The following is a 67,244-nucleotide window of genomic DNA, read 5'->3' on the forward strand; positions in this document are numbered from 1 at the left end:
GAGGATCCACACTGGAGAGAAGCCACATGTATGTGATAAATGTGGGAAGAGTTTCACAGATCAGTGCAGTAAACAGTTTTCTTGTGCTTTTCCACTTCTACGCTTCTTCTTCTCTTGAGATGCTTTGGTTCTTTTAAGTCAGCAAAGAAAAACATCTGTGTCATTTTGTTTTACTTGTACTTATTTATTTATTGTATTTGCTTCATGATTGATTTAACTAATGATTCATTTTATTAACAACTCATTGTTTTTGTCCATTTTTATTTTACGCTCATTCTGTTCATATCAGGTATAATTTTAGTTCTGAAAGCCATGTTGCCTATGGACCTTTTACACATTTCCTGATTTCTCAGCAGCGAAGTTGTCATAATTGGGTAAACTTATATGATAGTGAATGGGAGACTACCACAAATTTTAATTTTTTGCATTCCTATTTGCTCAAATAGTAAAAAAAAACAAACACTGAGGGAGTGGATGTCGATCTACCATGGCCTTCATAATAAAATCAGTTATATTATCTGTTGTGTGATTATTAATCAAGTTATTAATCAGTAATTCACCTCATAGAGTGTAGTTGATTGAATAAAGTTATCACAGTTTCACATAGTAGTAAACAAAAAAGAAATGTATGTATACTGCTGTTGGAATGTGTCTGTGTCCTTCTGATGTGAAGAAACGGGCCTCTCCATATGTGAACTTTAGCTCTCTCCTCTCTGGTTCAGTAGGTCACTGAATGCCTAGGCCATAGAGGTCACTGGGGCCTCTTGCCTACGTGACCAACGTGTACCCCAAACATTTAGGTGGTTTTACATGTCTGTATGTAAAAGAATATGCTGAATATGGTCAGAATCTTCTTCCTCTTTCTCTCTCAAGGAAGAGACTCCCTAACTGTGTGTAGCTGATAGTAATAACGTAGCTACTTGACCTTGACAGAGATCAGTGTTGCTCTGTGTATGTGTGTTGTTATCTGTTTGTGCAGGACCAGTTGCTACCAGTCTTCAGGGAGATTCACAAACGGCACCCATGAGTAAAAACCATATGTATATCTTCCGTCACCCTGGTGTCCAGGTGGCAGATATACATCTTGGGAGAATAACGTTGCATGTGACCTCTAATCACTTGTCATCTAAATAAACTATGGAGATATGCTTTATTTTATTTATATAGAGTTTACTTGTTTTTCTGTAAACTGACCAATCAGAATCCGTTTCACCTAATTACTGACTTATGTTAGAGTATAATTATTGGTGTTTCTGACATGTATGCAGAGAGGCCTACAAACTCCTCGCAAGTATTGAAGCTGACTTCTGCTGATGAAACTGCAAACTATTTTCTTCAGTAAATTTAACTTCAGTTGATTGCATCTCTGACTCAACACATCTGGTCCTTTGTTAATTGTAAATTCCTCTACACCACGATAGTGTTTTCACAACTTTCAGAAAGAGAGAGAGAGAGAGACTAATAACAGGAATCAAAAGAGAGAACAATGTCGAATTTAACGTCCCATAGATGCTGTATTACAAACACCCTCATGAAACTATAAAAAAAACTTTGGAGCATTTACAGTGCTGACGACAATTGAAACGTGGCTTCACAGTCTTGTGAAAAGGGTCCGTTATGTTTGCTTCTGTGGCTTTCCATGTATATATATTTCAAAGAGTTTTTTATAGTCAGTTTGATGTTTCATTTGCACCATGAGGCTTCATGAAGAACAATTACTATGAACTAGCAGAAAGAGAGCATAAGGAATAAACATAAGCGGCGCATGATCCACAATTTTTGTGTGACAATCCCTTCCAAAAATAACCCATGGTTTTATTATAGTAAAAGTGTAGGAACCATGGTTAATTTTTGGAAGGGATGTTGATATTTTTAAATAGTTGTTTTGTCATTGTAAACAGTAATTCGACCGTTGGCGGCCAATGACGTCACCGCTCGCGCCTTTCCAGTGTTGCCAATCTCGCAGAATTGAGCTACTTTAACACTGTTGCCGCGGGTGGTTTTTTGTGTCCACGGGTTGAAGCGACCCCAATTACATGATATTTAGCCCCTGAAATGCAAATTTTACCAGGGGAACCCCACCAAAAAACATGTAGTTTACCCCCCGGAACGACATTTTTTATCAGGGGACCCCCCCTCGTAATGCGATTGGGCTACTTTTGGGCTAGTTTTGAGTAGCAATTGGGCGGGTTTTGTTATGAAAACCTGGCAACCCTGCACCTTTCCTTCTTTCTTACCTTGATTGACAGCTCTCATTACAGGAAGCACGGAGTCAAAGTATCTGACGGAGTTCAGTCATTCAGTTAACACTGCACAGTTATGGAAGCAGATTAGTCTCAAATATAATTCATGCAAAACACACAGTGGACGGAATGGCGGCAACACCTACTTAAAAAAACGTAGGCTTTATCGTTCGCAAATATATACATCGATGGTAATTGATTCAACTATGATCTGTGCAGCATTTTATACTTGCAGAGACATTTTATGTATATTAGAAAACTCATTCTAATTCATTCCCACTCTTCTTCGGTGGTAACTTAACCCAACTCCGTGCTTCCTGTAATGCAAGGATGTCCCTGTGTGAAAGTGACCAATCATAAGAGGGTCAGTGCCCTCCTTGGTTTCCGCCCCCAAATTGTCAAAAGTCATGTAGACTCGAGGGAGCAGAAATCAGTTGCGCGAGCAGGATTCCACTGTACAAGCAGAGTTAACCTATGAGAGTATGCCAGGCGCTCACTCGCAGCTACATGTACACCTCTAGGTTGTTGAATTTTGTGCGCGAGTACTTTTATCATGCCATTTTTGCGCGTGTGAAATAACATAATGTGCTCGTGAGCATGTCTTACACGCTCATAACTTTTGACTAAAAAATAACGCCATAGGATTCTACGAACCAGTCTGTGTTTTTGCATCGTGGAAATGATAGGGCCATATGTCTCAGAATAGTCAGTGCAATTTGGGAAAGAAATCAATTGAATCTGTATGTGGATGTGTGTAAATATTCAGATGCAATCTCCTTTGTAATCATTAACATTTTCATAAGTAACTGTAATTTAATTACACATTTTTTCTAGGTAACTGTTACTGATTACAGTTACATTTATTTTGTAATTAAATTATGTAACACCGTTACATGTAACTAGTTGTTCCCCAAAACTGTTAACTAACAAACTACTAACGAGCAAATTAACTAAAGAGCTAAACCAAATAGGGACAAAATCATATAAGGAAAAACAGGAACAGTCAAACGTAACAGAAAAATACGATACTAAAGTTCATAATCCTAACAGCAGGCAGCAGGACTGAATGCAATTGCTAAATGAGTTTAATGTGGGTGTATTGTAAGCAAAGTAATCATTAAATGTGTAATCATTCTGAGAAAAAAAACAAAAAAAAAAACAAAGAACCAGCCATTTATATTAATGTGATTCAGAAATGAAGGCCATAATACTAACAACACAACTGTTTAAAAGATTTTTTTTTTAGGACATTAATATGTTTATTCACCAAGTATGCTTTAGACTGATCAAAAGTGATAGTAAAGAAATTTATAATATGCAAAATATTTATGAAATGTTAAGCCTTTTTTTTCACTTTTTTTTTTTAAATGTTGTATTCATCAATGAATCTTGAAAAAACTGTATCAGTCTTTACACAAAAATATTAGGACAGTATGAAAGAGAGAGAGAGAGAGAGAGAGAGAGAGAGACGGCAAGATAAAATACCCTAAGTCAGTTCCTTCTTTTGTGATTATTCTGTTTAGGCAGTGTGATTACAACATAGTTTAAATTTTCAACAACTAATGCAGAGCTTCAGAACCTATATCAGTTCTGCATACTGGTAATCAGACATATAAACATAAAAAAAAAAGTTAAAAAAAAAGGACAGAAGCATACTGAACTTCATTATGCTCTTATTATGTCAATAAGAGCTTTTCAAGAATAGTACATTTAAAAAAAGTATAAATGACAAATATAACAATACAATGGCTCTTTTCTCATATTTATGAGAGCATGTGCAGCAGAACTGTCTTCTTCATCAATGAACCCTGAGAATTGCTGTTCAAACAGTCTTTAGGAAGTGAGAAAAAGGGAGAAAGGTATGAGGGAGAATGTGAGAGAGAGTGAAAATAAGAGGAGGTTGGGAACACTCCCGAAGTTGGAGTTGGATGTTTGAACGAATTCAACAAATCCAGGTGGGTTACTGCCTGTGTAAAGCTTGATCCAGTCCTGATACTGAGAGACTCTGGAGTACACACCAGGATATTTGGGGTCAGCACATCCTTCACCAAAACTCACAACGCCAGACTGAATCCACAGGGAGCCTTTCTTGCTGACCATTGGACCTCCAGAGTCTCCCTGTATTGACAAACATTCAGCATTTATATATATTGACAGTATACAGTGAACAACTGTTATAGATATAAGTATGAAATAGTATAGTTCAGTGTTAAAAGTATGCCAGCCGTGTGTCCACCAAAGTATTTATTTTCCTGAGGCCAGCGTACCTTTTTCAATTGTTTGCAGTGGGAGCGCTGAGCAATTTTCTCTTGTTACAGAGAGTTGAAATACGTTCAGTTTTGGGTAAAACCAAGTGTGTGACACGCATCCTAAAAATTAAGCTAAAATGTTTTGATCATATTCCCCTGGTTGCTGGCTGCAGTAAAGATCCCTATCCACTCCATGTACAGGTGCATCTCATTAAATTAGAATGTCGTGGAAAAGTTCATTTCAGTAATTCAACTCAAATTGTGAAACTCGTGTATTAAATAAATTCAGTGCACACAAACTGAAGTAGTTTAGGTCTTTGGTTCTTTTAATTGTGATGATTTTGGCTCACATTTAATAAAAACCCATCAATTCACTATCTCAACAAATTAGAATAATTCATGAGACCAATTTTAGAAAAAAAAAAAACAAAAAAAAACATTTTTCGTGAACTGTTGGCCTTCTGGAAAGTATGTTAATTTACTGTACATGTACTCAATACTTGGTAGGGGCTCCTTTTGCTTTAATTACTGACTCAATCTGGCGTGGCATGGAGGTGATCAGTTTGTGGCACTGCTGAGGTGGTATGGAAGCCCAGGTTTCTTTGACAGTGGCCTTCAGCTCATCTGCATTTTTTGGTCTCTTGTTTCTCATTTTCCTCTTGACAATACTCCATAGATTTCTCTGGGGTTCAGGTCTGGTGAGTTTGCTGGCCAGTCAAGCACACCAACACCAGGGTCATTTAACCAACTTTTGGTGCTTTTGGCAGTGTGGGCAGCCAAATCCTGCTGGAAAATGAAATCAGCTTCTTCAAAAAGCTGGTCAGCTGAAGGAAGCATGAAGTGCTCCAAAATTTCTTGGTAAAAGGGTGCAGTGACTTTGGTTTTCAAAAAACACAATGGACCAACACCAGCAGATGATGTTGCAACCCAAATCATCACAGACTGTGGAAACTTAACACTGGACTTCAAGCAATTTGGGCTATGAGCTTCTCCACCCTTCCTCCAGACTCTAGGACCTTGGTTTCCAAATGAAATACAAAACTTGCTCTCATCTGAAAAGAGGACTTTGGACCACTGGGCAACAGTCCAGTTCTTCTTCTTCTTAGCCCAGGTAAGACGCCTCTGATGTTGTCTGTGGTTCAGCAAATTCCTCGACACGTCTGTGTGTGGTGGCTCTTGATGCCTTGACCCCAGCCTCAGTGCATTCCTTGTGAAGTTCACTCAAATTCTTGAATTGATTTTACTAGACAGGTACTCTCGGTTGGTTCTGCATCTTTTTCTGCAACACTTTTTCCTTCCACTCAACCTTCTGTTAACATGCTTGGATACAGCACTCTGTGAACAACCAGCTTCGTTGGCAATGAATGTTTGTGTCTTACCCTCCTTGTGAAGGGTGTCAATGATTGTCTTCTGGACAACTGTCAGATCAGCAGTCTTCCCCATGACTGTGTAGCCTACTGAACCAAACTGAGAGACCATTTTGAAGGCTCAGGAAACCTTTGCAGGTGTTTTGAGTTGATTAGCTGATTGGCATGTCACCATATTCTAATTTGTTGAGATAGTGATTTGGTGGGTTTTTGTTAAATGTGAGCCAGAATCATTACAATAAAAAGAACCAAAGACTTAAACTTCTTCAGTCTGTGTACATTGAATTTATTTAATACACGGGTTTCACAATTTGAGTTGAATTACTGAAATAAATGAACTTTTTCCACAACATTTTAATTTATTAAGATGCACCTGTAAATTAATGTAAAGTGAGAAAAAAAATCAATCAAATTACACTTCAAAAAAAATTTTCTTCCCAAAAAATGTTCTGTCATTTTAGGTAGTTCCTATATCATGCTGATGTATGTGTAAGTGTTCATTTTTCTATTAAGTTTGCTTGTAGTTTTTTATTTGATGCTATAATAAAGGGGTGTGGTGTCATAATTGTGTGCTTTTGATTTGGTCTGAGGGAGTTTAGGGCGGGACTTAGATACCGCGGCTCCTCCTCGGGATCACTACTGCACAGACTTGGGCTTCAAATGATGTCATCAGCACAAGATGACAGTGGCCATTTCTGGAACTGCACATTCTAGAGTGGCCTTTTATTGTGGCCAGCCTAAGGCACACCTGTGCAATAATCATGCTGTCTAATCAGCATCTTGATATGCCACACCTGTGAGGTGGATGGATTATCTCGGCAAAGGAGAAGTGCTCACTAACACAGATTTAGACAGATTTGTGAACAATATTTGAGAGAAATAGGCCTTTTGTGTACATAGAGTACATAAGTCTTAGATCTTTGAGTTCAGCTCATGAAATATGGGGGCAAAACAAAGGTGTAGCATTTATAATTTTGTTCAGTGTATAAATAAAATATTGTATCAATGCATTCTATGGCCCCTTTATTGTGACCTCTCCTTATTTACTAGCTGCTTTCGGGGTCCTTAATGTTAATCTAAAAAAATTCAAAGAGAGAAAATCACTCGCTGCTCTTTACTGAATTACTTTGTAGTTTTAAAAAGAATTAATCTATATTTAATTTATACAGTGAAGACTATGAGATGACATTTTACATTTGATTATTCTGTTTCTGTACACTCTAAAAAAAGGTTTTTTTTTTTTTTTTTTTTTTTAAACCCAACTTTGTGTCACATATGGACTAACCCAACTAATGAGTTACATTTTTTAATAAAAATTTTTACCGACAAGTTGGGTTAGTCCATATCTGTCCCACAGTTGGGTTGAAACACCACAGCATTTTTTAGAGTATACCTAGACATCTACAACCATTGCTAAATTTATATCTTTGTTCTATTTATTTATTTGTGCTATTTACACAATTTCAAACGAGGCCCACAGGTACAACCTGCACCGGGGCCCTGCAAACCCCAGCTATGGCCCTGATATAAACACACATACAGACTGTACATACATATATAATCTGCCAGTTGTTTCAGAGATGTTGAAGGAGGTAATCAACTTATCACACTTCTCTCCAAAAATTCCCCACAGTAGTACAATTTTATATATATATACACTGTGCTAGTTTTTTATTAGGTTTTGAATTAGGTAGTCAGTTTTTTGTGAAAACATGAGGGTAGGGTAAATTCTGGGTTTTTATTTAGGTTTCCTTAGGAGGATATCTGTGTGTGCAGATGACTATTTCACTTTGCTGCAGGTGTCCTGTGTTGTTTGGACACACTTTCATTTTTTTTGCTTTACAACTTTTTTTTGATTCTGATTTCTTGTTTTGCTTTGTGTTCATTTTCGGTTTTTGAATTAATTTGTTTTTGGTTTCTGAAATCTTACCCACATGTGTTCAAATGGGTTTTCCCTCCTGATGATTTCACCCCTTCTCTTGGTTCGTCTGAACAAGGACAAGTCACTCATCTTACACGCTGTGGTACTTGGATACGTAAATGGAGCTGCTGCAAAAAACCATGTTTTACTTGAACTGCAGCACTGATATACTGTAAACTGCTTGAAAAGGTGTCTTCCAGAAAATCACTGGGAATATCAATCGCGAAGGCCCCACAAGCTTTGTTTTTTCACCTGTACTCCACCTCCACCTTCACAAATGACTGGAGCTTTAACCCCAATGATAATGGGTGTTCAGCGATAACAGCATTTAGCCGTTATCTGCAGCGCTGTGTTCTTTTCTCCGCCTCAATGAGATGTAACACTGCAAGCCGTCATGGAGATTGTGTATCTTTAGCTCGACATTTTGCTCGTTCAGTTGCCTAAATTATGTGTTTACATTTCATCTCCTTTATCATGAAACCCATTAGCTCCGATCACGGAGTCCTCCATCCACCGGTTGTTGACGTCTGTAAATGCCGCACTGAAAGACGCCGCTATAGTTCCTACTGCTGTGTGAATGCAACCAGAAAAATGGCCCTGGTGGAAAATTAGTTCTCCAGGAACAACTACCATGGTGGATAGTTCCTAGAACTGAGTTTCTAGATCTATGCGGTGTGAAAGCCCCTATGTACAGCCAGCCAATGTGTATTCTGGGCAAAATGTATTTATTTATATATTTATTTATTTTTTGTACACTTGACTTGGACAGCGAGCTGAAATCTTACTAAAGTTACTTTCAGGTTTTGCCTTCAATTCTTTTTCGCTGCTGAAATCTTACCATGCTTTGTGTACACAGTATGAGCATCTCTCTAAAGTCATGTGTACTTTGGCAAAGATAGTTTTATCGGCATTGTGTTATGTAGTACAAGTGCTGCTAAAACAAGAAGTTGACAGATGACTACAAAACTTGTTGTGTAACATGAGCAACATGCCAGTTCATGTAGTCTTGAAGTCCTGCAGTGTGAGCTAAAATTAGACCTGTTTATGTTTTTTATGTAACTGGCTTCAAAAAGTTATGAACAGTCTTGCCGAAAAATATTAGAAGACTAACTTTTAAGACTAGTCTTATGCAACCGGTCACAGGTGTAGTGTCAAAAAGTAGTTGTAGTGTACGTGTTCATCATCAGTGCATTAAGGATGGGGCTTAATTAAGATATTAGACTGGCAGTGTAAAGTTTGCAGGTGACAAAACTGGTGAGATTTGCTTTGGATTAAAAACGGTTTGAATGAATAACTTACCTGACATGAATCTTTTCCTCCCTGATTTAACAATCCAGCACAAACCATATTGCTCGTGATTGTGTACATCCCTTTATAAGCATTAGCACAGGCACTGTTGCTCACAATTGGTATCATCACCTCCTGCAGTGTGTCAGGAAGCTGGGTGCCTGTGACACAGATCAGAGGACAAATATTATGGCTTCAAAAAAAAAAAAATTATAGGTAAACTGTTGAGCTTTACACTGGCAAGCAAATGTTCACTCACCTCCAGATTGTAGTTTGCCCCATCCAGTGACCCAGCTCTCCGTACCTTCACCAAACACACTCGCACCCGCTGCCAGACAGACCGGCTTAATGTAATCAGAGAAAGTCACAGAGGAGGAGAGCTGGATCAGTGCTATGTCATTGTCATTAGAACGACTATCATAGTTAGGATGGTTAATGACTTGACTCGCTCTCCTGGACATCTCATTAGGGTTTGAGCCGGACTGGCTCAGACGACCGAAGTACATCACAACTCTAGACAACACAAAACTGCAAATAGAGAGAGTCTGCTTTAATCCCACTATTATCAATCTACAAGTATATCTTAATCTTTATTTAAGCATTAAACTTCATACTCCTGGAAGCAGTGGGCTGCAGATAAAACCCAGTCTTTAGTGATGAGAGTCCCGCCACAGTTATGACTCGAGCCGGAGAGATGAATGCTGACCTGCCACGGCCAAGCCCCTGCGGTCGCATCCTCCCCTCCAACAATCTTGTTATTGAGAGGGGCTCGACCACATACTGATGAGAGAAAGCAAGATTTCCCTCTTAAAATGCCTCTCAGATACAGAAGATTCACAATCTGTGAGTTTTGGAGTCATCATGAAAACTTACCATCTAACTGGCAGAGTGAGCCTGTGTGAAAAGACGAAGACAAAGACAAAGTAAGCTGACAATCATCCAGATGGAGCTGATAAACTGGTTTGTGTAGTTCTCCTGTAACATCAGTGCTGGTGCATATTTACATGAAAAGAAGATAAAATCTTTCACCTAAAGAATGTTGTTTCTGGTTGTAGTTAAAATACCTGTTAAATGGTTTCACATTCATGACATGAAGTAACTAACCTAACTCAGTTTAGTTTTACCTGCAGTGTGTAAGTGTTTGTGAATGAGATACTTCTATCAGGTTATTTCTGTTGTTTTAAAATGGCCATAAACATGTAGTGAGGGTTACTGAATATAAAATAATTGTGTTCTTCTCTTCGTGTGTGTGCGTGTTTTCAAACAATATGTACGTATAGTTTGCTCAGGTATTTTACAGTATATTACAAGTATTTTGCGTTTTAAAGGTTTGGACAGTATTCATCTTTATAATTATATATAATCATTATTTTACACATTTTGGAATAATATTAAAGTCATCAAATCTATAAATAACATAACTAAAAGAATGAGGTTTATGTAGTGACCAAAATATTAAACAAATCAAAATGGTCTAAACTATACAGATCTGCATATAACTATATAACATTTAGCCTATATAAAACAGTAATGAATAAATAAAAATAACTATACAACCTTTAAACCATGCATTTGTAAAGAAATTCATATAAATGCAGAATTTGTGTTTATCTACAAAACCAGTTTCAAAGCATTTAACGTAAGTCTTCAGATCCAAAAGTTTTTACAGTCATGAGAAATACAAGTGTGTTTACAAAGGTTCTTATGAATTAAATGGCTTGTCAGTTAATAAACAACTGAAACAAACATTATTAAATGTACTTATAGACTTTTTTTAAGCTCTTACCTGTTATGTAGAGAAGTGTGACTGCAGCAACACTCAAAGCACTGCTGAATCTCATCATCATCATCTGCTCTGTGATCTGACTGTTTCTTGACTGTCAGCTTTCTGATGAGAAGGAAAACAAGAACCACCGCATTTATCAAGAGTTCTCTGTCTCCGCCCCACCACTGCATTCATCTCTGACCCCCACCCAAAAAAAAAAAAAAAACTTATCCTGAGCTTTTCAGAGGCATCCTTTCTGGATGTGGGTGGGCTATGTCATCACCACTTTACTAAAGTTGATTTTGTCCCCAAACTTTTTGAAACTCTGAAAAAACATCACGCGGAAACATGAACACAGAAAACAAACTCCAATCCATTTCTTTTGCATAATTTAATTCACACATGCATCATGAAATGCATACATACACAAATACACTCTTTTTACACAATGCAATCAATGAACAAACTTCCATAATCACTGAACTTAAAAAAAGGTTCATTTTAAAGACCCAAGATCATATGTTATGCATTTACATTGTATTTCCATGTTTATGTGATAGCTGATGATGTCTAATCAAAGAAAACACCTGCACATACTTTCCTTATTCTAACGTACAGAACCACCTCTACAATGTGAGGAAACCGTTAGTGTGCAGTCAATACATTTCATACTTAAAATAGTGGGCCAGTTGATTATCTTTGAAGATTCTTCTGTTTACAGGATTTCAGGTCTGGAGTGACACTGAAAATGGACTACAACACGAAGTCAAGTCACATTTAATTCTATACCGCTCGATACAGCGCAGATTGTGTCAAAGGGTTAAACATCATTTACTGCATCAACCTGCTGGAAAAAAACAATCCTCAGAGTTGGGGAACATTGTCAGAGCAGAAGGAAGACATATTTCTTTCAGGATAATCTTGTGTGTGGCTTGAGTCACACTTCCTCAGTTTTCAGCTTTGCCATCACCTGGTGCCTGATATTCGCACAAATGAGCATAGAAATGTGCGTACGCAATTTTCCATGCACATATAGGATTAATAAAAAAAATAAACTAGCCATAAATATGAGCGCACTGTTCGGACACTCTAGATCAGGGGTGTCGAAACTTAATTCCTGGAGGACCAGAGCCCAGCAGAGCTTTGTTCCAACCCTGCTCCAACACACATACCATGTAGTTTTCAAACAAGCCTGAAAGACTGGATTAGCTGGATCAGGTGTGTTGAATCTAAACTCTGCGGGGCTCCAGCCCTCCAGAAATTGAGTTTGAAGCCCCTGCTCTAGATCAGGGGAGGTGAACTCCGGTCCTGGAGAGCCGCAGCCCTGCAGAGTTCAGCTCCAACCCTAATTCAAACTCACCTGCCTGTAGCTTTCTAGTAACCCTTCAGACCTTATAGCTTGTTCAGGTGTGTGTGATTAGGGTTGAAGCAAAACTCTGCAGGGCTGCAGCTCTCCAGGACCGACGTTCACCACCCCTGGTCTCGATAGAGCGCACAGGACACGTCCTGGCCAGGATTTCTACATTGCCTAAAATATCCAGGTTTTAGCTTCGTTTTCCCATTTTCATACTTGCTGAAGGTAATGACCAAATAGGAGTCATAGGAATCGTGGCGCACAAGAAGGTGGGATCTACAGACAACGGTCAAAGCAATACAAATGTGTTTAACTTGAAGCGGTGCTGCGCAGACCGATTTTTGTATGACATCAGAGTACAACGAGAGCGATTAGAAAGCATAAGGATCCTTCTGCTCTCTACAGCTGTCACGATACTTTAATGCCATACAACTGTAATGTTCATAAACACCTTGTGCGGTCTTTGGTCATTTCTGACCAGAGAATTTTGCATTTTTAATTTTTAAAAATAGTAGCTTCACCAGAATGGTACGAAACTTGTTGACTTGTATGGCACTTGGTATGTGAACACAAAAATTGAGGGCAAATTGAGGGCATGATTCAAAAAAGATAAGTGGTCGTAAAATAAATAGTAACACTCATGGTCTTCGGTCAAAAAATAAGTGACCATAGGAATAGGGAAAAAAATTAAAATACTTAAATTTTTTATGTGTACAATCTACAAATCCCTTACAATGCAGAAAAAAAATTGCACAGGAATGAAGGGGCGAAACTCTAAAACAAACCACGTTCCTGCATGGAGGCCCCTAACACTGCAGGTTTTCCATGTCTCCTTAATCAAACACACCTGATTCAAATCATCAGCTCATTAGTAGAGACTCCAAGACCTGAAATGGGTGTGTCAGACAAAGGAGAGATGCAAAATCAACACACCAACTCACACATGTGCAGACACACACTTGTGCACACACACACCTATGAACTGGTGTGAATGTAACACTGCAACTATGTAAAATAAAATCAATAATTCGACTACAATGCAGTAAAAAAGTGGACAGCAAGGAAGGGGTTACACTCTAAAACATACAGTGTCTTAAACAGAATGTAAAACGGATACATCCACTCACACACACTTCCTTACACACATTCACAGACACACACATACAGAATTATACATACTCCAATGAATTGGTATGGCTATAACCATATAGCCAAAATGAGTCAGAAGACTGAAATAAGAGGTTAAAATCAGACCAGAACCAGAAGGATTAAGCTCTGATAAAGTATTCCTGTTAATTTGTTACATTTTTATTAGGGCTGTCAAATGATTAATCACGATTAATCACATCCAAAATAAAAGTTTTGTTTACATAATATATGTGTGTATACTGTGTATATTTATTATGTATATATAAATACACACACATGCATGTATATATTTAAGAAGAATATGTTATGTTTATATTATTAAATATATTTATATATAATATAAAATATAAGAATATAAATATATAAATGTATATACATGTAAATATTTTCTAAATATATAATTTATGTGTGTGTATTTATATATACATAATAAATATACCCTGTACAAATACATATATTATGTAAACAAAACTTTTATTTTGGATGTGATTAATCGTGATTAATCATTTGACAGCCCTAATTTTTATGGAATTGTAATGTTTTGTGTAACAAATTGCTTTCTGTGTTCAGGTTTGACTGTAGTAATAATAATGCAAAAAAAACTACACTTCAAATTAACATTTAAACAACCAAAAATATAAACCTTGATAAAAAGTATTCTTTGAGAATGCCTTAATATATATTTAAATCCATCATCTAATAAAAGTAAACAATTACGTATAAAAACAACTAGAGAATTCACAAGCCTCTCTATAGAGTCCTATACAGGAATCTAGTGGTTACATCATGACATTACAGGTTTTTCTGTTTTTACTCTCACCAGGAGGTGCTATTCTACTTTCAACAATTGGATTTTTAAAGGCCTAATCTCAATTTTAATCTAAAATACTGCATTAATTGAAAAATTGTATAAAAAAAAAAAAATAATAATAATAAATAAAAAAAAAATTGTGAAAATATTTTCAATGGGGAAAAAATATCATAATTATTTCATAAATATTAATTAGTACCACGAAAATCTCTGAAAATACAAAAGAAAAAAATATTATTGAACAAAAATATATTAGATTGATTTTACCGAATATATATATATATATATATATATATATATATATATATATATATAATATTTATACAACATACAAAAAGTAGTTAAAACATATATAATAGAACATAAATTGTTTATTTTTTAAAACAAAGTGCTTATTCTTTAACAAAATATCAATCTTCATCTTTATGGCAGAAGATACAATACTGTACAAATCTTCATATTTACACTAAATTTATTCTGAAGCAATATTTTTATCAGTGTTCTATCATCTTTTACATACTCAAATCTGCATATTTTTTATTTACCTTTGCAAAGGCCTATTTTTACAAATGCATAAATAATGTTTTGATATATTAAACATAAAACATTAAATACTGATATTTGAAATAATTTAAATAATAAAAAGGTACTTTAGATGTGAAATTAAAAGCTCCAGTAGTCGGCAGCAAGTCACTGTTAATAAGTGAGTCATTGCGATTGAACTGATTCATTTTAATGTTTGTTTCATTCATGAACAAAACTCATCATGTTGCTCAGAGATGCTTAAATTAGCAAATGCACAAGTAAGCGCTGTGCCAGTTTGAAAACTGCGCCCTCCGCATCACGAGGAAAAAACAAGCACATCCAGCGAGACGCGAGAGGGGGCCCCTAGGGGAGATGCAGATATATTGCTCCATGTTATATTAATAATGACATTTCCGATCGTTCAGATGGTCAGCTGTCGGGGCCCCTCAAAATGTGGGGCCCCAGGCTATTGCTACGCCTCTGCCTTTGACCACATATCTATGAAGAAGGACTTGTTTTAAAAGCTTTCACCAAAAACTTCCAGTGGTTTCCATGTACATTTAGGAAACTGATAACCGCTTGGTACTTTCCAAAGTCCACCTGAAATGTTTGATATTTTCACATTAGTAAATATTATTAAACATCCGTTTTCATTTCTTCAATGTATAACAATACAGTGATACCTTCCGCAGACTCTGCCAGCATACAGCATCTCAGTTTCCATCCACGATCACACCAGCAGAAACATGACTGAGGAGGTAAGTGCTACTGTCTCTTCCATTTTGTTTAACATGGTTTGGAAGTAGCATTCAACTACCTTAATGAAAACAGCTCATTTATATACCAATGGTATTCGATCTGCAAGTAATATTTTTATTATAAGAAAGATGTTAAATGCATTGAAATTATTTGAAAAAATATATAATAATGTGAAGTAATACCTCTTCAGTTGTGTCTTCAGATGTTTGTTCTGTATTATCGGGCTCAGTATTGGACTGTTCTCTGTATCTGCCTCGCAGGGATCCATACAATTTCTGTATGAAGTCAGCAGGACGCGGGAACTTTTTTGTTTTACAATCCAAACGACTGATCCACATGACAGTTATCCTAGTTTTGGATTGTTATTATTGACTGATTGTAGCTGTGCTGATTTCAGAAAACCGGCTATGATCCCCAAGAATCACTCCACTCCAGAGCGGCAAAATGCAGATGTAGCTGTTCATGAGGATGTCAATGAGCTCTGGACAGAAAATTATTATTATTATTATTATTTTTTTTTTTTTCGTCTTGCTAATGAGGTGGAGGCTCTTGGCCCGGTCCAAATGTGCAGTAAACACTGATGTGAATGGAGATCTGCCACACACTATAGTAACAGTTTCTGATGTTTCTGTGACCTCTGCCATTGTTTGTGCCTCATTTATGTTTACTGTGATCCAGGGACGCTTTGGCTGCATTCATCACATCTATTTCCTCTGCTGATGTCCAGAGCACACGCATATCTTCGAATACAGCCGTTGCCTCTTCTAGATGTGTGCTGTTTAGCAACAAGGCAAAGCAGTAGGTTGTGTACTCTTTTAAAGCCTTGCTGTCGGCCTTTCTTGAAAATGCCTGGAACACTGCCTAAACAATATGTGAAGAGCAAAGATGTAAGACTGTGAATTGAAGATCACCACTGTTTGCTTTCTTCAAAACAATGCGGTGGGCTCGTTGCAGATACAGCAAAATGCTCTCTTTGTTAAATGCCAAAAGGACACTTGAAATTAGTCCCCAGCTGAAGACAGTCTCCACCTGATGTACCTGCATGACGTTATTTGACCAAGGGCCCATAATGTTTCCATCAGTCAATACGTCAGGGTTGGAATTGAGGGCTGATTTGATATGAGCTCACACATAGGAAGTGGTGACAAGGTTTTTTTTTCCATTCCCGGCTGTACAAGAGCATAGTAGAGTGTTCTCTTGGGCTGACTGGGAATGTGTGTGATGACACTACCAGTGGCATCCAGGTGAAGTGTCACTGTTGATTTTTTTTTCTTTTTTTCTTTCAGATGCTGGGCCAAAATTTGTAAACCACATTGTGTACAACTGTAGAGCAAATGGGTCCAGATGCAGGTGTTGAAGGTAGCCAGCAGTCTCAGGACAATCAGATGTAGCACAATCTTTTATTATTTTTTGTGTAAGCATCAGTTCCATGATTATGTCGTCATGTAGCCAGGTGCTTTTTTTTATTATTTATTTATTTATATATTTTATTTGTTTATTTATTTATATATTTTATTTCTTTCAGTTCACTATTAATGAGAATTTACAAGAGTTTAGAAAGGTATTGCATGGTGTTGGTTTGAGTTGGTTAGTGGCTTTATTTTTTTTCCCAGCTCTCCCATTTTATTTCTGTACTAAAAACTTTTGGACCTGGTGTTGTGGCCTTGCACTCTTCGTTATTACTGTTATGTTCATGTTCCTTTTCACATTCCTTTTTGTCTTGTACCAGTGACAGCAGCACCCAGGAGAACTATTTGACCAGTAAGTTAAATTAAAGTGTTCGGGTGCCAGACAGGATTCAACCTATCAACAGGTATAAATAATACCACCAGTTACATAAAATGAAGGAAAATACAGCCCTTTAAATCATGACAAATAACAAAACTGGATGCAGTTCAGGAGAGTATTTCAAAATCAGCATTTGTACAACAAATCACAATTTTCAACAATTAGAAAGAAGGATATATATATATATATATATATATATATATATATATATATATATACATTATATTAATATTAAGTTATATATGCTGCCGGAGATGCTAGTTTCTGCGCATGTCACTCCACATTATCATACAAAAAAAAAAAAAAAAAAAAAAAAAAACACACCGGGAGAAAAGAAAGTTACTTAAATATACACAATTTTCTCGAAAGTTCTAAAGTTTGTCAAAAAAAAAATATGCCCATCGGCGACACGCGAATGTATGACTTGAATGTATGTGAATAGGTGCGTGACTTGGTGTGTGTGTGTGTGTGTGTGTGTGTGTGTGTGTGTGTGTGTGGTGTGTGTGTTGTGTTGTATGTGAATAGGTGCGTGACTTGTTGAACAAGTCTTCGGGAGAGCTTGGGGGTTTCAGAGTACTAGTATCAAGAACAAATACCTGAGCTTTTCAGCACTCTTCAGCAGGGAGAACGGCATTGCTCTGCAGCCAGTGTTAGGAGTAAGCCACTGCTTTGATCACCACTCTCATTAGGATCGCGGCAAATCAACGACATAAGCGAGCGCACCACTGATGCAGGCGCGCGCGCGAGGATACCAGAATCGTCAGTAGTGATGTGTCGTTCTTGAATGATTCGTTCATTTTGAACGAGTGATTCGTTCAGTCGCGCATGCGCAAAATTCTACAGGTTCTGTACTGGAATTTGTGGTTCCCCTGTTTCAGTCAATGCAGTCTTAGCCGGAAAGAGAATTGATTAGTTTTTTTTTTTTTTTTTTTTTTTTTTTTTTTTTTACCTTTACATCCTTAAAAAAGCAGAAGGAAACCCTGGAGCACACTGCGATGGATAACATTAGAGAATTCAATCCAAAATAGCTGTGTGTGAGTACAATCCCAAAAGATATGCACATCAGTTTCATTAGGGTCACCACAAAAAGAACAGCTTGTATCTATGTATGATTTAAACCTTTTCAAAAACACTTAACTGGGTAAAATCTGTGTAACAATTTGAATGAGATTTCTCTAACCTTGTCAGTTATTATATATTTTGAAGACAGAATCCATACTTTTTTCCAATCAATATGATGAACCAAATTCCTCCAATAAGACACCTCATATGGAGTTGTTACAAGCTCCTTTTGTAAAAGAGATCTAACCTTATAGTTATGTGATGAAGGATGTGACAAAAATCATGGTTTTCCAATTGGGATTTCAAATGGTTTTAAAGAAATGGAAAAAGTGTTGGATGATCTAACAGAGTCCCTTAAAAGCATAAGCTCCTTTAGGAATAGCGTCCATGACAATGGAGAATTCTTTGGGAGTTACTGGAAAATTACATTTACATAAGAATTCTTCTTAACTTTAAATAAGACCTTCTGAGTTAAATAACTTGGAAACAATCAAAATGTTCTCAAACCAGTTATTAAAAAACAAAGATATAAAATGTCTTGATTGTTCCAAATGAAGTACCGGTGAGGGGAGAAATTAATGACCATGCAAGTAATGCCTGTTTATGAAATTTAGATAAATTGTAAGGGATTTTAGCAATATTATAATTACAGATCAATTGGAAAGGGAGACTATTTGGAAAAGTAGTAATTGGGGATAAAATTCCAGATTGAGTTTGGATTATACAAAAACTGTCTAATCCAATTAATTTTGAAAGTGTTGTTCAAAAAAGAGAAATCAAGGAAATTTAACCCACCATACTCATATGTGTTCATTAATACAGACGTCTTAACATAATGGATTTTGTTTTTCCAAACAAAATTAAACATGATTTTATCAACTGATTATCAAAAATCAAAGGTTCACCAAAGACTTGCATTGGCTGAGCAAAAATGCCCTCTCTAGAGGACAACTGCAGTCCACTAGAGGGAGCCACGGGATAATAAATCTTTCAACACCCTCATTTACTTTCGTTTTCAATCAGTTAAATATACAAACAATTGCATACATTTATTTTATGCTGCCAAGCAAAGCTAACATATTTGATCATGACCAGGTCAGCTTGTAACTATCAGAAGAAACAGTCGAGCAACAGAAAAGGACAGCAGTTTGTAAGTGTTTTGCCTTGTTTTCTCATAAGACTACAGCGTGGGTCATCGTTGCTAGGAAACTTTGTTTCATTTACTGTGTTTTTTAACGTGGTAAATACGTGCTGAAGTGGCTTTTGTTCTCACGTTTGCCTATCGTGGGACTCTCGTGGGTCTGCTAAATAGTAAGGCATGGCCAGCTGACTTCAATAACAGGTACTCAGGCAAATATAAAAGTGTTTAGTTTCACCATGGCTGCGGTCGCGGCAGCCCTCGCGTGAAGACCGACGAGTGTAAAGACCATCGACTCTACCTGCGCGACTCCACCGAGCAAGGACATAGACAAGGCAATGGTCTCCTTATCTGCTTTTCTTATATGAAATGGATGTTTGTTTGAATTGCATTCAATATATATAACCCTGTTTGTTTAAATTTTGTTTTTGTTTGTTTTCCCCCAGGTCAACTGTGAAACTTCTTGGAGGAGTTGGATGTGTTACTATCAAACTTTCCTGAGGATGGTACTCCTCTGGTACTGTTTGGTGACTTCAGCATCCACCTAGATAAACCCCAGGCTGCTGACTTCAACACTTTGCTCGCCTCATTTGATCTCAAGCGAGCGTTTACTACAGCGACTCACAAATCAGGCAACCAACTGGACCTCATCTACATGCGCTGTTGCTCCATGGACAAGACTTTAGTTGCTCCACTGCACACCTCAGACCACTTCCTCATAACTGCTAACCTCGCACTTACTCCTGAAGCGGCACACGCTCCAGCGCAGGTCACCTTTCGACGGAACCTACGCTCACTCTTTCCATCTCGCCTATCCTCTGTGGTTTCATCCTCACTTCCTTCACTCGCTCAGTTTTCAGCTCTGGACACGAACAGAGCTACTGACACTCTTTGCTCCACTCTGACCTCTTGCTTGGACAACTTTTGCCCACTGTCATCCAGACCAGCACGCACCACCCCATCTGCTCCCTGGCTGTCCGATGTTCTCTGTGAACATCGCTCTAAACTCAGGGCTGCAGAAAGGAAATGGCATAAATCAAGAAACTCTACCGCCTCAGTGTGTATCAGTCTCTCCTCTCTTCCTTCTCTGCAAATGTCTTCACTGCTAAAACATCATACTACCACAACAAAATTAACAACTTTTCTGACTCTCGCACACTTTTCAAAACTTTATCTTCTCTTCTTAGTCCGCCTCCACCACCTCCTTCATCGACTCTTACAGCTGACGACTTTGCAGTTTTCTTCACAAATAAGACAAGAGCCATCAGTGACCAATTCTCCACACCGCAGACGGATGATAACTTCATAACGACTAATGGACACTTCTTCTTCTCCTTCTCTCCACTCTCAGAGATGGACGTTTCCAAACTTATCCTATCCAGTCATCCTACTACTTGTCCACTTGATCCTATTCCCACTCACATACTTCAAGTGATTTCTTCTTCAGTAATACCTTCACTTACTCATATTATCAACACCTCTCTTCACTCTGGTACAGTTCCCTTAGCATTTGAATTTGGGTAGGTTAGGGTAACTGCTTATGATTAAGTCTTTTAATTATCCAGCACTTATAGAAAACTACAGACAGCAGATACCTCTCAGATAGATCCTTCAGGGTGTCTTGGAGGGCTGAAGTTTCTAAGTCTATCCTATGTCTATCCTATTCTTTGAGAGAAAAAAAAAACAAAAAAAAACCTTGCTACAGGTTCTGTGCTAGACTAACTGAGACTTGTACAGTATATGTTCTGGTCTGATTGCTTCTATCCATCCCTTCTTCCATTCATTGCAAAGACACTTGAGCGAGTTGTGTTCAACCAACCCTCTATGTATCTTGTACAGAACAACTTCCTGGACAGCAACCAGTCTGGCTTCAAAAGCGGCCAGTCAACTGAGACTGCCGTGCTCTCGGCTACTGAAACCCTGCGACTGGCAAGAGCAGCTTCCAAATCTTCGGTACTCATCTTGCTGGATCTGTCTGCTGCTTTTGACACAGTTAATCACCAGATTCTACTGTCCACCCTCAGAAAGATGGGCATCTCTGGAACCGCACTCTAGTGAACAAGTCCTACCCTATCAGATAGATCCTTCAGGGGTGTCTTGGAGGGTGAGGTTTCTAAGCCACAACTATTTGCTACTGGGGTTTCTCAAGGCTCAGTACTTGGACCACTTCTCTTCTCCATCTACATGACGTCATTAAGATCTGTCATTCAGAAGCATTGCTTTTCCTATCACTGCTATGCTGATGACACTCAACTCTACTTCTCATTCCAACCAGATGATCCGACAGTAGCTGCTTCCATTGCAGCCTGTCTGAGTGACATTTCTAGCTGGATGAATGACCATCACCTTCAGCTCAACCTTACTAAGACAGAACTGCTGGTGGTCCCAGCTTACCCATCGTTACATCACAACTACTCTATACAGCTGGGTTCGTCAACCATATCTCATTCCAGGACAGCCAGAAACCTACTGTAGGAGTTGTGATGGATCATCAGTTAAGCTTCACAGACCATATTGGTTCAACGACCCGGTCCTGCAGATTTGCCTTATACAACATTAGGAAGATCAGACCCTTCCTGCCAGAGCAAGCTACCCAACTTCTTGTCCAAGCTCTTGTTCTCTCCAGACTGGACTATTGTAATGCTCTCCTGGCGGGCCTTCCTGCATGTACTATCAAGCTTCTACAACTGATTCAGAATGCAGCAGCAAGGGTGTCTTCAATGAGCCTAAAAAAGCTCACGTTACACCTCTCCTCATCAGGTTACACAGGCTACCAGTAGCAGCTCGCATCAAATTCAAGGTACTAATGCTTGCCTACAAGACGACCAGTGGCACGGCACCAATATACCTAAACTCACTAGTTCAAACTTATGCGCCCTCCAAAAGCTTGCATTCTGCAAGTGAACGGCGCCTTGTGGGTGCCATCCCAAAGAGGTTCAAAAATCACTCTCACTGACCTTTTCCTGGACTGTGCCCAGCTGGTGGAATGACCTCCCAATCGTAATTCGAACATCCATTCCGATACTCATTTTCAAAAAACATCTAAAGGCTCATCTTTTTCACCAACACTTGACCAACTAATACTAGCACTTACCTTTTCTTGTCTATCCTATTCTTGGAGAAAAAAAAAAAAAAAACCTTGCTACGGGTTCTGTGCTAGACTAACTGAGACTTGTCATGGCACTTGTATACTGTTGTTGTTCTCTCGTTGGTCTGATTGCTTCTATTATTCACATTTGGAAGTCACTTTGGATAAAAGTGTCTGCTAAATGATTAAATGTAAATGTATGTCCAGTAGCCAGTGTGAAAGATGTTTCGGGATAGTTAACTGATCTGTCACTATATGTTTCCATCCACTTATTTTAATGTGGATTTTTGAATATTACATAAATACGCTGGATGGAAATGCCAAGATGCGCATAAATTCTACAAATATGGATAAAAAACTTATGCGCACAATTGAGTAAGATCATTTTTTTTATCCGATGAGAAAAAATGTGCATAAACTACGATTGGAAACACATTTACAGAATAAATTTCACCATGTGCATCAAAAAAGTCATGTGACTTTGTGTGATGGGACAGAAAAACTTGACTAACCAGTGGACCGATCTCCGATCTGCTTGAAATCCTTGACCTTACCTAGTGGGTATACGGTGTTTACCTGCATAACACGTAGACTACACCACTGGTCTGCATTATAAGAGAGCTTCATGCTGCACAGTTACCACAGGAATTGTCACTTGCACAATTGAGACAGTGTTGCATCGTCACTACAGTTTATAAATTGCATTTCTTTTTAATCCTTGCCCGTGTTTAAACCATTCAGCGCTCGCACGCTCTTCTGGAGATGGTGCGCTCATGCACACTTGCAGCGCACACACATAACACCAGGTTCACATTACACCTGTTACACACATACTCCGTCTGCACTGTGTATGCGGTCCATGTGCATTACGTATGCGGTGCAGAAGCAGCACGGACTATTTGTATTGACTTCCCCCCCACCTAGAAGAAAAGAACCAGACTGAAATTCCTTTAGGAGATCTTTTAACCTCTGGTCTCCACAGAATATGTCCTTATGTCTTTTACAGATGTAGATGCACCAAAATGAACTCAAAAAGACTTATAAACCAATATCAGTCCATTGCTTAACTCCATATCCTATATGTAACCCACACATTTGACTCATGTTTATAATCACTTATTGTGTATGTCTTTTTAATAACTTTTAAATAGCTTAAGGATTCATATTCATGTTAAGTATGTGTGTTTAAATCTAGCTTGAAACGTTTCTGCCAGTCAATTCTTTGTCAAATGTATGCTATTCTTGTTATAGGAATCATGTGCAAAATTATACTCTGCAAGAATGGGAAAATTTGGACAATGTGACTGATAAGACAACTGATATGAATGGGGAGGAGAAATATGCAACGCTCCGAGCAAAGACAATATCTAATTGGTTAAGACACCATTTGGGAGGTGTCCCAAAGCCCAGTTTAAATACTCAGGGCACCATTAAATTTTGGTTTTAGCCTTTTAGCGCTTTAGATTTTTGGTCATGGCTTGTAGCCATGCTTTCAGCTTTTGCTTTTAGTCATACCTGCTTTTAGTTTTGGCTTTTAGTCATTGCTTTTAGCTATGCTTTTTGCCATTACATTTTGTGTTCTTTGAGCGCTGTTCCAGCATGCTTTGGCCTGCACGCCTGCTGCTACTTAGCCACGATGAGAAGAAACACCACCTAGTCTCGTCAAACTTCACTTCTATTCTTTTACTTTAGTTTCTTTTCTTTTCCATTAAGAGTTTCACGTTCTGAGTTAAGTTTTGTAACGCCGTGTCTCAGATTTCAACCTTGAGTACCCATCTCAAAACTTCAACCAGCCCACAACTCTTCCCAAGACTTCACTTCAACGACTACTGAACTTCCAGCCAATCAGCAACCTTGGGGAACCCCCTTTTTGGCAAGACAACAAAGGGAACCCCCTTTACACAGGCAGACACACTCTTGCAGTTTAAATCTAGATTAAAGACCCATCTCTTTAACCTGGTTTACACATAACACACTAATATGCTTCTAATATCCAAATCCGTTAAAGGAGTTTTTAGGCTGCATTAATAAGGTAAACCGGAACCGGAAACACTTCACATAACGTGTACCTTCTACATCATTAGAAGAATGGCATCTATGCTAATATTTGTCTGTTTCTCTCTTGTTCCGAGGTCACCGTGGCCACCAGATCCAGTCTGTATCCAGACCAGAGTGTCACTGCAGCCACCCGGATCCAGTACGAATCCAGCCCAGACGGTGGATCAGCACCTAGAAAGGACCTCTACAGCCCTGAAAGACAGCGGAGACCAGGACAACTAGATGAGCCCCAGAGACAGATCCCCTGTAAAGACCTTGTCTCAGATGACCACCGGGACAAGACCACAGGAAACTGATGATTCTTCTGCACAACCTGACTTTGCTGCAGCCTGGAATTGAACTGCTTGTTTCGTCTGGTCAGAGGAGAACTGGCCCCCCAACTGAGCCTGGTTTCTCCCAAGGTTTTTACTCCAATCTGTCACCGATGGAGTTTTGGTTCCTTGCCGCTGTCGCCTCTGGCTTGCTTAGTTGGGGACACTTCATTTACAGCGATATCGTTGACTTGATTGTAAATTATTGCACAGATACTATTTAAACTGAACTGAGATGACGACATCACTGAATTCAATGATGAACTGCCTTTAACTGTCATTTTGCATTATTGACAAACTGTTTTGTAATGTTGTTCAGTTGCTTTGATGCAATCTTTTTTGTTTAAAGCGCTATATAAATAAAGGTGACTTGACTTGACTTGGTAAAATGATGCTACCATCAATGATGCTATTCTATGCTGCTCTGATACTAATAGTTTTGTAGGACTATAACTATTTGGATAATTAGTCAAAAAAAAATAAAAATCCAACAACTTATATCTGATTCTGTTACACTGAAGTGAATAAAAAATAATATATTGATATTTAATATTAAGGTAACACTTTACAGTAAGGTTCCATTAATGTCAATGTATTAACTAACATGAACGAACAATGAACAATACATTTATTACAGTATTTTTTAAATCTTTCTTAATGTTAGTTAATGAGAATACAGTTGTTCATTGATAGTTCATATTAAGTTCAGAGTGCATTAACTGTTAACTAGTACAACTGTTGATTTTAATAATGAACATGAACTAAGAGTAATAAATTGTTAGTTTGTTTACTAAAGTTGTTAACCAATGTTTTTTTAATTCAGTATCATTAAAACTGAGTTAAATTTAAAAAGTCTTACAAAATAACTTTATATTATTTAATAAAATGACAAATTATTATTACAAAGCATTTTCGGTTTTCAGCCAAGTGCATCCAGAATTTTCAGTTTCCTTTTCAGCCCAGAATTTTCATTTGGTGGATCCCTAGATGTAAGACTACATTTTTAATTTAATTTAATTTAAATTTAACAGTTATTTACTTTCAAATGCCCCAATTGCTGAACAACTTTTTTTGTAAAAGTTCAAGTTGCACTGTAATATCGCAATAATATTGTTTCGTGACACAAGTATCATGATAATATCATATTGTGAGGCCTCTGGTGATTCCCACCCCTACAATAAACAACATATTATTCATGCATTTGACTGCTAGGTTTGTATAATAAGTTGCTCAAGCAAGTGGAAACACATTTAAACACAGTATACAGCCTACTTTTCTTACATTAAAGCTATCACAAACATTTTAAATTAAATCTCACCACTGACAGAAACAGCTGACTCTAGTGCCTTTTCTTTTGCATTTAAATCTTTATTAAAAGCAATCCCGCAGGTCTTAAAGAACATAAAGAAGTTTTTCTACCACCACAAGTGCATCTATTATGTTGCATTGTTTATCTAAAAGTACACTTTCCCTTGTTTTAAATCTAGCCAAAAAGCCATGTTTATTGTGAAACACAGAAGACTTTTATAATTATAGTAATTTATTGTGAAATTACTACATTTCTGTGTCCATCTATGTTCATTTTTACCGCGAACAACGCACTGTCACTTTAATTCAGCACGTGCAGCACAGCAAAAATAGTCTTGGTGCGTAAACGATCTCTGCTCTGTTGCAGATGCATGGCTCCTGAACGCACTGCCAGACCACAACCTTGTGCAGTGTGAACACTAATCTGATAACGGGTGTGTACAATCCGATATGGGTGCATACAAAAAACAGGCCTAACTCCGTTTGCAGTGCGTATGTGGTGCATATTTTTTCTTCGCTCATGTTATCGGATTAGCATTCACACTGCACGAGGTTGTGGTCCAACAGTGCATTTTAACAAATTCCGAGTATAAGACACCACAGGTCACTTCACTCACTCATTCTTTATCATGATAGCCTATATCGCATTACCGAATACCGGCTAGAAGAGAGCACTCAGTGAGTGAACAAGATGGATTAGCTGATCGACTATACAGTCATGGCCAAAAATATTGGCACCCTTGGTAAATATGATCAAAGGTGGCTGTGGAAATTAATCTGTGTTGTTAATCCTTTTGATCTTTTATTAAAAAAACAAACAAACACAGATTTAACCTTTCATTGGATAATAATAATTTAAAATGGGGGGAAATATCATTATGAAATAAATGTTTTTCTCAACTACACGTTGAACACAATTATTGGCACCTCTAGAAATTCTTATGAGTAAAATATCTCTGAAGTATATTCCCATTCATGTTCACAATTTTGAGCACTCCAGGGTGATGATGAAGATGAAATTATCCAGCAATGGTTTCCTGTTTCACAGAAATGTAAACAGGAGGGAAAACAAAGCCCAAATTCCCCTAATCATCCATCACAATGAGAAAAACAAAAGAATATATTTCTGATGTGCAGCAAAAGATAATTGAGCTTCACAAATTAGTAAAGTGGCTTTAAGAAAAAAGCTTGAGCAATGAAAATTCCCCATTTCCACCATCAGGGCAATAATAAAGAATTTACAATCAATATTAAATGTTACGAATCTGCCTGGAAAAGGACGTGTTTCTATATCGTCCTAATGCATGGTGAGAAGGAGAGTTTGAGTGGCCAAAGACTCTCAAGGACCACAGCTGGAGAACTGCAGAAAATAGTTGAGTCTAGGAGCCAGAAAACCTTAAAAAAATTGTCAAACAGCACCTACATCACCACATGTTGTTTAGGAGGGTTTCAAGAAAAATTACCCTTGTTCATCCAAAAACAAGCATATTCAGTTATCAGACACGACTGGAACTACAAATGGGAATGGCTTCTATGATCAGATGAAACTAAAAAAAATAGTTTTTAGCAGCAAACACTCAAAGATGGGATTGGTGAACAGAGAGAAAAAAAGTACCCCATGTGTACAATGTAATATACTGCAGTATTTTTGATGTTGTGGGCCTATATTTCTGCTGGAGGTCCTGGACATCATGTTTAGACACATGGCATCATGGATTCTATCAAATACCAACAGATAAAAAATCAGTAAGTGGCTGACTCTGTTAGAAATCTTATAATGGGCCACGTTTGGACCTTTCAACCGTATAATCCAAACATAAACCTTAAAAACAACACAGAAATGGGTTACTGAGCACAAAACCAAGCTTCTGCTATGGCCATTTCAGTTCACTAACCTGCACCCTATAGACTATGAGTGTAGAGGACTGAAGAGAAGAAGCACCAACATGGAGCTGGGAATCTAAAGGGTCTGGAGTGATTCTGGATGAAGGAATGGTCTCTGATCTCTTGTCAGGTGTTCTCTAACCTCAGCAGGCATTATAGCAAAAAATTTAGACCTGTTAAACAGGCAAATGGAGGTTTCAAAAAGTATTGAATAAAAGGGTGCCGTTAATTGTGGCCAATGTGTATTAGAAAAAAAAACCCATTTATTTCATGATGATACTCCCCCCGCCACCCATCAAATGAAAGGTTAGATTTTTGTGAATTTTTTTAAATAAAAGATCAAAAGGATTAACAATGAAGATACATTTTCACAGCCTTTTTTGACCATATTTACCAAGGGTGCTGATATTTTTGGCCATGACTGTAGATAGCGAGAGATAGCAGATTAAAAAAAGTGGAAAATTTTGGAGGAACAACACATTAAAAGAATTGGGTTCAAGAGAAAGGACCACGTAAATGCTGGAGCAGCGTTCCATCAGTGGAGAAACTCAAGGAGTGGAAGGGAATCGGATACAGAGATTGCTTTGTTTCTTCTTGATAGGTGAGTTACGTTAATTTTGCTTTTTCACACAACTTTTACACACAACATTGTGCTTTAATATGCTGCGGCCGGTAGACATGGCAGATCTACCACCGTCGCTGCCGGGGAAGAGACGGAGTTTTTAAAATATGGGTGCTATGTGCTAGGGTTGACTGTACATACTGGTTTTCTCACATTTTTGGCCATATTCAGGTGCATTTGTAAGTACAGTAGGTTAGAATACTGAAAGTACGTGCAGGTATTTTCTCTGATTAGATAAAACACCATGAACTGTCTCATAAACAGTGCAATACAATGTTAGTGCTCTTTGGTTATGAGCATGTTTGTTTGGTGCTTTCAAATATCAGCATCGTTTGGCAAAAATCACTTAATGTGCACATTTAATGTGAAACAACAGTGAGTAAAACCATGAAGTGATGAAATCAACTGAAGATAAAAGACATTAAATCTTTCAAGATCTGAATAAAAAACTCCTCAAACAGCCTCACCAGCTTCACTTATTACTGATCAGATTGACTTTATTTCTGTCAGATGTCTACAGAAGCTCTTATTAATTGTGTTTATAATTTATATATTTGTTATTTGTTATGGAAATAAAATAAAAATAATATAGTGGAGTGGTTTGATTTTATTATCTTGTGTGTTGTGTAATATTGATTGTGTTATTTATTACTGATATACATTAATATTGTTACCACCACACAGTGTGTTAGAACAATCAGGTGTTATGAAGGACATTTTTGTTCACAATGTTCACAAACATCAAGAATCAGCCTATGAACCTTAACAAACAGTCAACAAACAGATTTAGATCTCTAAATCACAAAAACAGTAACAAAACATTAACAGAAATAACAGCAAATAGTAAGAATTACAGAAAATAACAGGACAATTCAGCTTCAACTGAATCTTCAACTTCAATCGAAACTTTAAAAAAATATATATATACTTTTAAGTGGTAGCTGCCATAAAACAATTGCTCAGTGTCAATTTGTCTGCCTTGTTGTCAGATGATATTTACACTGAAACTGTGTCCAACATGGTCTGATTGAGCGGCACAAAGGAAACATGTCTGGTAACAGGATCAGTAATGCAGAGAGTACACACAGTCAGTAGAGACTGAGAAATGATTTACAAGAGCAAGTGAAGGATTTCTATCACACCACCTTAGTTTACTTCCACTTCATTTGAAACTATTTAAATTGATCTGAATAATGACACTATATTGTATTTTGTAGATTTGTTTTGTATGTGTAAAGCTGCTTTCAATGCATTTGAATCATTGTATTGTATAAAGCTCTATAGCAATAAACATGACTTTACTATGTTGTTGGAGAAGCATAAGTAAAATTCAGGGTTTCCAGGCTTTTTACCACGATTTAAAACCTAATTATCATTAAAATCATAATGTGTAAGCAAATGTTTGAATAACAAAAATATGGCCCATTTAAGTATATGGTGTTATTTGATAAACACCAATGAATAAAAAAATCTTAAAAACAAATATATACTGTTTGACTCAACAGTGTGTATTTTATTTCTGATAGCACACTTACATCACGGAGATGTCTATTTGACATCTGCTTTTAAAATTGGCAGATCTGTTTTTGTAAAGGACACATAACTCAAGCCACATATAAGATTATCCTTAAAGAAACATTTCTGACAGTGTTCCCCAATGTTATTTTTTCCCCACAGGAAGATGTGGGAAACAACCATGATTTTCCTGTTTAACACTTAAAAGCTGCTTTGACATTCTCTATTGTATAAATCCGCTGTTTAAATAAAAGTGACAACTTGACTTTGTAATGTAGTTCATTGTTGCTGTCTTTAATGTCTCTGCATGCCTCCAGACCTGAAATGCTGTTAACAGAAGAATCTTTAAAGATGTCTGATTGTTCTGCTATTATACATATGAATAGGATTGACTACACATACTGGTTTTCTCACATTTCTGGCCATTTTCAGGTGCCTTTGTAAGTAGCTTAGAGCGATGAAAGTACATGCAGACCTTTTCTCTGATTAGATAAAACACCATCAACTCTCTCAGAAACCGTGCAATACAACGTCAGTGCATAGCATCTGATCTTGGGTCTTTAAATTTAAATTTTTTTTTTTTTTTTTCAAGTTCAGTCATCATGGACATTTTCTCATTAACTGCACTGCAGCACATTTTTATGTTCCCATATGAATATACTGAATAAAATAATGAACTTGTGATGTTTCAAGATTTCATATTAGTCAATGTTCTTTTATAACAATATCCAAATTAAGTGAAAACAGTTGAATTATAAACAATTTCACTACTTCAAGCATGAAGCAGATGTTGGTATTTATGAAACTTTAAATAATAATAATAATAATTACATTAAATTAAATTGAAATATATATATATATATTTTTTTTTTCCCAGAAATGTTACATTCACAGAAATGTTTTATATGTTTAATCCACATTTCCATATACTGGTGCTAAATATGGAGATGGATGGTGGATAGAATGTACATGCCTTGTATGTATTTCATGATGCATGTGTGAATTAAATGATGAAGAATGATGGATTGGCAAGGTTTTTTTTTTTTTTTTTTTTTTTTTTTCTTCTGCGTAGTTCATGCTTCTGCATGCTCTTTTTTCAAAGGCAAAAGTTGTGGGGAAGACATCAACTTTCTTAAAAAGTGGCGATAACATCCCACCCGCATCCACAAAAGATGCCTATGAAATGCTCAGGATAAGATTTTTTTATTTTTTCTGAAAATGAGATAAACGTAGTGGTGGGGCGGAGACAGAGAACTCTTGATAAAGGTAGTGGTTCTTGTTTTCCATCTCATCAGAAAGCTGACAGTCAAGAAACACAGAGCAGAATAATAATGATGAAGTTCAGCAGTGCTTTGAGTGTTGCTGCAGTCACACTTCTCTACATAACAGGTGAGAGCTTCCAAAAAATCTAACATAACAAAATTAGATGTACATTTAATAATGTTTGTTTCAGCTGTTTATTAACTGACAAGCCATTCAATTCCTACAGTAAGAACCTTTCTAAACACACTTAAACGTTTTCTCATGTTTCTCATGACTGTAAAAACTTTTGGATCTGAAGATTTACGGTAAAATGCTTGAAATTGGTTTTGTACATAAACACAAATTCTGCATTTGTATGAACGTCTTTATAAATAAATAATTTATGTATTTTAATGGATGAGTTAACTTCATGTATATTCCAGGAGGTCAAGAATCAGGATGTAGTTGAGTGAATTTGAAGAAGATAAAAGATAGTTTTGATTTGTTTAATATTTTGGTCACTACATAAATCAGATTATTTTAGTTATGTTAGTTATAGGTTTAATGACTTTAATATTATCCCAACATGTGGAAAATAGTGATAATTATAAAGTATAAACAGTGTCCAAACTTTTATAAAATAAAAGTTTAAAATACCTCTAATGTAGGCTACTGTAAAATACAGTAAAACACTGTAATATACTGTAAAATTCTTGAGCAACTACTCACATGTTTGAAAACACACAAAAAGGCATGCATGCAATTATTTTATATTCAGTACCGCTCACTAAATGTTTATGGGCATAAAACTAAGAAATAACTTTATAGAGAAACAGAAGTATCTCATTCACAAACACACTGCATGTAAAACTAAACTGATTTAGGTCAGTTAATTTATTCACTTCATGAATATAAAATCATTTTACAGGTATTTTGGCTAAAATTCAAGCACATTATTATTATTTTTTTGTACTTCATGTTTTCATGCTATTATGCACCAGCACTGATGCACAGGTGAGCGACACAAACCAGTTTATCAGCTCTGTCTGGATGACTCTATTTAGTACTTTATCTTTGTCTTTTCACACAGGTTCACTCTGCCAGTTAGATGGTAAGTTGTCATAAAGATAACAAAACTCATAGATGTGTCTTCTGTGTCTGTGAGGCACTTTAAGAAGAAATCATGCTTTCTCTCATCAGTATGTGGTCGAGCCCCTCTCAGTAACAGGATTGTTGGAGGGGAGAATGCGAAGGCAGGTGTTTGGCCGTGGCAGGTCAGCATTCATTTCACCTTTCTGGGCACGGACTACGGCCATTTCTGTGGCGGGACTCTCATCAATAAAGACTGGGTGTTATCTGCAGCGCACTGCTTCCAGTGGTATATGTTGAAAGCTTAAATAAAGCTTAAGATACATTTGTAGATTGATAATAGTGGGATTAAAGCAGACTTTCTCTATTTGCAGGTTCAATGCATCTTACATTGTGATGTACTTTGGGCGTCTGAACCAGTCCGGCTCAAACCCTTATGAGACAAACAGGACAGCGAGTCGAAACATCAACCATCCTAACTTTACCATTTCTAATCTTGACAATGACATAGCACTGATCCAGCTCTCCTCCTCCGTGACTTTCTCTGATTACATTAAGCCGGTCTGTCTGGCAGCGGCTGCGAGTGTATTTGGTGGAGGTACGGAGAGCTGGGTCACTGGATGGGGAAGACTACAACCTAATGGTAAATGAACATTTGCTTGCCAGTTAACTGAATGCAAACATCACTGTAAACCTCAACAGTTTACCTAGAAATGTTTTTTAAAAGCCAGAAAATCTGTCCTCTGATCTGTGTCACAGGCACCCAGCTTCCTGACACACTGCAGGAGGTGATGATACCAGTTGTGAATAACAGTGCCTGTGCTAATGCTTATGGAGGGGCCAACATAAGCATCACAAGCAATATGATTTGTGCTGGATTGTTAAATCAAGGAGGAAAAGGTGCATGTCAGGTAAGATATCAGTCAGTCATTTGAACCCTTTTTAATCCAAATCAATTTGCGATTTGTCACCTCCAAACTTTACACTGTCAGTCTTAATCAAGCCCCGTGTTCACTGCACTGATCATGAACTTGTACTCTACGACTGATTGCTGATACAATACCTGTAACCTGTTGCTTAAACGGCTTAGTCATCTAATATTTTTTGCAAGACTCTTCATAACTTTTCTAAAGTCAGTTACATAAAAACATAGTGTCTAATCTGAATATGAAAAATCAGACTGATTACCACTTGGTGCCACTTGCTAGATTGGGCAAACTCAAACTACAAGACTACGAACCAGCATGATGCTCATACTACACAACAAGTTTTCTAGTCATCTGTCAACTTCTTGTTTTAGCAGCACTCGTACTACACAACACAACACCGATTAGGTGCTCAAGCTATCTCTGGCCAAGCGGCAACCCGATGAACAACAAAAAAAAAACACGTTCTCACATGAATTCAAGCAAGACTTTAAAGAGACACTCATGCTCGCGGTCCAATCATATGTGCAGAAAAAAAGATGAGACAAAAATACAGAATACACGCAGAGTGGTTTTCCATGTCTGTTCAGAAGAAAACTGATAGTAAATAATATCCAAATGTTAAGTATGGTGCAAAGGCCATTTATTTAGATTTTAAAAATATATTTTTTTATATTATTAGTTTAACAGTATAAAACAGTGATGATCAAACGGTCTTCTTGCGTTCATGTACATTAAGGTTTATGATACCATTAGAGCAGTGCACCATTGATGTTGCATTGCTCACACTATAAGAAAATGTGGCAAAAATATCGCAGTGTCTGTGACTGATGGAGACATATCACTGACCTGCTCATACTTAACGAGCGTCATCGACCACAACCAGCACCAATCTGGTAAACAATTACAATTATTGATATAACACAAAACACAATTAATTTGAAAAGAACTATTAAAAAAGTATATTTATTTGCAACAACAAATGCCTCCTTCAGAGCGCACACTTCGCTAATAATCCAAGCAAATTGTGCTGATGAATTATTTACCTTATTCTGAATAAGACAATATTAGGTTTAAGGTGTTTACATGAGTTGCTTTTAGAATATTTCTTTCATGTTCCTGTTTTATATGTTATAGTACATAGATCGATTAGTGGCACACGTCACATTCCCACGTGACACCATCTGATGTTCCTCCTTCACAAAGAGCTTGATTGACAGGGGATCTGACCAATCATAACGCATTTTGTACAACCAACAAATCAGACAGGACAGGAGAGTAGGTTAACTTTGGTGGACTTAAAATTGTGTGTATTGACGTCTTTCCATGGTTGAAATAAAATACGTTCTAATGTTCATGTATATTTCGTGCTTTAAGGAAATATGAAAAGACGATCGGTTCATGTGCCGCTTGAACTGAGGCGCTACAGCGATCTGAAATGACACATTAAAGAGCCACAAAACGGTATTTACTGTATGAATTTCTTTTAAAAAATGACAACATTTTAATAAGACTTTGTTGCATACCAGAAATAACCTGCTCTGACTTGTTGTCAGTTTCCTCTTTGCTCCGCGATGTATTTTTCTCTGTGTGAGAACATGTGTAGTGTCTCTTACCAAAAAGTAGTATACTTCAAGTTTATTTTATTAAGTATACTTAAGTAAAGTTCAAGTATATTTTTAAGTATACTTTATGTAGCAAGTATACAAATATCAGTGTTCTAGTAGTATACTTTTAAGTGTACTGTTTTAATACTCATTGGGACTAAATTGGCCCACTTTCTAGTATATAAAAGTATACTTTTAAATATACTTTAAATATAACAGTTGCAAACTTTGAGTACACAACTAGTTTACCTCTATGTTTGTAGTTTGTACTGCAATTATACTAAAAGTGAACTTATAGGTATACTGATAGTTTACTAATTAAATACTATGTACACCTTTAAGTATAGTCTCGGTAAACTACTAGTTTAGTAGTTTTATACTGCAAGTATACTCATAAGTTTTCTTTAAGTGAACTTTACATCATACTTTAAGTATACTACTATGTCCCTATTTAGGTTTTAATTTGTATATATTTTGTTATATGAATATCTGAACATACAAAACATTCAAAGAAAGAACATTTTATTCTAGCTTCATGCATTCTTTTGTAAACACTTTAATGTGGGTAAGTTTCATAAAAAATAAAGAAATAACATTTTGAAAAAAAAGCTGAAAAAAGGCTATGAATTGGATTCAGAATGAAAATCAAAACATGGAGTCGATCAACACCCCAAAGCTTGACTGTAATTATTACCTCTTCATCGGTCGACATTTTATTCCATAACGTTACAGTTTTGATGCTGTTTCATGTCAGATGATCGTGTTAGATTACATGTGTTAGCATCTGTTGTTTCTTCTTCTTCTTCACTTGTGTTTTTTTTTTGGAAATTCCGTACAGAAGATGTGTACTAGCGCCCTCTACCATATAACAATGAAAACACAGATTCTAGGAGCACAAGTATAGCTCAAATATATTTAGACTTTTTGTAAGTATAAGACAAGTATGTCATTTTAAGTATATTTCTGAGAAGTACATAAAAAGTAAACTAAAAGCATACTTTCCTATTTTTAGTTTAAAAGAAGCATACTAATAGCACACTTGATTAAACTTCTTTTTCGTAAGGGGTGTGTGAGAGTGGCATGGCCTGTCGGACATAGCAACAGTAATAAAGGAGGGAGGGTTTTTGCAAAGGGTCAATTTCACATATCAACATACAGTTCCTCTTCAGTACTATACAGTTTTGGGTGTTTCATTTTTAATTTTACGAAAGCTTCAAGTGTAGTAAATTTTATGTCATGCTATACATGCAAACAGACAACGACAGATAAAAACGTGCCTTCTTGCTTGAACCCATGCTCTTTTGTTTTTTGATGGCTGCCTTGTGCGAATAGTTCTACATGACGGTAATAGTGTGATTAAGGTGTGTACATGTCTAAACTGCACTTCAATAATGCAACCAAAATAGGAATACTCCACGTCTTAATTTGATTTGTGTTTAATTCGAGTATGACTTCAGCCGGATTAAGGTAATCAAAAATCTCTGTTTACATGGTAGATTCTAATCAGAGCATTGTCTTAATCGTGTTAATTTTGGATTATTGTTGTCCATATAAACGTACTCAATCATGATGTCACACCCCATTATTATAGCATCAATTTAAACAAGTTACAAGCTAATTTATTCAAAATTTTATTTTACCCAAAGTTTAACATTTTTTTACTCTCAGCTGAGCAAAATGCTCAGCGCTCCCACTGCAAATGATTGTAAAAGGTATGCTGGTCGCTGCAGGAAAAAAACATTTTGACAGATACATAGCCAGCCTACATTTACCACTGGGCTACACTATTGCATACTTATATCTATAACAGTTGTTCGCTGTATACTGTCAGAGATATAAATGCTGAATGTTTGTCAATACAGGGAGACTCTGGAGGTCCAATGGTCAGCAAGAAAGGCTCCCTGTGGATTCAGTCTGGCATTGTAAGTTTTGGTATGGAATGCGCTGACCCCACATTTCCCACTGTGTTCGCCAGAGTCTCTCAGTTTCAGGACTGGATCAAGTCTTTCACGGGCAGCAACCCGCCTGGATTTGTTGAATTCAGTCAAACATCCAACTCCAACTTCGGAAGCGTCCCCAGCCTCCTCTTACTCCCCCTTTCTCTCACAGTCTCCCTCATTTCTTTCTCCCTCTTTCTCTCTTCCTAAAGAGTAATTGAACAGTAATTCTCAGGTTTGTTTAATGAAGAGGACAGCTGTGCTGTAAATGCTCTGATGGTCCAGGAGAAAAGCAAGAAACATTGAGAATATTCTGCATGTTACTTTATTTGAACGCATTTAATTGTGTAGTTGGTGATTCTGTAGTTACATTAGCTGATGCATGTGAGCTATTGCTAGCTAACTGTTAACTGCAAGAGATTTACTTTTCACGGTGAAGGTATTTGATCATAATAATAAATGAAAAAGTGTTTTAATCATAATAATGATCAATGATCAGGATTTAGATTATTATTGAAGAAGCTTTTTAATTTGGGTATTTTACTTTGATTGTACATCTTTTGTTTGGTAGCTGTCATTCATTTTTTTTTTAAATATTTTACAGTGTGGAGAAAATCATGTTGATATTTTCATGCATCCATTTAAATCAAGTAGCAAGCAAAATACAAAAGAAGGAACTGATTTGGGAATTTTCTCTCACTGTCTCTCTCTTTTCATACTGTCTTAATATTAATTAATATTTTTGCATACTGTATATATTGTGCAGCACAATCGTTTTCAACATTGATAATAATCAGAAATGTTTCTTGAGCATATTAGAATGATTTCTGAAGTATCATGTGACACTGAAGACTGGAGTAATGATGCTGCTGAAAATACAGCTTTGATCACAGGAATCATTTTTTACTATATATTTACATAGAAAACAGCTATTTAATATTAGAATAATATTTTTTATAATATTACTCTATTTTTGATCAAATAAATGCAGAGTTCTTTCAAAAACATTTAAAAAATATTAAAGACTCTAAACTCTCTCTCTCTCTCTCTCTCTCTCTCTCTATATATATATATATATATATATATATATATAAAGCCATCCCCTTTGGATAATGTATATTATGTATATTTGAATAATGTGTATTATGTAAAACTTATCATGCAAATTTAATGTTAAAATGATCTACTTAATTAAGATAATTCAGAACTCGGTTCATTTTTCACACAAAATGATTCAGTTGCAACTTTTGAATTGCTTTAAAAAGAAGACAACAGAAAAGGTGTGATTTTTCCTTCATTAGAATTTAAAAACATTCCGCTGACATAATGTTATTGTGCTGTATGTGTAACTGTGAGGGACTGAGAGATGATAAGAGAGCTGACACGAGTCATCGACCTTCCAAAAACCAAACAAAAACACATCTTGAGAGCAGAGTCCAGAAGCCTATTAGAATACAGGTACAATAGTTTTATAATTCAAGCAATTAAAGAAAAAAATACACATGTATGACTTTATATGTTTTTATAATTATTACACAAGCAATGTACTTTTCTGAATATCAGTAGGCCTACATGCGCGGGCACATGTGCTATTAATTTAATACAACAGTGCATAGTAACACGGTGTTTCGTTTCTTGAATGAATCAGTTTTTGAACGAATCAAGTGAGCCAGTGATTCAATGAGCCATTCAGATGGACACTTTCCCTGCGGCCCAGTGTGCATACTATCCAGCCTGTCTGCCCTAAATAGTGTTGAAAATTACTAATATCACTGGATGGATAGTTTGCACATTGGGACACAGGCTTGTTTTGTTTCTAATGAATCAGCTGTTTTGAACGATTCGTATGATTTGAACGATTCAATAAATCATTTATCAAAACAAGGGCTTGCTGCCGCCTATTTTGGTTTTATTGTCATAATTATTTATCCATGACAAGCCTAAACCAGCCAAGGTTTCAGCACAAAGGCACTTATATAACTCATTTAATAAGGCTAATTTTTCAATAAATAAAAACCTTTTTTAAAATTAGACAAATTTTGTAATCATTATGCAAAATTAGCTACAGGACCCACATACCCGCCCCCTCCGTAAAAGAAACTGACCACACCATCCCCCCTAAATATTTTTTTTTACAAGTTGTATTTGTATATATACAGCACTACTTTTATTCTGAAGCACTGCAACATAGCAGGATAACTAGGAGAGATCAAGGTGAACATCCTCCACTTGTTTGTGTTGTAGGTACCAAAAACTAATAAAACAGAAACTAAATAGCAGAAATGAAACTGCTGTAAAAGATCTATTCAATATAGTCAAACCATAGGGGAGTACTGAACAGTAGCAATCAAGAGATATTTTATTGTATTTTATTTTACCATCCAGACCCATGTTTGACTAAGTCTTTTTGTGCTGTACACTTCATGTGTAAATCAAATAGCATAAAAGCATGTGTGATCGTGTAAATATTGGCACTATAAAAATATAACCTTTAACTACAATTCAACTACACATAAATAAACTGTGGAACACATGATAGAGAAATGTTTTTTCTGTCTTTGAGTGTTAAAATGATTGGGTAGAGGCCTCAACTGTGTAAGCAGCTTGTTGCAATAAAAAGCCTTTGCTGCCATCAGATTTAAACTCATGCAGCTCCAGTCTGACCAGCGTTACCAGACTGGGTTTGATGGTCAAAACACCTGCGTGAACAATCACTTTCATTTACCTGTAAAATACAGTCATATTTTGATGACAGCAGCTTGAATGATAAGATGAATACAGTTCCAGTTTTTTTTTACTGTCATAGTCAAATAATGGCCAAGACAGCTGATTAGAAGACATTAACAATGACTGAATGCCGTTCTCCATATTAGACAGGACTGAAGTTAGTGCATCACCTTGCTGTTGCCTCTCTTTCACCAATTCTGATTTTAATTTTACCTCATGTTACATATTTTCTTTTCATCAATGCAGACAGTCTACTAAAATCTGATGTTTTTTTCTGCACTATGAAAAATATGATAATAATAAAGTGAAAATGTAGTAGTTTTTGTCGGGATAGATGATGATCAAATCTGATCTAAGAAGTTGGACCCGCAAAAAAAAAAAAAAAAAAAAAAAAAAAGAAAGAAAGAATGCCTTTGCATGTTGCATGTTTTCTGAAGATAACAAGTTCAATAATAAGCAGAAAATGAGCTACATACTAACAGCAATAGTAACTCTGCAATTCCTCCATAGATAAATCTGTAAATCCACCTTGTTTACTTTAAGGGTTTGTTCACCCTTCATTTTGGTCTCATCTGACAGTCAAATTGAAAGTTACAGTAATGTCTGGCAAACATGAGATTGCTGTTTGATGTCACCACATCAGATTTATCACACCCCGGTTACCATTGCCAAAGGAATTCACAGTAACTATATAATGCAATATCTACAGAAACAACATGGATTATTTGGATACATCAGATATTATATGATATGGGGAAAAAAAAAATCATGATAATATTTTTGGCCATATAGCCCAGCCCTTCACAATGTCTACCAATAAAGAGAAAATGAAGAAACAGAGCTGAGACAGATGTTTGTGTTCCCAAAATACAAACCAGGGCACAAAAGTAACACATGCCAATTGTGCCAAATGCTGGCTGGACCACTATAGCGAGTGCTAATTTCATTGTTAATTGTGTGTTGTCAGTAATGTTACTTACAGTAGTGTTTGTATTGCAGCAGAGAAATGGAGCGAAATTTTAGACTGAACACACTATACACTTTTTGCAACGTATAAAATATTTATTTATTTATTATTTCGTTTTATTTATGTTTTATTTTCTAAATAAATTAGCCTATTAAAAAAATCTGACTTGATTGTAATAAATATATTGGAGATACCACATTAATTGTAATTTATATTATTAAGATTTGTGGATAAAAGTGTTAAATTAAAAATAAATTCGATATTTGATTGATTCAGTCATTGAAATCAATGGCAAGCCCAGCTGTCGGATTGCCGTTGATCCCGCCTCGCGGCGATGACGTCATCACTAGCGCGCGTTCACTCAGTCAGCGTCGAGTCTTCTGAGGAGAGGTGAGCAGTTTACGGTTTTTTGCTTATTTAAACTAATATAAAATTGAATTCACACTGTATGTTTATACAACAGTATACGAGGCCGTTGCTGTTTTGTTTTCGGGTACAGCGCTGTTTGTGTGTTTGCTGACTTAAATGGACCTAAAATCTTAGAACAGCAGACAACAAGCCTGTGAGGAAAACACGTTGAATGCTTTCAAAGCTGAGAGGTTTTGTGTTTTTGTATGTTCGTGCGAATGTTGTTTCAATATTTGGAGTGATAATGCTGCTGTTACTGAATGTGTTGTGATCAGTGGATATCAAGTGTTGCTGCTGCGATTTTATTTATCACGTTATTTCTCTGAAAATTGCCTTTGGCAGATTAAACGTGTTATGGTTACTTTAAATGCTTAAAAGCACAGTTACTGTAAATAATTAATACTGACCCCATATAATTAGCCACGTGGGATATTTTAGATGCATAAATATGAAGAGATTTATAATATATATATCCTACACTGGAAGCATAAAAAAATTGCTTTGTGGTACTCTTACTGCACATATAAAACTAACATGTTCATAAATTAATTACTTAATGCACTCAATTTAGCTATCAGAAAAGTAAAACATATTTAGATAGATACTTACTGTTATATATTCGGAAGAATTAACATTATATTTTTTCTATATTTTTAGAAATATATTTAGAAATATATATATATATATATATATATATATATATATATATATATATATCTTCTTGTTTGTTAATAATACAGAGGGCAGAATGAAAAAAAATGATAGGAATGTATATTGTATATAATGTATATATTGTATAGAAACAATAGAAAGACTGAAAACAGAAATTATTAGAATGTGTGAATTATTTAATATAGTAATACAATGATTTACAAAGATGCAACACTTTGTACTTTTAAGACTCTGGTCTCTTCAAAGATATAATTGGGAGGATATCTGTTTCACTTACCTTATTACTTTGGTGTAAATTAGTAAAATAATAATAAAAAAAAAACAGTACCTGATTTATTGTTGATGTTCCTAAATCTGCTTTTATACAGAGGTATTCTGTATAAGAGGTATACAGAGGTATACTGATAAATATTCACTTTATCAGTAAGATAATCATCATTCACTACCTCACATTGACATACTGAAAGTGTCAACCTGTTTGCACATTAGCCTCTTGTACATTCCTGTGTATCTTAATATTTAAGACTACAGTTTACTTTCATGCACATTATTTTCCACTATATATTTAATTCTACAGTATACATCTTTTTTATATTTTATTCTTATATCTTTATTGTTTACTTTTATTTAATTCTTTCATAGCTATATTTATGTATATTTTCATCTGTGTTGTATTCTTTAATAATTGCACTGTCCATGGAGCAGACCTGACTCACATTTCACTGCTGGTTATATATGCTCTATATAATTGTGTATGTGACAAATAAAAATCTTGAATCTTGAATCTATTCATGTTCAGTGAAGCTCCTCCCACAAACCATGCAAAATTAAATGCACTGAAGAGCAAAGAGGTTGGTGTTTATTCTTCATTAATAATGCTGAATAGCTGCCCACTGCTCCGGGTGTGTGTTCACAGTGTGTTCACCTTTCACTGCTGTGTGTGTGCACTTGGATGGGTTAAATGCAGAGCACCAATTCCGAGTATGGGTTACCATACTGGCAAATGTCACTTTCATTATGCTCATTTACAAGGTCTTGATTTTGTTTTGGGGGTGTACTTGAACAGGCTCTCATACAAGGTTGTTCAAAAAACACATTATTTTTCACATATTTTACAATATTACAACACCTCTCCCCCCAGTCTGGCATGAACGGCTCGAATAGTTCCTGTATCAAATGAAAGCCCGACTTCTGAAATACGAAATGTGCTGTGATTGGTTAGCTGTGCCAGTGTGTGTTGTGATTGGCAGCACTCTCTGCTTGGTCTGGAAATGTGCCTGTGCCTTACCATAGCTGCCTGCTGCGAGCTTCAGTGTAAATATTTTGTCAAAATCAAATCAGTTTGAGCGCGATTTAGACCCGGATGATTGTAAATACTCTAAGTTCGTCTGCCTTGGGAATGCTAGTGTGTCTCCAACATAGTGATAACACTTGTTGCCTTCTCTAGTGCAGCTCAACCAGGTCTCGTCCCATTCGTTGATATTTGTGATGTCACAAATCCTGGAAAATATGTGTTTGTAGTTCAAACGAGTTGTTCATTGTAGTTTTTGAAAAGTGATTTCTGTTAAATGTCTCCTTTTGAATTGGACTTAAACTTTGTAACTTCTTTATGCTCAAACAGCAACATTACAGACTAACTAAAGTTGAAAAATCGAAAAAGCATAATAGCACCACTTTAAGAGCTGTTGAATAATCTAGATGAAGCATAAAATAATAAGGAACACTTTCTATAAACTGTAGGGGTGTAGCAATTTTCAAACTAGGGATTTGATTATGAAATCGACTAAATTGTTTGTGATAATGACAGTTGTTTGCGTATCTTCTCAGTGAACTATGGCTCTGTGTAGTAAATGCTGCTCCATTTGAGAGCATGTGAAAATACCACGTTTAATAACATGTTTTTACTCAAAACACGTCAGTCCAGCGTTTGAAATAAATTTTTCTGTGAGATGATGTGGCTTCTTAAACAGAATAATTAAGGCACACAATATTTCATGTATTATTAGCAGTGATAATGGCTATGTTGATTAGCATTTCATTATAGATGTACTTTATTATGATGAAAATTATAATAATAAGAACTCAGATAAACCATATATTGCCGTATTTGTATGTTTATTAGTTGCGATGAATCAATTAAAGCCTTTAAATCTTCTGTTTATTCAGCTGCAGTGATTTCCTGGATTTCTTCTTTGGGGCATATTGGGATTTTCAGTGCGAGAGCGACCTCTGGCCTTTGGATGGAGATTTACTGCTGATCACAGAACTGTGCTTCACTGAAAGATACGCATGACAATCACAGCTTCTGCCTAATTAAATTGCGATTAAATTTAGATTAATTGTGCAGCCCTAATTCAAACCGAACTGAAAAACCGCGATACACCACCCATGATGCGTATCGCTGTACTCGTTGTAAGAATATGGTTTGTTTAAAATAACACATAAAACAGACCTATTGGCTTCCCACGTTACAACAGCAATGAGCAAAAAATGTGGACAAACAACACGGAATGCCGTATGCACACTAGTTGATCAGTCATTTACGCATTCGTTTAAACTAAAGTTTAAACTAATTTGCACATGTTTTAAGCCTGGTCAACTGAAACATTCAAGCAAACACGGAGACCCTCGTTAGAAAGCACATGCCGCAAAATTGATTTCTATTTCAACACTTGTGTTTGAACTGACTAACACGCACAAAAAAAAAATATCAACATGCCGGTCTTTGTGAGTATCATTGCAAACATCATTGGTCATGTCTTAAGTGAACGTAAACAGTACTGGATCTGCTAATTATGTCTTAAAGGAACAGCAGTCTATTCCTGTTGTCTGTTTTTAATGTTAAACAACAAAAGACAAGAAATCACTCACTTCTCTTAATTGAAAAGCTTTGAAAATTTAACAAGGTTTGGTCTTTAACTTATACAGTGAAATATGCTGTTATTTTACATTTCTTTACTTGTAAATTTCTGGGCCTGAAAATTACTGTTAAACACCTGAAAAACAGTTCCCTTTCAAGGGAACTTCGAAATGCGTCCTCTACGGGTCGCTATGGCGGGAACACCTCATCGTGACCCGTGTCTGAAGCGTACATTGAAAAAACACCAACGAGTTGGCCGGCGAAAGCCTCTGACATCACTACCGGCGCGACTATAAATAGGCACCGGGATAACACGTCATTCTCTTCTTTGTCTTCAAAACTGACCGTTTTGTTTGAAGCGTGCATCTGAAAGAACCGGTAAGAGCGCTCTTTCTCTGTCTATCATGGCGACTACTAGCAAGCGTTTAGACAATGTGTGCATCCGTGTCGGTGTTATTTGACACCCGATGACACACACGATCTTTGCGTCATTTGTTTGGGTAAAGAGCATGCACGCGATGTCTTTGAGGAGGCAATCTGTGTGGCATTGCGAGCATTTTTTTCAAGGAAAAAGCTCCACTCTCGTTCGTCACTCTTTCCGAGGAAAAAAAAAAAGGCAGCCATCTGCTTCCCGCGGTTCAGGACCCGCCGCTGCTGAGGCACGGAGGAGAATGAGCTCGTGAGAATTTCAGGTGGATCTGTCTGAATGGTTTAAAGAGGGACTTTCCCTTTCGCGGTCATAATGGCGGTGGACGAGAGAGAGCCTCGGGAGGATGATGTTATATCTTAACACTTTCTGATACTGAGGTTAGTGCTCTGCTGGGTTTTTACCCAGGAAAAGCAGGAGATATTGAGGATGGTGAAGAAGCTGAGGCTGAGCCTTCTCAATTCTCCTGCCCTGCTTATGTAGAGCTGTTGGAGTTTATGAATCGCGCCTCGATGAGCGTTATCTTTCCGACCATAGCCCTCCAGCTCAGGTGAGCCTTCCATTTCTGCCTGATCTCCATACAGAGATCGAAAGAAAATGAAAGAGGCTGTTTTCTTCTCACATCCATCGGTTTCGGAATAAGAGTTTTGCCGACATCGAGGCGATGCGTGTAAACGGCTATGAGAGGATGCCCCCTGTAAAAAGAGCTTTCATTCTGCGGGGGAGACATCCTCTCTTAATCTCCCTCCTTGCCATCTAAGCCCCTTCAAGAAATACATCTCGCTTAAATGGCAAGGCATATGCAGCAGCAGGTCTGGTTTGTTACACACGATGGTGGTGCTTCAAGCATATCAGACTGATCTGCTAAGAGACCTGGATAGAGGCGAAGGCCTTTTTGCCTGATCAGGTAGCCGAGCTGCGCCCCGCACCCACAGGCCTCTCTCCGGGCTACCAAGCAGGCCGCCTCTGCCAAGCGCAGGACTATGGTGTTGGCGGAGAGACTTCTGTGGATGAACCTGGCAGACATCGGGAAGAAAGAAAAGGCTTTCTTCTCGATGCTCAGGTTTCGCCTTCTGAACTTTTCGGTATTTCCGTTGAGACGGTGATCGAGAAGTTCAGGGAGATGGAAGGCGCACTCCGCTGCTTTCAGATCCTTCGTTCCACGAAGGTCCAGGTCTAAACCCGAACAACATAGGGGTCCTGGCCTGTCTCGACCTGAGGATCAAAGACGGGCACAGAAGCCTAGTGTCGCGACTCGCGCGCTCCTCCCCCACCTGCGGGCAGCGGTAAGAGGAACCGTGGGTCACGAGGAGGTAAGCAGAACCTAAGGGATGTGATCCAGACGTGGCAGCGTTCTCGTCTGAGTCAGAGTGATACCAAGGTATCTACTCGTTCCCTTTAGGGATTTTTAACTAAGAGGAACCGTGGGTCACTTCCTAATTCCCCTGTAACCACCAGCTCTCCACCTGATTGAGGTTAGGTGGAAACCTCTAACGCATAACAGTCTCCTATGCTGGACCTATAATGTTTTTGGCTGGTTTTATGTTCATAGCAACCACCTTACTGATGGTCCGGACTAAAAGGAGGCGCCCCTTGAGCGGGGCTCCAGCGCAGGAGGTGGGAGTATAAAAATAACCCTTTCTGTATATACTTATGTGTAAATTGCTGGTGGTTATGTGTCTACTAAAACTCTGTGAGTTTCCTTTCCAGTGCTCAGTTACAGTGTTTACTAAACACTCATCAGCACCAGCCATCTGGCTTCATGTTCCGGTATTAGGTGGCTGAGATCACAGGTTTCTACGGGAGCCTCCTTGATCATCAGGCCTGGCACAGCACTGCATGGAATTTCATGGATGTCCAGCCAGGTCACCCTGAGGGGTCTCCTGGCCGCTTAGGTGCTGTCGCATCCAGCGGGAAGTGAAGGTGGCAGTTACAGAAGTCTTCTTGTATATGCTGCCTCAGGTGATGCTCCCCTCGCTAGAGGTTTGTAAAATTAGAGTTTGCCTCTCCCGTGCGGTTCAGCGCCTCAGCGATGTTTAGGAACCTTTAGGTACACACGCTAAGCTCTGTGTACTTTCTGAAAACCACATGGTGGTCAGTGTGCACGTGAACACTTTGCGCACTTTCTAAAAAATCCACGTATTGGTAAGTGTGCACGCAAGACTCTGCGCACTTTCTGAAATACTGTATGGTAAGAGTTACGCGCTCCGCCTCGTTCCCTTTCTTGAGATGATTAGACCTTGGTTCCTTGGGCTCCATTCAGCCAGTGAGTATTCATTTACACTTCAAGCATCGCTTCCCTCAACATGAGGGGCTATTTGGGCGATTCTCGTGGTAGTTTAGCAGCGCTCCCCTTTTCCAAGAAGGGTCGCCTATGTGCGCGCTACTCTGGATTCGGAGTTCTCCTCTCATATGAGACTGAGTTCACTGTTTTTCCCAGAGCGCTCCAGCATTATTTCCACAGATCGAGTTGATGACTCTCAAACATACTGTTTTGAGATGCACCATTCCATCTATGAGCTGCTCTATCAGAGTGCCACGAGAGCCCTTCCTTAGAACAGTATTTGAAAATCCATGCTATGGTAAGTGTGCACGTGAAGTCTTTGCACAATTTCTGAAATCCACACTGTGGTAAGTTCGCACGCTAGTATTCTGCGTTCTTTCTAAAATCCTATATGGTGAGGGCTTTGTGCCCTTTCTTGAGTTGGTAAAAGCCCCGTTCATCTTGGGCGCCACTCCACCTATGTATGCTCGGATACCTATCTAAACAGGGTGTTGCTACTGGAGATCTGTTGACACAGCTCCTTCAGCAAGCTTTTGCGGAAGCAAGCGGTAGCTCCTGTGTGACAGGCAAGACTTAGTATAAAATGTTAGGTTCCTAGCCGTATCCCTTTAAAGGAATCTTTCCTGATTCCAAGCCTTCAGCTCTACCCCGGGCCGAGGCCCTAACAATTAAGTTGGGTATGTAGCTTAGGCCTTTGGCCGTAAGGGGTACTGTCACAGACAGCCGTCTAAACGTCCCGGGGCAACTCCCATGGAAATGGTAGAGTTGGTACTTAGTGTTCGCCATGATTCTGGCCTGCACTCCCCTCAGCATGGCGGCGTGGGTATACTGTTCCCCATAGTGACCCCTAGAGGACGCAGTTCGAAGTTCCCTTGAAAGGGAACGTCTCAGGTTACGAGACACTGTGTCCTCTAGCTCCCTGCCATGCTTCGGACGCAAGCTTCAGACGAAGAAGTGAATGATGTGTTATCCCGGTGCCTGTTTATAGTTGCGCCAATAGTGGACATCAGAGGCTGTCGCCGGCCAACTCGTTGGTGTTTTTTCAATGTATGCTTCAGACACGGGTCACGACGAGGTGTTCCCCCATAGCTACCCCTAGAGGACGCAGTGTCTCGTTCCCTACTCAGGGAACCATGGTTACATTCGTAACCTGAGACGTTTATTTTATTTGTATCTCTGCTCTATTGTATTCATTTGTGATGTTGCATTTATATTTTTTTAGATATTTTCCCTGAACATAGCACATACCATACCGAACCACAACCAATCTGAACAGTTACACCCCTAATGAACTGGGACTTTTGTTTTCATAACATTTATGTTAGATAATTGTGTAGTTGATCAAACATATTTAATAGCTCTCCCTATAGAAAAATGGGATTTGTGCCTATAATTTTTTACAAATAAAATATTATTTTGAAGAACAGTTACCTCATTCATAAAGTTTCAGGGACGCATAATTTATAAAAAAGAAATGCATCAAGATTATAAATGTTTAATGCAATTGTATATATTAAGCTGTAACATCAGGGTTCATGATTTTGTCCTTTCACCTTTTCTGTTTTTTATGAGTTACTGAAAATTAACCATTTTTACTTTTTTATTTTAGAGTTGATTGAAGAAAACAGGGATTGAAGAGTTGAGTGAAGTTGAGGAGAAAATCATATTCACATAAGAGTTAATACTGGAGAGAATCCGTTTCCTTTTGATCAATGTGGAAAGAGTTTCTTAGACTCAGCAAACTTTAAGGATCACATGAAACATCCACACTGGAGAGAAGCTGCATGCATGTGATCAAAGCAGCAAAATGTTTTTGTGGTCTTCAGACCTGAAGAAACACATGAGAGTTCATACAAAGGGGAAACCACACTCATGTTATTTGTGTGAAAAGAGTTTTTTCATGTCTGCAAAATTTGAAAGAACATCAGAAAATACATTCTGGTGTGAGAGACTACATGTGCTTTGACTGTGAGAAGACTTTTTTTCAGTGAACTGTTTAAAACAGCACCAGAGGATTCATACTGGAGAGAAACCATACAAGTGTACACACTGTGACAAGAGATTCAATCAATCAGGACACCTGAAAACACACCAGAGGATTCATACTGGAGAGAAACCTTATAAGTGTTCACAATGTGACAAGAAATTCAGACACTCTGGACATCTGAAAACACATGAGAGGATCCACACTGGAGAGAAACCTTATAAATGTTCACAATGTGACAAGAGATTTAGTCACTCGGGACATCTGAAAACACATGAGAGGATTCACACTGGAGAGAGAAACCTTATAAGTGCACACACTGTGACAAGAGATTTAGTCAGAATGGAGACCTGAAAAAACACACGAGATGATCCACACTGGAGAGAAACCGTACACATGTGATCAGTGCGGGAAAAGTTTCACACAAAAAGGAAACCTTATGGAGCATATGAAAATTCATACTGGAGAGAAGTCATTCACTTGTGATCAATGTGGAAAGAGTTTCACAAAATCATCAAGCCTTAAGGATCACATGAACATCCACACCGAAGAGAAGCTGTACACATGCGATCAATGTGGCAAAATGTTTTTGAGGGCTTCTAACCTGAATAAACACTTGAAAGTTCATACAAAGGAGAAACCACATTCATGTTATTTGTGTGAAAAGAGTTTTTCATGTCTACAAAATTTGAAAAAACATCAGAAAATACACACCGCTGTGAGAGAGTACATGTGCTTTGAGTGTGAGAAGACTTTTATTTCAGCGCGAATTGTTAAAAACTGCATGAGAGGATTCACTCTGGAGAGAAAACCTTATTTGTGTTCACACTGTGACAAGAGATTCAGTCAGTCAACACATCTGAAAACACATGAGAGGATCCACACTGGAGAAAAACCCTTACAAGTGTTCACACTGTGACAAGAGATTCAGTCGGTCAGGAATCCTGAAAACACATGAGAGGATCCACACTGGAGAGAGACCTTATAAGTGTTCACACTGTGACGAGAGATTCAGTGATTCAGGACACCTGAAAAGACACGAGATGATTCACACTGGAGTGAAACCATATCACTGCACTCCATGTGGGAAGCGTTTTCAAACATTCATCTGCTTAACACAGTCATACAAAAAAACTATCACAGTAAGTAGATCATCTCTAGTAGGGCTGTGCAATTAATCACATTCGATTGTCATGTGCATCTCATCAGTAAAGCCGGTCCCATGATTAGTAGCAAATCTCCATCACCTGCTTTCGGATTGAGCGGCATTCAATACACAGAGCCATAGTTCACTGACAATTAGGCAATAACGCATTCATAATCACAGATGAATTGCCTAAATGTCAGTGAACTATGGCTCTTTGTAGTGAATGCCGCTCAATCTGAAAGCAGGTGATGGAGATTTGCTACTAATCATGGGACCAGTCTTTACTTATGAGATTCACATGACAATCGAATGTGATTAATTGCACAGCCCTAATCTCTAAATCAGCACATTCAGGTCTGATGCTGTGTCCACCACCAAATGAGACACAATACTGCATTTAAACATCTGGATAGATCTGTCCTAACCAGTCATTACAAGTGACATGACAAAGAAACATTAACTAACGTTTCACAGTGAATAAAGTTTCATCCTTATCCTCAAAACCAGCAGATTCAACTGAGAGATTCTGATCAACTGATGGAGTTCCTCCCCAAAGAAAAATGTCCTCATGAGTTTCATATTACGTTCAATTATCTTATAATGCATATTCATCACATGTTTGCTTAGTCTTTAATGAAGGAAAGTAGAAGCTTTTTACAAACCATTCTTGTTCAGGAAGCTGAAGAACAGGCTGTAACACTTTTAAGAGAGACTGAGATTTATTTTTAATTTTGTTCTTCACTGTTGTTTTTTAAAATGAACTGAGTTATTCTTCCACTTATGATGTATTTAGAAAACGCAGATGCAAGACATACTGTCATGTAGCTTTGCAACTGAGCCTTCTTTGCTTCTCTTGTAAGTAGTCATGGGTACATGAACCCGGTAATAAACTAGTATCGATAAGCTCTGACGTTATTGTTTGTATTAGAGAAATTCAGAAAATACACTTACAATTTATTATTGCTACATATAAGTTATTAAGCTTATTGAAAATGATTACAAGATGTTTGAGGTAAAGCGATTTCGCAAAGCATTTATTTCTTCCTAAAAGTCCAAACTTAACATTTACATCAGCTAAGTGATTTTGTTGTAAAAACCAGTCTACTGTTGTTAAACTGCAGGATGTGTTTGATAATGAAAAGAGTTTTTAAAAGCACATTAAGCTGTGAAAGAGACGCTGCTGTTTCCCAGGTGGATTTATGTGCTCGTACTCAGAGGTGAAGTGAGAAGCAATTACAAAATTACAAACCTTTAGTGCACAATTTGCCCCACACAACATCTTCAGAAGTCTCTAAACCCATCCTTTCCAATCATCCTACTACTTGTCCGCTTGATCCCTATTCCATCTCATCTCCTTCAATCCATTTCTCCTGCTGTTGTACATGCACTCACTCACATTAACACATCCCTTCACACTGGTGATTTTCCCTCAACATTTAAACAGGCTCGTATAACCCCGTTTCCTAAGAAACCCACTCTTAACACAACTCTTTCAGAGAACTACAGATTGGTTTCCCTTCTGCCTTTCATTGCAAAAACACTTGTTCAAACCAATTCTTTTCTTTCACAGAATAATCTCCTGGACAGCAACCAATATGGCTTCAGAAGTGGACATTCAGCTGAGTCTGCCTTGCTCTCAGTTGATGAAGCCCTAAGACTGGCAAGAACAGCTTCCAATTCTTCTATACTTATCTTCCTGGATCTGTCTGCTGCTTTTGATATGGTGAACCACTAGATTCTCCTGTCAACCATATTGGAAAATGGCATCTCAGGAACCGCACACAAGTGGCTTGAGTCTTACCTCTCAGATAGGTCCTTCAAAGTATCTTGGAGAGGTGCGGTGTCAAAGTCGCAACATCTAACTACTGGGGTGCCTTAGGGCTCAGTTCTTGGACCACTTCTCTTCTCTGTCTACCTGGCTAAGATAGAACTGCTCGTGGTTTCAACAAACCCATCACTTTATCAGAATTTCACCATCCAGTTAGGCTCATCAACCATAACTCCTTAAAAACAGCTAGAAACCTTGGAATTGTGATTTGATGATAAGATGAATTTCTCAGACCACATTGCCAAAACTGACAGATCCTGCAGATTTGCTTTATTCAACATTAGGAAGATCAGGCCCTTTCTTTCGGGAACATGCAACCTAACTCCTTGTTCAAGCTCTTGTTCTATCCAGGCTGGACTATTGCAATGCTCTCTTGGCAGGTCTTTCAGCCACTTCTATCAAACCTTTACAATTAATCCAAAATGCAGCTGCAAGATTAATCTTTAATGAGCTGAAAATAATGCACGTCACACCTCTGTTCATAAATTTGCACTGGGTAGCTGTTCGCATAAAATTCAAAGTATTAATGTTTGCCTACAAAACCACCATTGGCTCTGCACCCCTTTACCCTAATTCATTATTTCAGACTTATGTGCCCTATAGAAGTTTGCGTTCTGCAGGTGAATGACACATTATTGTGTCATCCCATAGAAGCACAAAATCACTTTCATAGAGTTTTTTCATAACTGTTCCCTCCTGGTGGAATGACCTGCCCAACTCAATCAGAGCAGAGTCCTTATCCATCTTCAAGAAACGACTAAAAACACATCTGTTCCAGGGACGGATTATCGCACGGGCCTACCGGGCACATGCCCAGGACACTAGACCAGAGGGGGGGCCCAGATGAAATACTGCTCCTCCAGGAATGCCATGTCAACCGTGCCCCCTCAGGATTTTAAGCATAGTGGATTTTGAATGGAGCTTCCAAAAAAAAACAAAAATGGCTGAATAATATATTTGATACGATTAGAATGTTCAGTGCGGCACAGCATCAGCTGCAAAATTTAAATATGCATTCGTGCTTTGGCTGGCGCAGAGCCAGACGCGTTTTTACAGTGCTGCGCATTGCGTATTATAACCAATCACACAGGATTGTGTTTTCATTGCTTATGAATGCAATGGCCAATCAGAGGCATTCAGATGACTCATCACTGAAAAGCCTGTGTTTTGTTCAGTGTGCACAGTCGCTGACTGAATGCTGCTCTCTGGAGAATTTCACAGTATAAACCGCTTCAGTGATTATAATGGGAGTTTTTGAGAGTGCTTGAACTAGACTAAATCTAGACAAAAGTTAATATTCTTTGATAATGCAAATATTCTTTGTTTTTTTTTATGTACAATAAAGTGTTATAATTAGTAACTTACAATGTTTTTATTAAATTTACGTTAAATACAAAGTCAGTCGTATTAGTTAAAAGACAGGTTTATGCATAGGCTAGTTAATAGATTACATTAATATTAGGTTACTATTATAGATAAACTAACATGATCTATAAAGGTGCAAAAATGTATTTTCTGTATATTTAAGAATTGTGATATTTTATGATGTAGTTAACAAAATTTGGGAAAATTTTGCATAAAAAAGGAACAAAATTTCAACCGAGGGGGGCTTTTAATCATTCCGTGCCCAGGTCAGCGCTGTGTCATAATCCGTCCCTGATCTGTTCCAATCTTTATTCTATTTTAATTCTACTTTATCTTCATCTTTATATATATATATATATATATATATATATATATATATATATATTTACATATATTATACACACACACACACACACACACACACACACACACACACACAAACACACACACACACACACACACACACACACATATACAGTATATATATAAAACAAACACTAGCTTTCTATTTTTTCTGTTCTATCTACTTGTTTTTCTTTGTGTGTGGAGTGTGTGTTTATTTATTTATATATATATATATATATATATATATAAAAACCTTGCTACATGTACTGTGTTAGGCTAACTGAGACTTGTCAGTTGAATTTACATGTTGCCCTTTTGTTAATTGTGATTGCTTCTGTTAACCTCACTTGTAAGTCACTCTGGATAAAAGTGTCTGCTAAATGATTCAATGTAAATGTAATTAAGGTATACTTTTGGCTTCATTTCTGTCTAAAGAGTAATGACCTTAGTAGCTTTTAATAAGCAATAATCCATCAGTTTATACAGTGAAGATTATGCAGTGAAATTTTACATTTATTTTATGAATTTACTTAAGGCTATTATTTCTCTGAATAGAACTGGTTAGACCTTATTTAGCCTCCAGGTAATTGTCATGCCATAAGTGGACCAGACTATATTAATCGCAGGGATACTATCTGATTCCCATATTTCGTTGTGGCAATGTTATAGTGTGGTACGTTCCTGGAACATAGTGAGTACATCTTAATGATCAAAACAACATATGCTCTTTTACTTTTAATATTTACTTCTCACCTTAAGTCCGGGTCCTGAAGACATGATCGGACCATTACCTTAAAATCCATACAGAACTGATAAACTCAAAAAACATTCTATAAAACTCAAAACATTTTTATCTTAATCTGCATTAATTCAGTGTTAAGTTTCTACAAATAGCTACTATTGAACATTACCTATTTCTTTATCATGTAAATTGTTACCAAGTCATGAGCACAGAAAATTTAACATATCAATTCATAATTACACTATTAATAACGTAAACATTGATTAAAATGTTTTACTGAAAAAGTTTGTCTCATTAAAGGTGGATGGTAACATTAGTTAAATAATGATTTTATCAGTGAGAACTATAAATAAATATCAGTCCCTTGATACAACTCCCCATAATTTTGTGCAACAAATAAAGACATGAAAAAATACATTAATCAAGTTTTTATTTATTTATTTTTTGCACAGAGAATTTCATCTTACTACTAGGTTTCTAGCTAGATTAGCTAAAAAAAACCTATTCACAAAACAATTAAGAGTCTACAATAACTAAGAGTAATAATGGGGAAGGAAAAAACTAAGCAAAATAAGAAAAAATGCACACACTTCTTCATTCTGTTCAAAAAGTTTTCACTTCCAGGGTCTTAATGCATTGTGTGTCCTTCTGGGGCATCAGAGAGCATTTAAACTTTTTTGTAATATATTTGTCCTTACTACTCAGTGTGAAAAAAAAATGGATTTCAAAAATCATACAGTCATTGTCGGAAAGGATTCAATTAAAATTTGCAAAAGATACTAGTAAGTCAAAGAATTTGTGGTAACTGAAGGTGTTTTTCTGGAAACAAAAACAGTGGGCAGTTTAACCGTTTAGGACAAACAAGGGACTCATAAAAAAACAAAAAACTGTGGGATTATCTGGGTAACAATACAGTATATTAAAATCAAGCATATGCAAACTTTTGAATGGTAAATTTTTAATAAATTCAATTATTTATAACCAAAAACAAACCTTAACAAAATAATGTTCTAGGAACCAAAAATGGTAGCCGGGAAAGTAACATAATGTACATCAAATACCATCACAAAGATATCCCTGCTGAAACAAACAAATAATAATAATAATAATAATAATAGAAATCATAGAATTTGTAATCATTTTATTTTTTTTACACAAACACAATGACATGCTTCTTCGCGCGAGAATGATGTTGACCGCTACTTTCCAGGATACACCACACCTATCAAGTAAGTACTGTTTGGCAGTGGAAAACACAAGCTGGATCAAGGTTTACAGTACCGAATCATATCGTACTGTACTGTACCACACCCCTTGGTGGAAATGAGCCATAAGTGAAACTCAAAAGGTGGCAGTTATAAACAAGAAACTACAGAGGATGCAACTAGACATAGGTTCTCTTCAGGAGACCAGACTCATGGGTTTTGGAACCATCAGGGAGAAAGATTTCCTCTTCTCCTGGTAAGGAAAGTCAGAAGAAGAACAAAGTGAACATGGGGTGTAGGCTTCACAATTAGGAACAGTCTGCTGCAAGAATTATGCCTCAAAAAATGGGATGCTGAGCAAGTCTTTTGCATGCAAATATTCTCTGGGATTTCAATGCCAGAGTGGGCACTCATGACAACTCCTCACCAACTTGCTTGTGTCGGTTTGGTCTTAGTAAGTTCTGCTGCCAACAAGTTCAACACCAACACTTTTTTTAACACCAAGCCACATCACAGTTTCCTGGAGACACCCAAGGTCCAAGCACTGGCATTAGTTATTAGTTACTGGTAAGTTATATCTAATTCTGACCAGACGCTTAGTGCAGTCTAGTGTCAACTTCACATGCAGCTGCAACCAAGGAGACTGCATCACACCAAATAGGAAGGTAGGCCTCGAACTGACACCAGCAAGACACACAACCAGGACAGAGTGGAAAAGTTTGTATGAACGTTGGAGGACATCTATCCAGGCAAATTGAACAGCGACGCCAGTGAAAGATGGCAACACTTCAGGAATGCTGTGCATGATACTGCCATTTCCATCTTTAGCAAAAAGACCGAAAAGTCTGCAAACTGGTTTGAAACCAATACCAAGGTGATGATGCCAGTCATCGAAGCAAAAAGACATACCCAAGTCAACAAAAAACAGCAGGTGGATCGCCAATGTGCCAATGATTATTGCCTACAGCTGTGTTGCCTCTGTTGAAGAGAAGGCGCTGTGCCACATGATATGAGGGATGCAAGCATTGCCATGCTCTATAAGAACAAGGAGATCAGAAGCGATTGTAATAAATATTGCAGCATATCTAAGCCTAAGCGTATTGGGAAGCTTGCTGATCTCACCAAGGCCTTTGCTCTTGTTAACAGAGATGGCCTGTTCAAGATCTTGGTCAAGATAGCTTGTCCACTAACACTCATTATAGCATCAACAAGTCCTTACATGATGACACGAAGGAAACTTGTCTTTGCTGGCTCAATCTCAGAGGTCTTAGACATATGAAGTGGAGTGAAACAGGGCTGTGTTTAGCTCCCACACTCTTCTGCATCTTTTTCCCTGTCCTGCTGAAGCACTTCTACTGAAGGGATCTACCTTCATACTAGACCAGATGGAAAGCTTTTCAACCTGTCTAAATTAAGAACAAAGACCGGAGTCTGAATTAAGAGTATAATGCATGTTTAATAAATGTTTGCCGACGATGCAACTCTCACCACTCAGATCTGTGCATTAATCTTAAAGTCACAGCAGCTTAATGTACCTCTTGTTGTCCGTCATTAATCAAATGACAAAAGAAAAAGAGAAAATCACTTTGCTCTTGACCAAATAACTTGACTTCATTAGCTTTTAAGGATTAATCTGCATTTATTTATACAATGTCTGTTTGAAAGAATGAAGAATATTGTGTGCATGTTGTTTAAATACATATCATTAATTGAAAAGAAGATCATGTTTTTGTTTCTTTGAGAAATGGGTTTTATTTAATTTCAAGATTAATAAAGATGTTATATGCCACAGTAGTTAAATCTGTCTGTATTGCATGTTCAAACCTTAAGATTATTCACATTAACAAATTCATAAATGTTTTCTCGAGAAGTAAATAAGTTTGGAAATTTTTGAGAAATGCATAATCCGTTACAATTTAACTAAACCCATTAAGTTTTAGCTGACTAAATTTACTGTTGATTTAGTATACTAAAATATTATATGTCGTTAACTATAAGTTAGTCTCAGCCTCAGACGTCACGCCCATGGACCGTTGGCTGAACATCTGATGCATACAACACACAAAAGTGGAAACACTTCAGGAGTTTCTAAGTCGTCATTGGATTGGTTGAATTATACAGGATTTTCTGGGAGACGTGTCACGTTCTTTTAACATTTCGTCTGGAAACAAAGATGCCATCGCGCCAAAGCTCCTCACGAAAGAAGAAAGCAGTCGTGTTTACAACTGTGACGAGAGCGCACAGTTCAGAATCATCTAAACGATAGATTCTCAAAAGTACGTGAAATTTCATGGCATAGAATCTTTAAAATATGTTAGAGTTTTTACACACCGGTTTGTTACTGTGGCGACATTTCCATGCCCCGAAACGTGTCGCTGAACAAAACAAACTGTGATTGTTTTTTTGACATGTCGGTTAAACGGCCTAATGGGCGGCCCTTGGCCAATGAAAACTGCCATGGATTCCAGACCTTCAGTCGTTAGTCTGAAGGTCTGGCTACGCGAGACTAACTATAATGGCACTTTTCCACTGCGTGGCACGGCACGGCTCGGTTTGCGTTTCTACTGCAATTTAATATTGCTAGAGTGGGCGTGATTTTTCACATGTTGTTATTCCTCTACTGCCACAAATCTTGAAAAACTTTTTCATTCCACATCACCCCATAAAGCTCTCGCTGGATCCGCTCCTCTGCTATCAACGAGAGGAACGTCTGTAGTTTCTCAACAGACAACGAAACAGCCACTTTTTGATTGTACTAAGAAAAGTCTTCCAGGTACTGTACCCAGTGGGAAACCCCCCCAAACGTGAACCGTACCGAGCCATTACCATGCCGTGCCATTCAGCGGAAAAGCGCCATAAGTAGACTAAAACAATTCACAATTACAGATGTTAAAACAGATGTATAACAGGAAATAAATGCTTTATGAATGACATGCATTAAATTAAGTGTGTTGTGGGGCTCGGACTGATTCACAGAGCGCTTTCTCAAAAATTGCTTACTGCACCTTTAAATTACCTTACTGCAGAGTGCAAATGGTGCAGATGAGTTTTGAGACTCATTTTTCATTTAAAGTTCTTCTCACACAGATGACATGCATAAAGTATTGCTTCAGTGTCAATTCTCATGTGACTATTAAATCCTTGTTAACAGGTAAAACACTTTCCACACTGAGAGCAAGTAAAAGGCTTTTCCCCCAACATGAATTAACATCTCTCAAGGCTTCCTGTACATGTGAAAGTGTTTCTACACTAAGGACAGGTGGAAGACTTTTCTTAAGTTAAGTGTGAATATGCACATGCACGTTAAATTGTCTTTTCGGAGTAAAACTCTCTCCACATTGAGATCAGATGAAAGGCTTTTCTGAGGTGTGAATACGCACATGCTCATGAAGTTTTTTTTTTTGTACGAAACTCTTCCCACACTGGGAGCAGGTAAAAGGTTTTATTCCAGCATGAATTAACATGTGATTCTCCAGGCTTTCTTTACGTAACAAAGTCTTTCCACACTGAGAGCAGGTGAAAGGCTTTTCTGAGGTGTGAATACGCACATGCTCATTAAGTTGTTTTTTTTGTATGAAACTCTTCCCACACTGGGAGCAGGTAAAAGGTTTTATTCCAGCATGAGGTTAACATGTGATTCTTCAGGCTTTCTCTACGTGACAAAATCTTTCCACACTCAGAGCAGGTGAAAGACTTTTCTGAGGTGTGAAAATGCACATGCTCATTAAGTTGTTTCTTCTGTGTAAAACGCTTCCCACAATAGGAGCAGGTAAAAGGTTTTTATCCCAGCATGAATTAACATGTGATTCTTCAAGCTTCCTCTACGTAACAAGACTTTCCACACTGAGAGCAGGTGAAAGGCTTTTCTGAGTGAATTCGCACATGCTCATTAAGTTGTTTTTTCTGTGTAAAACCCTTCCCACAATGGGAGCAGACGAAAGGCTTTATTCCATCATGAATTAGCATGTGGTTCTTCAGGCTTCCTCTACGTGACAAAGACTTTCCACACTGAGAGCAGGTGAAAGGCTTTTCTGAGGTGTGAGTTAGCAAATGATCCTTTAGGTGTCCCTTTATAGGTAAAACTCTTCCCACATTGGGAGCAGACGAATGGCTTTATTCCAGCATGAATTAAACATGTGATTCTTAAGGCTTCCTTTACATGTAAAAGTATTTCCACACTGAGGACACGTTAATTGCTTTCCTGAAGTGTGAATTAGCATATGCTCATTAAAATTTCTTTCCTGTGTGAAACCCTTTCCACACTCAGAGCAGCTGAAAGACTTCACTGCAGTATGAATTTTCATGTGATTCCAAAGGCTTCCTCTATGGTTGAAAGTGTTTCCACACTGAGAGCAGGTGAAAGGCTTTTTTCCTGTATGAATGAACATGTGATTCTTAAGGCTTCCTTTGCGTGTGAAAGTATTTCCACACTCCGAGCAGGTGAAAGGCTTTTTTCCAGTATGAACCATCATCATGTGTTCGTCAAAGCTTCTTTTCTGTTTGAAAGTCTTTCCACACTGAGAGCAGGTGAAAGGCCCTTTGACTTCTGTTATTGAATGTTGCTCTGTGAGCAATGGTTTTCAGTTTTGGAGCAACTCACTGATTTTTCCCTAGTGGTGACATCATGTGCTTTCTGATCATGATGCTTCTCCTCTATTTCATTCAGATCTTGTCCTTCTTTCATGTTCATCAGGCCTTAAATAAAAACAAGTGATGAAAATGCATTGGAACATTTGGAAAAGGAAATTTGGGTTTTTTTCTTGTTAGGTTTTACGTACAGAAGACAACACTGTCAAAACAATTCCGGTTCACAAGGATCCATGAAAACTAGAAAGACTGTTTATGCTGACAGGCCAGTAGTTTGGCGATGTCACTTTGTAAAAAAAACACTATGCCACCTATAGCTTTAACATGTAACACACGTGCATGATGTTACTGTTTTCACAAATTAGAATTTTTGTAGCTCATAAACTTTGGAATTTGATACCTGTTTTCAAACGTTTGCATTTTCAGGCTTCCAAATTGCAGTTGTTGTGTGTAAATGAACAGCCAAAACAACTTCCTTTCTATTATGGAAGTTAATGGTGCCTGAAAACTGTCTAGTTACAAACACTCTTCCTTCAAGTTCAGCAGAACAAAGATACAGGTTTGTAAAAACTCATGGGGGAGGTAATAATGACAGAATATTCATTTTTGGGTGAACTATCCCTTTAAAGTTTTGAAAACTGGGTTCTAAAACAGCATGTTATTGAAAAGGATACCGAACTGTGAAACTGACAAAAAATACAATCGTTTGACAAGCTGTCGTCTGTATTCATAACTTCAAAAATTACAAAGACATCTCCGTTTTTACCCTCAGAGCAGTTACTTTATTCATCGTGGGGTTATTTTTTGTCTAATCTACATATATTTTACAGATTTTCTAAACTACAGGCACTGAATCTGATGCCGCTATATCTACAAGGTCTCTACATGTATCAGAATCTCACATTTTAATACTTCTCAATACCAATCTTTGTTAGTGTTAAGTACCACAGCCAGTCATTTAAAGATGAATGAAGAATAACCTCCTTGTTCCTCATGTTTTGTTCTCAGGTTTCTGGTTCTCGTGTTGTATTCTCCTGGTTTCTGGGTCTTCGTGTTTTATTCTCAGGTTTCTGGTTCTTCAGATCTTTATCTCTCCCAGGTTTCTAGTTCACGGATGTCCTAGTCCCTCTCTTCTGTAACAAACTCCCTCTTCACAGCAGCAGATCTCAGTTCAGATTGATACTACTTGCTTTGCTTCAAAACTTAGTCACGACTGTGACGATGACAATATTACAGGTATTTACTGACCCGATTCAAAAAACTGTATTTTTCCCTATTTTACAGAAAGTACATTTCTAACTGTTTGAAATAAACCAGCATCGCCCCGCAAAAAACAGAGGATCGCGGAGAGAACGGAGCTTCTTCTCCTTGGGGTTTAATGGTGTTTGGCCAACAAAACGTTTGTGTCTTAGAGCCACCCGCTGGATGGAGTGAAGCGTCGCTTGACGGGCAGTGGAAGCCTCATAAAACACTGCTTTCCATCTGACTGTTTCGGGGAAAAGATTCAAGCTTCTTGTGTTTCGAAAACAGTGTCATCTAGTGGTTTAGTTAAAATAAAGCAGCCAAAAGCTGTTTAAGGCCTATGGTTGACTTAGACCGATTGTCCTACTGCTCATGCGCCACATCAACATTGCGTCATTTTGTCACGCTGAACAACAACGAATTACGGTATTTGCATTATTGTAGATTAGGTTTCAAGCCAGTGGCGAGCGGCGCATTTTTTACAGGTATTCTGGCTGCTATGCTAGGTTACAACCCCTTCTCATCGGCTTTTAAGACACACTCAAAGATTGATCAGATATTACAAAAACCTTTTTCAGGTGTCGATTTTAAATATGCACAGATTCTAACCTTATTTGTAGATATCAAATTCATCTCCATCCCTATTGTTTCATGGTTTCCACATTTGAATGCTAGAAAAACAGTAAAACCCGCCAAAAACTTTTAACACGTTGTTACGTAATGATACGCAGTGTTCATGGGGTGGGGAGATGGGGGATTCCCCCGGACCTTATGTCTCTGCATCTGCGAAATGATTTTTTTATTGACTGTAAATAGGAGTGAAATCTCTGTATATATACATTGCAAAGTAAATCAACAATAAAATCAGAGAAGGACTTTAGCGACACAACCATAAGGAAAACAAAGGGAACGATAAAATCTTAAGAAAATGCTTTTTTATTGTTTTATTGTTTTTTTAAATAGGATTTTGTTCCCTTTGTTTCATGTATTGTTTCCCTTGCTTTAATTATTTGTTTATTCATTTGCTCAGGCATGTTGCTAAATAACCTATATCTTCAACATACATTGTCCTATGAAGCAAAAATGTTTTCAAAGATCATTTTCAGTACACTTGCAAAAATTTTTGTTTGAGAAAGCATGAAAATATACAGCTCCGGAAAGTTTTTTTTTTTTTTTTCATTTGATTTGATTTACTCGAATCAGTTTTGCAACAAACACTGGTCAATCGAGATCTGGCAGCAGCAGGCGGTTCGCTGGACAGCTTTACCCAAGCGCATGAAATTGTATCTTGTGAAAATGACCAGTTGCCATACGGAGAACTGGACACTATCAAGCAGATAGATTTTTCATATCGATGCTGAGCTTGAAGTATTCAATATAAAGCACTCTCAACATTTATTATTATTGGACTGCACTCTTACCTGAATAAAATAGGTAAATACATATGTTTGCAGATTAAATTTGGCACAGCCAGCACTGCTCAACTTCAACACTGTTAGTGAAAATAGAAAATAATGTGTTGGCTATACCCTGAGATATTCTCAAAATAAAAACACAAACGAACATACAGTAAGCAGATCAGATTTTCAGTTGGGAAAAATTGTCTCTGAATCATAGAAAGTAAGAACAGCCTGTTCATGAAACATGATGCCTGATGAGGTGGCCACAAAGACATTTTTAAAACACAGTACAGTTTCCTCATAATTGACTAATAACTCAAACATGAAATTACAATGTGTTGTGAGCAAAACAATGCATTGCCATGCAATCAAATTAATAACATTGTTCAGTATTGAGCAAGTCAAGTCAAATTAAGCAAGTCAAAGGCAACAGACCCAAACTCCCTCCGGAGACCAGAAAAGGAGAGAGAAAAAAGAAGACAGAGGCTCCAAGAAAAAAAACAATAAAATAAAAAACATTCAAATTTAAGTTGCTAGAAATGCCATGCTTTTCTCAATTAACATCCCACAGGATTGAATTCCAGTAAAATTTCCCTCTTGAAATTACTTTCTTTTTTTAATGAAACATTAGAGAGAAGGTGGTCCCGAAGCAGCATCTAATGTCACTGTCATCATCACAGATATTTAAACTAATGACCTCCCCAAATGAGGGGTCTTCCCGAGACTGAACCGCCCTCTCAGTGTCTTTAAATAGCCTCACTCATTTTCTCTTCTTTCTTCTTCATCCAGACTCCCACTGCAGCCCTCTGTGTTTCATCCTGCAACTGGCCCATCACTTCCTGGTAAGCACTCTCCACTCTTTTTTTTTTCCTATCTCTGCTTCTGTATCCAGTGGTCAGCTGCAGACGAGTCAGAGCACTCCACAGATCAGGGGAAGAGAGGAGATTGAAATCCCAAAATAAACTGGAATGATCTTAATACCCGGTAGATGGCTTCCGCAGGGAGTTCTGGGCATATTCTGCCCACAGGAGGTATCGACACCAGTCGAATTGGTTGCTGCTGCAGTAGAAAGCGAAGGAACCAAACCACCTCTTGGTTCAGCCCACTCTACCTGTCCATTGGACTGGAAATGGTACCTGGATGTGAGACTCGCATTGACACACACACCGGGGGATGAACTGAGGCCCTTGGTCGTAAAAAAGATGTCTTCAGGCAGCCCTAAGAGAAACATACACACACATGATTGAAGGGTCCTCAACCATTTCCAATGCAAAGGGAGTTGAATGATTTGACAAAAGCCTTATAAAGCGACTGATTATTACTAGAATGGGGGTGTTACCTTGTGAGAGGGAGGTCTGGTGGGTCCAGAAAGTCCACTCCCAAGTGGGACTTAGGGGTGAGGGAGTGGAATCGGCAAGAGTTTGCAGGAGACCAGTCGGCAACTGGTTTGAAGACTTAGATTAGGTAAATACAGCAAAGTTCTTAACGTAAGTGGGTGGCGTTTCTGGACAAGGAAGGCCACCAGAACTGATTCTGAACCAAGCTGGATCACTCTGCAAAGCCTTCAAAATATGTTCTTTTGTGTTCAGCACAAGAAAGAAATTAATACAGGTTTGGGATGAAATGTGAGTGAGTAAATAATGACAGAAATGTAATTTTTTGGGTGAACTATCCAGTGGCAGCATGTTTAGTAGCTACTGTCCCTTAAAGAGCTGCACGGATTTCTCTCTTAAATGTTTACTTTCATTTTAGACATAACCAACTGTGTTTATATGTAAACCTTGTGTGCTTTTGACAGTATTAGACACAAAATAAATCAGACATGAAAGACAGCTTGGTCAAATAATCAGTCGCTATTTGACAGGCTCTCAGTGTGAGCGCGCTTCATGAGTACGTGCTCAGAAAAAGCACGTGCAGAACAGCACATGAATTAAACGTTTAACCATTATTGCTTTAAAGCAGATGGAAATAATGTAGTTTTGTGATTGCGCATAAGTGCAGTGTCCCGTGAGAGTAACTCTACCGCTAAACTAACACTGACGTGAATGCATGTGGCGTTGTATACATTATATTGAGACGGAGGGAGGCGCCAGAACTGCAGCTGATAGAATGTGCGCTGTAGCATGATACTACATATTTCTTCAAAAGCAGATTGTGGAGACATTTTATCGTCCACGACCAAAAGTCTTCATATCGCACACCCCTAACTACCAAGTATAATCTATTTCACACACACAAACAAGCACAACAAAATCACTTCACACTATTAAGCGGCTGTGTTATGAACATGCAAAACTGTATTGCACGAGTGCTACAGAGGTAAATTTATTAATCGCACAGACCAGTTTTTTTGTAGCACTTGCGACATATGTCGACTGTACAACCCTGAAAGCACATAATATTACAATAATAACACCGTCCATTCTCGCTCGGTCTGCAATAGCGTGATGAAACACATTGATGATGTGTCATGTCTGCGCAAACAGGGTGCATAGAGGTATGCAAATACATACATTGACAGGCAGGTAGGACAGCCTATCTCGCTCGGTCTGCTTTAGAATAAGATTGGACAAACATTTTATGGTCCTATGCCTTCCACAGACGATATAAATACATATAAATATTAGGGGTGGGAGAAAAAAATAGTTTCTCTGATGCATCGAGATTCTTTCTTCAACGACTCTGAACATTTCAGAATCGATTCTGAGCTCGTTTGATTTTTCCCGCATATGGCACGTGTGCGCGCTAGAGATGCGGTGGGCTTCATTGCACAGAATTTGCGCTGTGAGACACGTGCACATTGCTTGACAGTCTGTGCTTCCACCCGTCGTTGTTTACTTTAGATATGCTTTCATTCATGCCGTTTGGGATGCAGTACTATAGATGCACGAAACTCGCACACTGACAGACTTTCGCGTGCACTTTGTGTTTGTTGTCCTGAAGCTCAATTGCGGCTACAGTTAAATGCACTTGCATTTTAAAATACTTTTAAATGAAATTGATGTACACACAGTCCGTTATGTTTTCAGAAGCAGGACAAAACATCTGATATCAAAATAGATCTGTGCATTAGTGTGAATGCAGCCTGTTAAAGCTGCCACTGTCTATGATCTCATCAGTAACAATCAAACGGCAATACTAAAAAGAAAAAGTAAACTTTCGGACACTTAAATAACACTTATTTTAAATAATAAGCTTGCTGTACTTATATAATAAAAAATAAAGTTAATTTTGCACACAAAAAAAAAGATATAAAATTTACATGAAAATGTAGCCATGTGCAGTAATATTGAAAACTGAGAATGTTGACGCATCGTGATATTGAGTTGATAATGATAATCGTAATTGAATTGAAATGGGAAACCAGTGAAGATTCACACTATTTTTAAGATGGCAGTACTGATATAAAGAGATTCCAACTATAAACAAAAAGCATATAACTGCAATTTTGTTTAAGATGTAAAAGATTGTGCAAAGATGTTTTTGCACAGCAGAAGAATTAATTGGGAAAAAAAATGTAGATCAAGAATGGTTTTGGAATTGGATCGTGACTCCCAGAATCAGAATCAGGATCGGTTGTGAAGTGCCTGAAAGATTCCCACCCATAATAGATGTACAGGATGCATGACAACAATGTGATGCATCGATGCATAGATCAATGTCATATCGAATCAAATCGAGATAGAGTAGGCCTCTTAATTATAATGAATCAGAGATACCCATAGATTCCCACCCCTAATAAATATATATAAATACATTTAGACTACTTAACATAGTGATTGCTATCCGGGATGTGAAGAGACTTTTCAACCAGCATAGCAAAAAATGTTTTTGAACCAAATCACCTACCCTGCCTTTTTTTAATGTTCAGGGAGAAATGTCTTATCCACTGGGCAATATGCAAGAGCTGGGTGCTTGAGGCGGTCGAATTTCCCCCATGATATTCCACTGAACAGGGGCAACCTGCACCAGAGTAAAGAGGCAAAATGAATCATGGGGTGTCCTGCTGTGTAGAAGCATGTAGTCTAGAGAGCATAGCCTTGGTGTTC

General features: G+C 37.6%; 2 protein-coding genes and 1 pseudogene across 2 annotated transcripts; 2 read left to right on the plus strand and 1 right to left on the minus strand.

Annotated features, from left to right (window-relative positions):
* Positions 1-3,500: 3,500 nt before the first annotated feature.
* Positions 3,501-10,971, minus strand: LOC109086257 (serine protease 27-like). Its single transcript, XM_042733755.1, has 6 exons — positions 10,854-10,971; positions 9,941-9,961; positions 9,682-9,847; positions 9,327-9,595; positions 9,080-9,228; positions 3,501-4,361 (listed from the first exon to the last, which is right to left on the minus strand). The coding sequence occupies exons 1-6, from the start codon at positions 10,915-10,917 to the stop codon at positions 4,077-4,079; spliced, it is 954 nt and encodes a 317-aa protein (XP_042589689.1). The 5' UTR covers positions 10,918-10,971; the 3' UTR covers positions 3,501-4,076.
* Positions 10,972-31,363: 20,392 nt separating this feature from the next.
* Positions 31,364-37,766, plus strand: LOC109105394 (trypsin-1-like). Its single transcript, XM_042733747.1, has 6 exons — positions 31,364-31,593; positions 32,537-32,557; positions 32,647-32,824; positions 32,910-33,178; positions 33,295-33,446; positions 36,931-37,766. Exons 1-6 carry the CDS (start codon positions 31,536-31,538, stop codon positions 37,213-37,215), a joined length of 963 nt encoding a protein of 320 aa, XP_042589681.1. The 5' UTR covers positions 31,364-31,535; the 3' UTR covers positions 37,216-37,766.
* An 11,484-nt stretch (positions 37,767-49,250) lies between these two features.
* LOC122135576 lies at positions 49,251-50,459 on the plus strand (annotated as a pseudogene).
* The last annotated feature ends 16,785 nt before the right edge of the window (positions 50,460-67,244 follow it).

Source organism: Cyprinus carpio, chromosome A3, assembly GCF_018340385.1.
Source record: "Cyprinus carpio isolate SPL01 chromosome A3, ASM1834038v1, whole genome shotgun sequence".
Taxonomy (NCBI): domain Eukaryota; kingdom Metazoa; phylum Chordata; class Actinopteri; order Cypriniformes; family Cyprinidae; genus Cyprinus; species Cyprinus carpio.

Coding starts and splice junctions, on each gene's coding strand:
- LOC109086257 (XM_042733755.1), bottom strand. CDS start 10,917: ATGATGATGATGAGATTCAGCAGTGCTTTGAGTGTTGCTGCAGTCACA. Junction 9,848..9,940: donor CTCACTCTGCCAGTTAGATG/GTAAGTTTTCAT, acceptor TTCTCTCATCAG/TATGTGGTCGAGCCCCTCTC. Junction 9,229..9,326: donor GGGCAAACTACAATCTGGAG/GTGAGTGAACAT, acceptor TCTGTGTCACAG/GCACCCAGCTTCCTGACACA.
- LOC109105394 (XM_042733747.1), top strand. CDS start 31,536: ATGATGAAGTTCAGCAGTGCTTTGAGTGTTGCTGCAGTCACACTTCTC. Junction 32,558..32,646: donor TTCACTCTGCCAGTTAGATG/GTAAGTTGTCAT, acceptor TTCTCTCATCAG/TATGTGGTCGAGCCCCTCTC. Junction 33,179..33,294: donor GGGAAGACTACAACCTAATG/GTAAATGAACAT, acceptor TCTGTGTCACAG/GCACCCAGCTTCCTGACACA.